At 37.9% G+C, this 72,089-nt stretch overlaps 1 protein-coding gene and 1 non-coding gene across 6 annotated transcripts; one reads left to right on the forward strand and one right to left on the reverse strand.

The window, feature by feature from the left end:
• Nucleotides 1-8,036: 8,036 nt before the first annotated feature.
• LOC145504019 (U6 spliceosomal RNA) lies at nt 8,037-8,143 on the reverse strand. Its single transcript, XR_014052012.1, has one exon. It is a non-coding gene; the product is annotated as a U6 spliceosomal RNA (small nuclear RNA).
• Nucleotides 8,144-16,252: 8,109 nt separating this feature from the next.
• Nucleotides 16,253-54,454, forward strand: HNRNPLL (heterogeneous nuclear ribonucleoprotein L like). 5 transcript variants are annotated; one of them, XM_081483245.1, is made up of 13 exons: nt 16,253-16,844; nt 28,739-28,857; nt 33,517-33,754; nt 35,175-35,260; nt 37,023-37,119; nt 37,209-37,281; nt 41,543-41,614; nt 45,866-46,083; nt 48,858-48,979; nt 49,456-49,657; nt 50,325-50,382; nt 50,473-50,571; nt 53,407-54,454. In XM_081483245.1, the coding sequence occupies exons 1-13, from the start codon at nt 16,659-16,661 to the stop codon at nt 53,460-53,462; spliced, it is 1,626 nt and encodes a 541-aa protein (XP_081339371.1). In that variant the 5' UTR covers nt 16,253-16,658; the 3' UTR covers nt 53,463-54,454. The 5 variants fall into 5 exon arrangements, with proteins under 5 accessions (XP_081339371.1, XP_081339373.1, XP_081339370.1 ...); XM_081483247.1 differs by lacking the exon at nt 49,456-49,657 and adding an exon at nt 49,357-49,420 and having other exon boundaries at nt 35,175-35,255; nt 37,018-37,119; XM_081483244.1 differs by having other exon boundaries at nt 35,175-35,255; nt 37,018-37,119.
• Nucleotides 54,455-72,089: the final 17,635 nt, after the last annotated feature.

A 72,089-nucleotide genomic window follows, 5' to 3' on the forward strand; every position in this document is an offset into this window, starting at 1 on the left:
AAATGGTATTATTTTATGGGTCAAACTTGGTATAAGGACCTTATAAACATTAACTTAGCAAAACACATTCATTATTAATAGCTTATTAAAGAGAATTAAAGTTTGCCTTTAATTACAGTTTCTAACGCTCTGATTTTGTAAGTGGGAAGTAATGGTGCTGGGTGAGGATTTTATCTAACAGTTTTAGCTTTTGAATAGGCAATGTGATTTCAGGAGCAGAGTATTTCTCTTTCCCCATTTTATGTTCCTCAGTGTTTTATGAAATATCACTTAAGTCCATGGGAGGAAAAGATAACCATGTGCCGTAGCCTTCTCTAAATACTGGGACTTCTCTCATGGTTCAGTGGTTAAGGCTCCACGCTTCCACTGCAGGATTTCAACCCCTGGTCAGGGAATTAAGATCCCACATGCCACATGTTGGTCAAAAAAAAAAGGAAACACACACCTATATATACACACTGACATGGATCCAGAGAGAGCTGTGATGGTGTCTTATTCATCTTCATATCTTTAGTGGCCACCGCCGCATCAGGTTGAAAATGTACATTATTATAAACATTTATTGAATGGACAGAGAGGGGTAAGAGTAGTAACATACGAAGTGACTAACTGAATGTGTCTGACTTTACTGGGGCCGATGATAGCATAGAAAGGTTGGTGTTCCCAAAAAACCATTAGCATTCATGTTATGATTTGTTCTTATAGTTATCATTATACTTAATGATTTAAGAATTGTTGCCCTTGGTATCAGACTCTGCTAGAAATATCTGCTAAGGTTGGTGGTAGAAGCCAACATACTAAAGATCTGGGAACAAATACATTCCTCTTCCTCTCGGCCAGGATGAAAAAGCACTTTCTAGCAAGATAACATTGATTTTTGTTTAGCAAGGACACAAAGGCATTAAAAATTATTTAACTGATTGATGAATTTTTAATAACTAGGGAATACATATACACAGCACAAAAGCTGAAAAGTATGAAAGAATATATAAAATATTTTTTTCAAACTGGGATTTCCAGCAATCCAGTTTCCCTCCCTGGAGGGTCTAACATAGATATGCTAGGTTTAGGCTAGAAACTGCCATAAACAACAGGTCACCAAATAAAGCACACAAGCAAAATAGGAGTTTGCCTCTGTCATGTAACAGTCTGTAAGTACATGGGGGTGGCGCTGCTCTAAAAAAACCATTCCAGGAGCAGGTGCCTTTAATTTGCTTTCTGCTCTTTTAGTGTTGTGCATGGTGAAAGCTAACTCAACAGCACATCTGTACTCCAGCCATATAGGAAAAAGAAAGAAAGGTCATAAAAGTCAAACAATTTCTTTTTAAACCAATGGTGCAGAAGTTGCACCATCATTTCTACTTATATTCCACTGGTAAGAATTTTCTCATGTGGCCATGTTTAGCTACAAGGGAGGCTGGGAAATGAAGTCTTTAGCTGGGTGGCTGTATGCCTAGCTGAAAATGCAGAAGAGAACTGAATTTGTAGTTATGAGTGCCTATAAATAAGAATTCTTTCCAAATGTGGCAATGGTATCAACTGGATAATGAATCACTGAATCTGTCCCACTAGTGAACTATGAAGTATGGAATGTCAGAACTGCTGATGCTGGTGCTGCTAAGTTGCTTCAGTCGTGCCCGACTCTGTGCGACTCCGCCAGGCTTCGCAGTCCCTGGGATTCTCCAGGCAAGAACACTGGAGTGGGTTGCCATTTCCTTCTCAAATGCATGAAAGTGAAAAGTGAAAGTGAAGTCGCTCAGTCATGTCTGACTCTTCGCGACCCAATGGACTGCAGCCTACCAGGCTCCTCTGTCTATGGAATTTTCCAGGCAAGAGTACTGGAGTGGGTTGCCATTGCCTTCTCCATGTCAGAACTTGATCCCTCTAAAATACGAGGATAAACAACAATCAATAAATACTTGATGATTCGATCCGTTTCATTTATAGATTGTTTTCTTTAACCTGTTCTTCTCTTTCTTATTTGAATCTCTAAGACTTTTGTTGTTCAGTCGCGCAGTCCAGTCGCGCAGTCAGGTCCGACTTTTTGCAACCCCATGCACTGCAGCACGCCAGGCTTCCCTGTCCTTCACTATTTCCCAGAGTTTGCTCAAACTCATGTCTATTGAGTCAGTGATGCCATCCAATCATCTCATCCTCTGTTGTCCCCTTCTCCTCCTCCTTTCAGTCTTTCCCAGCATCAGGGTCTTTTCTAATGAGTCAGCTCTTCACATCAGGTGGCTGAAGTATTAGAGCTTCAAGGGCATGATAATCTAGAGGTCACTGGCAAGCCAACATTCCTTCTCCACTACAACACCTGGCAGAGTTAATCTTTTAAAGTTGTGAAGTAGGGGACATTTGTCTTTGGCAATCTTAGCTTTCTTTGCTCTTCTTCCCTGGGCATACAATACCCAAGGTGCCCTGATCATTCAGAACCCCACACCATGGTACATACAAGACAGCTTTCCATGTAAGGTTGTGATTATAAAATTACCTTTGTTCACTCAGCAATTACCCCCTTTTTACTCCACCTCTAGCTGGTTGATAGGTTTGAGAAATGGGGTATAAAAGGGTTGTTTAAGGAGTAGTTAAAATGCTACCAACTTGTGAAAAGAACTCAATTTGATTAGGTAGAATGTTTGCCTTACCTAGTTTAAAATGACTAGAGGCTGTCTTACTGTTTGCAGGACAAAACCAAAAAACAAAACAAAACAAAAACCTCAAACAACCTCCCCCCAAAACCACAAAAACAAAACCCCCAAACATATATACATAAAATGTCTTAATTATAGATTACACATTGGAATTTGTGGAGAAACCATTTTTGCAAAGTTTCACTTCTTTTCTGCAAAAAGCATTGTACTATGGAAATAATCAAGCAGATTGACTTTCTTCTTTCTTCCTATGGTCATTTTGGTGTCATTGGCAGAACAACTGAGACCATCTTAAAACTGCTTTTGGACAAAGATAACTTGCTATATTAATATATTTTTTTTCTCACTGTAAACATTACAAAATGTAAATCAACTATCAGTTCAGTTCAGTCGCTCAGTCGTGTCTGACTCTTTGCAACCCCATGAATTGCAGCACACCAGGCCTCCCTGTCCATCACCAACTCCCAGAGTTCATCCAAACCCATGTCCATCGGAGTCAGTGATGCCATCCAACCATCTCATTCTCTGCCATTCCCTTTTCCTCCTGCCCACAATCCTTCCCAGTATCAGGGTCTTTTCCAATGAGTCAACCCTTCGCATGAGATGGCCAAAGTATTGGAGTTTCAGCTTCAACATCAGTCCTTCCAATGAACACCCAGGACTGATCTCCTTTAGGATGGACTGGTTGGATCTCCTTGCAGTCCAAGGGACTCTCAAGAGTCTTCTCCAACACCACAGTTCAAAAACATCAATTCTGCGGTGCTCAGCTTTCTTCACCGTCCAACTCTCACATCCATACATGACCACTGGAAAAACCATAGCCTTGACTAGACGGACTTTTGTTGGCAAAGTAATGTCTCTGCTTTTAAATATGCTATCTAGGTTGGCCATAACCTTCCTTCCAAGGAATAAGCGTCTTTTAATTTCATGGCTGCAATCACCATCAGAAGTGATTTTGGAGCCCAAAAAAATAAAGTCTGACACTGTTTGCACTGTTTCCCCATCTATTTCACATGAAGTGATAGGACCAGATGCCATGATCTTAGTTTTCTGAACGTTGAGCTTTAAGCCAACTTTTCACTCTCCTCTTTCACTTTCATCAAGAGGCTCTTTAGTTCTTCTTCACTTTCTGCCAATCAACTATACTTCAATAAAAAGAAAAATCTTTATTACAAGAGTTGATATGGTGATATGTAAGTTGATTATTGCTATTTTTAGTTTTATTAATTTGTTGAAAGAATATTTAATAAAACTACCTGTGACTCAGGTTCCAAAATGAGCATACATATTGGTCAATACTTGACCAAGATTCAATAATGGAAATGTTTATTCAAGCATTTATTCAAATGCTTCCCACATCACAGCATAGGTAGAAAATATCAATATGTGTATTGCACAATGATGTAAGGTGGAGCCATCTAACCTGGAGGTTCTGCCTGCACCTAGCCTAACCTAACTGCCCTAGGGATTGCAGGAAATCATCTCAGTGTACTCCATTCAACGGGCAACCTGGTTGGAGAGGGCTGATAAAATGCTTTTCAAAATGTAGTCTTCACATCAGCAGCAGCAGCATCACCTGGGAGCTTGTTAGAAATGCAGAATCACAGCTCTATCCCAATTTACTGAATCAGAATCTGCATTATTATAAGATTCCCAGGTGATTTACGTGCACATTAAACTTTGAGAGCACTGATCTCGAAAATAGTGGATAATATTACTAGACAGCTGGGAGGCAAAATAGATAATCATTAACATTCTTTTTACCTTGCAAGAAGTTGTGCTAAAACGGCCTGCCTAGGATCTGAGATTTGATTTGTAACTTTTCTGGCAGCATGGAGCTCTCTCTATATATAAAAAGTATACATATAGAGAGTAATATATGTATATATATTCAGTATTCTGTGAAATATGCAGCACAAAATGCACGGTCTACTTAAACCAAACATTCATTTGAGTATGGAAGATAAACAGGCTTGCCCCTAACAGTCATCTCCTTCAAGCTTCAAGTATGCTTCCTGTATGGCAGAGGACTAGTAGGCCAAGATCACATTCTCTAGACTCACTTGCAGCTCTTATATTACGGAAGTATTTAGGTTTCAATAAACGCTTCTATGTAAGATTTGGAAAGCTGTTTCTCTGATGGGTACAGATGTGGAGGCAATTTTTTCTTCTGTAGCAGAGTTACCAGAGGTGTCATTGATCAATCACTAGTTTTGTGAATGTTAGGAAGCATGGGTGGTGCATCCATTTTGCTGGTTCAGGTTGCAGGTGATATGGTGTGATTCTGGAGCTCACTGACAAAGTGGCAGTTTCTTGATTCTGGTAGCTTCCAGACAGTGGCCTCAGTCCCGTAGTTCTGAAAATATCAAGCTTCTCAAAAAGGAAGATCATAGCTCTTTTGGTGTTAGCCCTGAGGTGTGGTTTTGAGAATTGTTCCCTTAATATTCTCAATTATTCTTTTCAAGTGTATTACTAACTGGAGTGTATTCTGTTCTCTGCAACCTAACTTTGACTGATATAATCTGCTCAATTTGTTTTTAGGACCACGCATTTTTCATTGATTTAGCAAATATTTATTGAAGGCCTTCTCTGAAACAAATGTTGAGATATATATATATTTTTTTTTTTCAGATGTGTCAAACAATAGTTTTAGATCACAGAAATTATATGTTGTTTTAAAAATTATATTTCCAGCAAAGTAGTTCCATCTAAATAGAGCAGAAAAATTAAAAGTTCCATTTCCAATCTAATCACCACAGACAGTTCATTTGTCCTCATTGGTATAATGAAAAGATTATGGGAATTTAGAGACAAAAGATTAGTCTTTATGAACTTCATCTGACAAACGGAGGCCGTAAGGACCTGTCCTACCTCATAAGGTTTCTGTGAGAATCAAATGATGCCAAGTATGTGAAACTGCTTTATACACAGTAAAGTGCTACACAGTGCTGGTTATTTATAATTAGTAATAATAATTTTATCCTACAAGGTTTTCAACATTGGATGCTTATGATACCACCTTTAAAGAAAACTATTTTTGCTTGCCTAATTCTCAGTTCAGTACAAATCCTGATTTTTATATAAAGGTATTCTGAAAGATAAATCAGAGAGTGACTACTCACTTTGGGAGAGGAATTTTCTACTTTTGAAAAATATCCACAATAGGAAACCTTTTACTAAATATGCCTCTCTCACATTTAATACAATTGTTGCTTTACACATTTAAACAATACATATCTTGGTACATTCAGTGCACAAAATGAGCTAATTGTTTAGTTGTTTGAAAAACAGAATTATATCTTACAAATGATCTCGTTTCAAATATGGGTGCGGAGCACATCAAATTATAAATCAGTCTTTGAGACACCTGCATAGTCATAATTTGCAAAGTTCCCATGCTTTATGTGTTTCTTTTTCATGAGCTATATGAAAGGGAAGCTTGGTTTAGGTCAAGGAATGTCTAGTTAGTGCCTCCTACATACCAGGCAATGTTTTAGGTTTTAAAGACACAAAGATGAAAAAGACACAGTCATCTTCTATGTTACAGTTCAGTCCAGTACTGTCCAAAGCTGCAGCCAATTGTACTTGTGGCCATTGATCACTTAAGTATGGCTGGTATGACTCAGAAACTGAACTTTACATTTTATCTATTTAGATTAAATAGCCGTGCATCACTAGTGACCACCGAAGAAGGCAATGGCACCTCACTCCAGTACTCTTGCCTGGAAAATCCCATGGATGGAGGAGCCTGGTAGGCTGCAGTCCATGGGGTTGCTAGGCGTCAGACACGACTGAGAGACTTCCCTTTTACTTTTCACTTTCACGCATTGGAGAAGGAAATGGCAACCCACTCCAGTATTCTTACCTGGAGAATCCCAGGGACGGGGGAGCCTGGTGGGCTGCCATCTATGGGGTCACACAGAGTCGGACACAACTGAAGCAACTTAGCAGCAGCAGCAGCACTAATGGCCACTGTGTTGGACAGCACAGGTCTAGGCCAAACCCAACAGCTGACCTGTGGTTCCTGAGGGTGTGGTGCGGGGGGATGATGTATGGGCAAGACCCCTTTCTTTTGTCTTAAAATGAAGGTGGCCTATTAATTTTCTGGTCTTATAGGTGGGGGTGGGGAAAGTGGTGCAATGGGTTGGAAAAATAAACAGCAACAAGAGAAACAGGTATACAATTCTGTTTAAAATCTGTTCTATTTGATTAAAATGTCCCCTAACATGTGACTGCAGCCATGAAATTAAAAGACGCTTACTCCTTGGGAAAAAAAGCTATGGCAAACCTAGATGGCATGTTAAAAAGCAGAAACATCACTTTGCTGACAAAGGTCTGTATAGTCAAAGCTATGGTTTTTCCAGTAGTCACGTTCGGATGTAAGAGTGGGACATTAAAGAAGGCTGAATGCCGAAGAATTGATGCTTTTGAATTGTGGTGCTGGAGAAGACTCCTGAAAGTCCCTTGGACAGCAAGGAGATCAAACCAGTCGATCCTAAAGGAAATCAACCCTGAATATTCACTGGAAGTGCTGATGCTGAAGCTCCAATACTTTGGCCACCTGGTGTAAAGAGCCGATTCACTGGAAAAGATCCTGATGCTGGGCAAGATTGATGGCAGGAGGAGAAGGGGGCAACAGAGGATGAGATGGTTGGGTGGCATCACTGACTCAATGGATATGACTTTGAGCAAATTCCAGAAGATAGTGAAGGACAGAAAAGCCTGGCATGCTGCAGTCTATGGGGGTCACATAAGAGTCGGACATGACTTAGTGACTGAACAACGTTTAGAATGAAAGACATTGCCAGGCCAAGAAAGCTAGACAGCAAAGGTCAAAAAACTGAGGTCTAAAAAGTCTAGTTTAGGGACATCCCTGGTGGTCCCATGCTTAAGACTTCGAGGTACCATGGCAGGGTGCATGGATTCAATCCCCGGTTGGGGAACTAAAGTCCCACATGCCACACGGTGAGGTCAAAAACAATTTAAAACAAAACAAAACAAAACTAGTTTATGTGTTATCTTTAGCATTCCTTGTCATTTTACATTGGCCATCAAAGATCAGAAAAGGATCAGGTTATTAGTAAATTCCTTATGAAAAACTTCCTTGATGGGGTGGGGTGAGCCATATCCAAGATATTTGTTTACTCAAATTTATAAAGAACTGAGAGCTCATATTTTAAAAAAAGGCATTACATGCTATGGATCACTAATTATTGGGGTGATCTGTAGCACTTAATACCATTTTGTTAAATGTTAACACCTACTTGTTAAATTTTTAAAAATTCATTTATTTTTAATTGAAGAATAATTGCTTTACCATATTGTGTGGTTTTCTGCCATACATCAACATGAATCAGTCATAGGTATACATATGTCCACTCTCTCAAAAATATGGAATGCTTCATGAATTTGCATGTTATCCTTGCGCAGGGGCTATGTTAATCTTCTCTCTATGGTTCCAATTTTAGTGTATGTGCTGCTGAAGTGAGCACCTGGTTAATTTTGCTTTACCTCTATTTTCATATGCAATATGAACTTATTTTGATAAATTCTATTTATACTATTTATTCTAAACAGTGACCACATGCTATGATTTTACTCTATTTATTACAGTTATTTTTAAAGATGTCTAAACACTATCAGTTCACATGAGTCAGACAGAAGGTAAAAATAATGTCAATATTGTTGCTAAGACTAGGGGTAAGTGGCTATAACTGATAACAAGAATACGACTTGTCACTGTCTGGTCATATATCACATATCCTTCTAGGGTCAATGTATTCATTTTGCAGATTTGTCACAAATTATTGTTGGTTTTTTTTTTTGAAGAGACCAAACACAGTGGCGGCTCCAGCCCAAAGCAGATGTGCCGGGTGACAGCATCTGAAATAGAATACCATTGTGGTTACACTTGACTGCACAGTTAGGTAATAGTGATTGATGCACTTCCTGCAGGGTGCATCCTCCTGGAACGGTGGCTTCTTTTCACCAAAACTAACCAAATGTGGACTGAATTAAAGGGATTAGTTTTGGTAATAGCACCATAGTGCTCATTCTTGATGATCTCTTACAAGGAAAATGGTATCACAAACAGTATATTCTGGATTTTACAAACTTTCATAGGAACTATTAATAATTGAAATATCTCTGAACGGATTTTGTTTGAAGCTGGATTTCATGTTTAAGTGAAAGTGAAAGTCCCTCAGTTGTGTCTGACTCTTTGCGACCCCATGGACTATACAGTCCACGGAATTCTCCAGGCCAGGGTACTGGAGTGTGTAGTTGTTCCCTTCTCCAGGGGATCTTCCTGACCCAGGAATTGAACTGGGATCCCCTGCACTGCAGGCAGATTCTTTACCAGCTGAGTTACCAGAGAATCCCTTCATGTTAAATGTGTCTTATTTAAAACACATCTCTAGGGTTCCAATCCTTTGGAAATATTGTTCACAGGTAAGACGAAGGCTTTGATTTTTGCAGAAGCTAAGGCAGGAAACAAAATTTTGTGTATTCAGCAAAACAGCAATATTGGAAATTGAGTTTGGGCATAAAATCTTATCATTTGCACCTCTAGTTGTTCAAAACAATGCATCCATCAGAAAATGGTGAGACTTTATGATTTCTGGGCCTTGTCTATAGAAATTACATTTTTAAATGAACACTAAAACAGTATATTTGTAATTTCCTATGGAAGCTAATTGAATTTCCTTATACCAGTGAAAAAAGTGATAATCCATTTGTGCCTTCACAGAGTTACAGGTATAAGCCCTGTTAGAAATTAGTGAAGGAATAAGTATCATGATAAGTGACGCTAAATTTGAACTGTATGTCCGTGGCAGTAAATAACACTTAAATCATCATTCTTCTTGATGAAAAGTACTGGCTCTGGAATCAGATTCTTGGGTTCCAGTCCTGGCTTTCCAGTTTACTAATTGTGGCTTTAGGGCAGGTCTCTTGCCTTCTCCTAGACTTTCTTTAATTGTACCACGGCCACGGTAATAATAATGCCTCTGTTAGGGGGTTTCTGTCAGAATTTACTGACATGACCCTTGTAGTAGTTAGCACAGTATACAGCATGTTATTTAAGTGGCTGCTGTTATTACATGTATGTTAGATGTGCTTTGTGGGGCTTCCCTGGTGACTCAGATGGTAAAGAATCTGCCCGCAATGCTGGAGACCCAGGTTTGATCCCTGGGTCAGGAAAATCCCCTGGAGAATCGAATGGCAACCCACTCCAGTATTCTTTCCCAGAGAATTTCATGGACAGAGGAGCCTGGAGGGCTACAGGCCATGAGGCCACAAAGAGTTAGACATGATTGAGCAACTAACACTTTAGATGTGCCTTGTAGTCTCTCCTGGGTATGTGCCTGGTTTCCTCAACTTAAGTGCAAGCTTTGAGAAGACAGAAACCAGCTCATATAGTTTTCTAGTCCCTTCACTGTCCAGCAAAATATCTTATAAATTATTTTATATGGGTCAGCAATGAGATTTAAAACTAAAAGGCAATTTGGGGCTAAAGGACCTTGACTATCAGTTTCCTGAGACCGTCCATGAACCTCTCTCCCACTCTAGGATAACCCTGTAGTTCCCTGTGAGTTGTATCAATGGGAATTCATGGCTGCTGCCTACACCAATCAACAACAGTCAATCCAATCAAGCAGACAATTTGCCAAAGGCCTGAGGCTGTATGCACAAAGTAGTGCAAAAGAGATTCTGGTTGAGTTAAGTAACTGATTATTTGCATGAATTACAAACTGTTTCTGAGTTTTAAAGGCATTTCTAGCTAACCAGGAAGTGTGTAATTTCTTTATCTCACCTAAGTTAAATTATGCAGAATATAATTTATGCCTTCCTTCTTTAGCTCTTCTCATGCTTTAGTGACAGGCTAGTTAGCATTTTCTGTATCTAAGAACTTACTGTTGCTGAACAACTCATGTGCAATAAGCTCAAAGGTCACTCACAGTGACCTTAAAAAACTAGGACTTTTAAACATGCTTCCTGAGTTTTACTTCTCAATCTTTTAAAAAATATTTATCTGGTTGCACCAGATCTTAGTTGTAGCACATGGATCATATATCTTCGTTGCCACACGTGAGATCTTATAGTTATGGCATGTGGGATCTAGTTCCCTGACCAGGTAGCGAACCCAGGACCCCTACATTGGGAGCGCTGAGTCTCAGTCATTGGACCACCAGGGAAATCCCTACCTCTTAAGTCATTTAAATTAACAGTTTGATTTGAGCTGTCCGAAGAAAGAATTAAGTTTAATACTAGTACATATTGACTCTAACCTACTATAAGTTAAGTAAACCCTGAGTATAGTAGCAAAGTTAAGGAAGCTGGGTTTCCTTACCAACTGATGGGTGTGAAGGCTGCATTTTAACCTGGTATAATCCATAGGTGGACTTCCCTGGTGGCTCAGACAGTAAAACGTCTGCCTACAATGCAGGAGACCCAGGTTCAGTCCCTGGGTCGGGAAGATCTCGCAACCCACTCCAGTATTCTTACCTGAAAAATCCCATGGATGGAGGAACCTGGTTAGGCTATAGTCGATGGGGTTGCATCACAGAAAACTAACCAATCTAATCACATGGATCACAGCCTTGTCTAACTCAATGAAACTGTGAGCCATGCCATGTAGGGCCACCCAAGATGGACGGGTCATGGAAGAGAGTTCTGACAAAATGTGGTCCACCAGAGAAGGGAATGGCAAACCACTTCAGTACTCCTGCCTTGAGAACCCCATGAATAGTATGAAAAGACAAAAAGATAGGAACTGAAAGATGAACTCCCCAGGTCGGTAGGTGTCCAAAATGCTACTGGAGATCAGTGGGGAAATAACTCCAGAAAGAATGAAGACATGGAGCCAAAGCAAAAACAACACCCAGTTGTGGATGTGACTGGTGATGGAAGCAAGGTCCAGTGCTGTAAAGAGCAGTATTGCATAGGAACCTGGAATGTTAGGTCCATGAATCAAGGCAAATTGGAAGTGATCAAACAGGAGATGGCAAGAGTGAATGTCAACATTTTAGGAATCAGCGAACTAAAATGGACTGGAATGGGTGAATTTAATACAGATGACCATTATATCTACTACTGTGGGCAAGAATCCCTTAGAAGAAATGAGGTAGCCATCATAGTCAACAAAAGAGTCCAAAATGCAGTACTTGGATGCAGTCTCAAAAATGATAGAATGATCTCTGTTTGTCTCCAAGGCAAACCATTCAATATCACAGTAATCCAAGTCTATGCCCCGACCAGTAATGCTGAAGAAGCTGAAGTTGAACGGTTCTATGAAGACCTACAAGACCTTCTAGAATTAACACCCCCAAAAGATGTCCTTTTCATTATAGGGGACTGGAATGCAGAAGTAGGAAGTCAAGAAATGCTTGGAGTAACAGGCAAATTTGGCCTTGGAGTACAGAATTAAGCAGGGCAAAGGCTAATAGAGTTCTGCCAAGAGAATGCACTGGTCATAGCAAACACCCTCTTTCAACAACACAAGAGAAGGCTCTACACATGGACATCACCAGATGGTCAACACCGAAATCAGACTGATTATATTCTTTGCAGCCAAAGATGGAGAAGCTATATACAGTGAGTAAAAAACAAGACAGGGAGCTGACTGTGGCTCAGATCATGAACTCCTTATTGCCAAATTCAGACTTAAATTGAAGAAAGGAGGGAAACACTAGATGATTCAGGTATGACGTAAATCAAATTCCTTACGATTACACATTGGAAGTGAGAAATAGGTTTAAGGGACTAGATTTGATAGAGTGCCTGATGAACTATGGACAGAGGTTTGTGACATTGTACAAGAGACAGGGAGCAAGACCATCCCCAAGAAAAAGACATGCAGAAAAGCAAAATGGCCGTCTGAGGAGGCCTTACAAATAGCTGTGAAAAGAAGAGAAGCCCAAAGTAAAGGAGAAAAGGAAAGATATACCCATTTGAATGCAGAGTTCCAAAGAATAGCAAGGAGAGATAAGAAAGCCTTCCTCAGTGATCAGTGCAAAGAAATAGAGGAAAACAACAGAATGGGAAAGACGAGAGATCTCTTCAAGAAAATTAGAGATACCAAGGGAACATTTCATGCAAAGATGGGCACAATAAAGGACAGAAATGATATGGACCTAACAGAAGCTGAAGATATTGAGAAGAGGTGGCAAGAATACACAAAAGTGCTGTACAAAAAAGATCTTCATGACCCAGATAATCATGATGGTGTGATCACTCACACTCACCTAGAGCCAGACATCCTGGAATGTGAAGTCAAGTGGGCCTTAGGAAGCATCACTACAAAGCTAGTGGAGGTGATGGAATCCCAGCTGAGCTATTTCAAATCCTAAAAGATGATGCTGTGAAAGTGCTGCACTCAATATGTCACCAAATTTGGAAAACTCAGCAGTGGCCACAGGACTGGAAAAGGTCAGTTTTCATTCCAATCCCAAAGAAAGGCAATGCCAAAGAATGCTCAAACTACAGCACAATTGCACTCATCTCACATGCTAGTAAAGTAATGCTCAAAATTCTCCAAGCCAGGCTTCAGCAATACGTGAACTGTGAACTTCCAGATGTTCAAGCTGGTTTTAGAAAAGGCAGAGGAACCCGAGATCAAATTGCCAACATCTGCTGGATCATTGAAGAGGCAAGAAAGTACCAGAAAAACATCTATTTCTGCTTTAGTGACTATGCCAAAGCCTTCTACTGTGTGGATTACAATAAACTGTGGAAAATTCTGAAAGAGATGGGAATACCAGACCACCTGATCTGCCTCCTGCGAAATCTGTATGCAGGTCAGGAAGCAACAGTTAGAACTGAACATGGAACGACAGACGGGTTCCAAATAGGAAAAGGAGTACTTCAAGGCTGTATATTGTCACCCTGCTTATTTAACTTATATGCAGAGTACATCATGAGGAATGCTGGGCTGGAGGAAGCACAAGCTGGAATCAAGATTGCCGGGAGAAATAGCAATAACCTCAGATATGCAGATGACACCACCCTTATGGCAGAAAGCGAAGAAGAACTAAAGAGTCTTTTGATGAAAGTGAAAGAGGAGAGTGAAAAAGTTGGCTTAAAACTCAAGATTCAGAAAACAAAGATCATGGCATCCAGTCCCATCACTTCATGGCAAATAGATGGAGAAACAGTGGAAACAGAGGAAGACTTTATTTTTTGGGGCTCCAAAATCACTGCAGATGGTGTCTGCAGCCATGAAATTAAAAGACGCTTACTCCTTGCAAGAAAAGCTATGACCAACCTAGACAGCATATTAAAAAGCAGAGACATTACTTTGCCAACAAAGGTCCGTCTAGCCAAGGCTATTGTTTTTCCAGTAATCATGTATGGATGTGACAGTTGGACTATAAAGAAATTTGAGCACCAAAGAATTGATGCTTTTGAACTGTGGTGTTGAAGACTCTTGAGAGTCCCTTGGACTGCAAGGAAATCAAACCAGTCAATCCTAAAGGACATCAGTCCTGAGTATTCATTGGAAGGACTGATGCTGAAGCTGAAACCCCAATACTTTGGCCACCTGATGCAAAGAGCTGACTCCTTTGAAAAGACCCTGATGCTGGGAAAGATTGAAGGCAGGAGAAGGGGACAACAGAGGATGAGATGGTTTGATGGCATCACCGACTCAATGGACATGAGTTTGGGTAAACTCCAGGAGCTGGTGATGGACAGGGAGGCCTGGCATGCTGCAGTCCATGGAATCATAGAGTTGGACATGAATGAGCGACTGAACTGAACCCATAGGTTGGATGTAGGCTTTGAGAACTTAAATATGTTCACTATCACACAAGATATTTGGAAAGTTTGTACAAGGCCATTGGGCTCTGCTCATTGATCCCAGTGCTCTATCAACGTTTCTTCATCTGAGATTCCTCTTTGATACTTTTACGTTCATTTTATTGTAGTAATTAAAGAAAAATAAATTCTAATTGTTTTTTGGTTTTGTTTTATCAGTGTACACCTGCAGGCGCACAGGAATTTGAGTCTAGCTGTACTGTGTTGTGAAAAAACTTGCAATTGGATCCTAAAATGACAGGCAATGTAAATTATAAAGTACAAAACACTGTAGGTGAAAGCACTGTCAGCAATAAATAAAATGGCTTTCTTTGGGAGGAAATAACTGGAAAGAGAGAATAGGCTGGGGGAGGAAATGATCCACACCATTAGGAAAAGAAGAGCCATATTTAGGAAAGTATTTGAGGGACAAGGACATCTGAAACAAGTGAATTTTGGTCCTAGGCACTCCTCGAAGAGTTCAAGTCACAGAGGGCAGGTGGGTTGCCTGAGCTTTGCCATTTCCCCTCCTGAAAGACCCTGGACTTTTATTTCCCAAAGACCGCTCATTCCGTTTTGCTGAGAGCATAACTTGTGTTCAGGAACTGGCTTTACAAAGATGAAAAGAGTCCAGGTCTTGTCTCCAAGTGCTTCTCGGCCTTAAAACAGAACATCCTTATAGGTAGGTATGCTGCTGCTGCTAAGTTGCTTCAGTCGTGGCCGACTCTGTGCGACCCCATAGACGGCATCCACCAGTCTCCCCTGTTCCTGGGATTCTCCAGGCAAGAACACTGGAGTGGGTTGCCATTTCCTTCTCCAATGCATGAAAGTGACAAGTGAAAGTGAAGTCGCTCAGTCGTGTCCGACTCTCAGAGACCCCATGGACTGCGGCCTACCAGGCTCCTCCGTCCATGGGATTTTCCAGGCAAGAGTACTGGAGTGGGGTGCCATTGCCTTCTCCGGGCCCTATTACAAGATGAGAAGAAGCTTGCGGAGGCCTCAGGTTTCCACAGAGGAAATGAGCTCTGTGTGGTGCAAAAGGCAGACACTTTTGATAGGCTTTCTTATCTTCCAAAAAGAATAAATGATCACCTGAAATATGAAACAAATAGATCGCCCAGAAAGGATTGGGATGAAACTTTATATGGAAGTTTGAAATAAGTCCTCAGTATCTCCAGGGAAGAAGGCTCTAGAAGACCCAGGAGTGCTAACTGATCAAAGGGACAGTCCCCCAGTGGAGCGTCTTCCTCATACTTGCACCTCAGGAAATGTTGACTGTTCTGGAGTATCTACTTAGGGGAGGGGAGAGAGTCCAACCACTTGTATCAGATTTGAACATAACATGGGGAGAAGGCTACTTTCACGATTCTAAGCTGTTTTCTCTCGTCACCCCCTGTAGTTTCAGGGCTGTGTGAGGTGTATCGGCAGGAATTTTCTTTTGAAGAGAAGTAATAAAAGCATTTAAATTAGCGGGAGGGTGGTTAACACCCGCAGCTCTGCCCCACAGCACGCCTCCTCGTCCGCTGGGGTTCACCGCGCGCCTCCCCTAGGGTTGGCGCAACAGCGCTAACGGCCGCGGAGTAGCAACGGTTCCCGCGCAGCGCGCGGCGGGAGTTACGCGGTCAGGACTCGCAGGCCAGCCGCAAGTTCAGAAGAGGCTGGTAGGGGGTTGGGGGACGAGGCCGGTCAATGGGCAGCTTTTGACGAACAGTCCTTACAGCCAATTGAAAGCCTGGTCGACTTTTCCCTCTGCCAATAGGAAGCGAGGCCCGGACTGGGGAGGGGGGCGCTTCCCGCGGGCTGCGGCTGGATTCGATCCCGGGCGGCTGCCTTGAAGGCGGGGGCGGAGGCTCGGCCTGGGCTGCGAGGAGCGGATTAGGGGAGGAGGGAAGACCGGAAGCCACGGTCGCGTCCCCATCCTTAGATTCGCTCCTCCGGGCTGGGAGCGGAGGCGCAGGAGGAGGGAGAGGCTGGATGTCGGCCCCGTGATAAAGGGGAGCGGCTGCTCCGGAGCCTCTTCCCGGGGCGCCTCCTCATCCTGCCAGCCCTCCGCAGCCACTCGGCTCCTGGGCGCGGGGCCCCCGCGGACGTCTCGTCCGCGCAGATCTTTGCTGGAGAGGCGCTGCCGGTGACGGGGACTGGCCGGCGGCGTCCGAGGCCCGCACCCCGCCGCCACCCCCACCGGCCTGTTGGCCGGTCCCTCTGGCCGCCGCCATGTCCTCCTCCTCATCCTCCCCCAGGGAGACGTACGAGGAGGACCGGGATTACGAGAGCCAGGCCAAGCGCCTCAAGACCGAGGAGGGGGAGATCGATTACTCGGCCGAGGAAGGCGAGAACCGCCGGGAAGCGACGCCCCGGGGCGGGGGCGATGGCGGCGGCGGCCGGAGCTTCTCACAGCCGGTAACAAAGCGTGGCGCCCCGTCAGCTGAGTCTGGCGGCTCCCTGGGAAGCAGGGCTCTGCAGCTGGGACTCGGCCCCAGGGCCTCCTGTCCTCCTCGTTTTCCTTTTTTGCGGCGCTGACCAGGTCGGGAAGCGCCGACTCTTCTCTTACGGGCTTTTATTCTTCGCCCTACTTGTTTCCAGCATCCCGAACGCGAGTCCGGCCCCAGCTTGGCCGCAGGCCCCGCTGCGAGTCCACTGCCGGCCCTGAACTTAGGGAGGGTCGCGGGCGGGGGGCGGCGCGAGGCGTTGCTTCCGCTCCGGGGGGCTCTGGTGCGCGATTAGCCCTTTGTTAGTTTAACTCCTCAGGCGGTTGACGGGCGTCGGACAACCCGTTCCCTTCAGCCCCCAACCCCCAGCCCGCAGCATCCGCGCGCTGGTCAAGATCGCAGGGTGGTGGCGTCGGTTCCGCCCAGGGCTCTCGACGCCTAGGTGCTGAAGAGAGCCTCGGCTCAGTGACAGATTACTCTCTGGGGTTCCCAACCCAGTTCCCCTCAAGGTTTAAAATTTTTTATTCTTGCTAGGCCTGGCGTGCATGCTTTGCGCCCCAGTTTCATGGTTATTGCTCAGTACAGTTTTCGGCACTTCGATTAAAAACAAAATCTGTTGGCAGGTGTTCGCATACCGCTATTTTAAATTAAAAGGAATCTTAAGTCTCAGTTTTTCCTGGGCAGTTTGTTCCCAATTTGTTCCATAAAACTGAACTCAACTGCATCAGACACACGTTCCGAGATTCTTGTTTTTAGCATCAATAAAGCTTAGATAGAGGCAGAAGGAATGTGAAAATCGTTTCATCCGCAGCAAGTGGTAACTCAACTTCAGTTGAATGGAAACTTTAAGCACGCTAAGCAAAGCAAAAGTTTTTTGCCATTTTTGGTGCACTTAAGCTGTCTTTATGACTTAGGTGTTCTTTAAACATGTAACACATTCTAACTGATTAAAAAAAAAAACTATACCTGAAATTTTCGAAATTGTTCACGTATGTTCTAATATCAGATTAAAATGTTTTTCACCTTTTATAAGAGGCAAATTAGAAGTCAGAAGTCTTCTCTTGTTTGCATTTTAACGTAAAAAATTCTGGTCAGTAGAATTTAGAGTTTACAAAGAGGATAATGTTGCAAGACATTAGAAAAAGGAACTTTTTCTTCCTCTAAATAGTTTTCTTATGGCTAGATACTGCTTTCAACTTCTGTACCTATCTATTTGGAATATTCAAAGTGTAACTTGGAAGTGTGAATAAAAGAAGTGCATTTCTTCTTAGGAAGTTTCAGTTCAAAGTCAACTCCATTATGGAAACTGAAAACAGGAATGTTGGAATATTATAACTGATATTTAGATGCATTGAATCAGCATATTTCTTTTGCCAAAAGTCTTGGTTGAGTTTTTGTGTGGCAGCGTGAAATGTCTCCCATTGAATGTCTTAGAAAGATACTTGAATCAGTTTACGAAAAATTGTTTTTGATAACAGATTAAATATTAAGCCAATACTATTATTTTAGATGTTGGGAAGAAAATAATGCATAATTAATACATTCAAAGTGGATTGTATTTAGTAGTGGAAGTAGCTCTGTGCAGGGCTTGGGGAGTCAGAAATCTTAGCTAGTATACAATGTGTGACCTTGGTAAAGTCAGTTAACTACTATTCTGAGTTCTCTTTGTAAAATGTGAAAGTTGAACTTCGTGCTTTCCATACCTGAAGTTGTAATTCAGTGGTTGATCTAATGCAGCTTTTAAATTACCCATGCAGGAACTAATGTATGTAGATTGAGTTATAAATTCAAATTTTAACTGCTTTTTTTTCTTAGGAGAGCGTGAATTGCTTTTATTTTATAGTAGAGCCAATATTGCACTGTTGAATCTAATGAAGTATTATTTTTCCTGTTTTTAAACATTTTTCTTCATGTAATTTTGGATACTATTTTGAGATCATTGTGGCTGTGTAAACCTGTACATAATAAAATTTTACTAGGACAGGAATGCCCTGAATAGAAATTTATTGTCTAGTGCATCATCATTCAGAAATATGGTAATTCATCTGGGAAGGGTTTGACTCCACCTCAGCCTAGCCCCAGAAGACTTCATGATCAAACTGTTTAGGTAAATGCAGATTAGGTACAATGATGGGTAACCTTTTCAACACTAGCTGGAAGATTGTAAAAGTGTGCAGTAAGACTTCAGAGATTTACATTGTTTGGCTTTTCATGGGTTTTCTTGCATCACCGACTCGATGGACATGGGTTTGGGTACACTCCGGGAGTTGGTGATGGACAGAGAGGCTTGGCGTGCTGCAATTCATGGGGTCGCAGAGTCGGACACGACTGAGCGACTGAACTGAACTGAACTGAGGTTTAAAGAGGATGTATTTAAGAAAAAGTTTATACAAATGCTCCTGATTTAAAGATGAATTAGTCATTGTAAATGTTGTTTTTAAGGTGTAAAGAGAAATAAGTTTGTAGTTTGGATATGAGAAATTAAGACCCTCTTCAAATTTGTGTCTTTTGGTGCTTTGAAGAGCGAAAACTCCCAGAGTGTTTTGCATTCTTTGGGCTACATTTTGAATAAAGCTTATGGAGGTTCATGCTGTGTACTATACAATTACTTTATTCTTGTGGAGTAAATTGTGTTCTTAAATTTAGCAGGTATGACCTTCAAGATCATGTTAATAGTAAATATCTTTATCTGCTTCAGTTCAGTCGCTCAGTTGTGTCCAACTCTTTGCGACCCCATGAACTGCAGCACACCAGGCCTCCCTGTCCATCACCAACTCCCGGAGTTTACTCAAGCTCATGTCCATTGAGCCAGTGATGCCATCCAACCATCTCATCCTCTCTCATCCCCTTCTCCTCCTGTGCTCAGTCTTTCCCAGCATCAGGGTCTTTTCAAATGAGTCAGTTCTTCAAATCATGTGGCTAAAGTATTGGAGTTTCAGCTTCAGCATCAGTCCTTCCAATGAATATTCAGGACTGATTTCCTTTAGGGTGGACTGGTTGGATCCCCTTGCAGTCCAAGGGACTCTCAAGAGTCTTCTCCAACACCACAGTTCAAAAGCATCAATTCTTTGGTGCTCAGCTTTCTTTATAGTCCAACTCTCACATCCATACATGACTACTGGAAAAACCATAGCTTTGACTAGACGGACCTCTGTTGGCATAGTAATGTTTCTACTTTTTAATATGCTGTCTAGGTTGGTCATAACTTTTCTTGCAAGGAGTAAGCGTCTTTTAATTTTATTGCTACAGTCACCATCTGCAGTGATTTTGGAGCCCCTGAAAAAACTTTTCAGAAAGCAGCTTGATTTCAGAATGTTAGCTCTTCATTTGGCAAAACCAATTGAATAATTGAATTAGGAGGTTACTTAGAAAAAATTCTGCTTCTATAAAGATTGATATCAATAAAAATTTATGGAGTACTAATTCACTTTAGAGACTTTTAAGTTTTTCTTTTACTCTATTCTGCTAGTGACTAAAAAGACAAATCAAAAATTGTTAAAGTGATTAGTGATGAGGTGAAAGTTAAAGTTTCTCAACTTTTAGTAAATAGACCTGTAAGATGGCAAAATGCCAAGATAAAAATAAGGATCCAGGATTTCCAAACAGAATATTCTGTCTGCATTACATAGAGAATCTCATTTGAATTTAAGACACACTATTATATTAAGCTTTAATGATCTGAATTGCAGTGATGATAGGACTACTGTGATGGCTTATTGGGATGAATATAGAATGGGAGATGGGATGAAGTCACTTCGTTAGCTTCCACAGGAAGAGTTTAGACTGTGACGGTGAGCATAGTAATTACACTCTGGAGAATAAAAAAGTTCAAGGATGTGTACCTCAGAGGTAAGGGCCAGAGCCTCGAGGCTTCTGTAACAGTAATGTCCTGTGTCTTATTTAGCTAAGCTGCTGCAGTAGAGTGAGAATTTTAGGTTTAGTTTTGGGAAGTAAATGAAAAGTAGTAGGTTCTGGGACTTCCCTGGTGGTCCAGTGGCTTGTGCTTCCACTGCAGGGAGCTGGGGTTCAATCCTTTGTCAGGAAACTAAAATCCCGTGTGTCAGGCAGCAGAGCCAAAAAAAAAAAAATTAGTAGGTTTTACTGCCTTTTGGTTTTAACAAGTGACTGTTTTTTCATGTTAGTACATAACAGTGAAAAGTGTTGTGAAGAGAGCCGTAAGCCCAACCAAAGCAGGTGTCTTGGCTCTGCTACCAGCATGCTTTGTGACTTAATCTCTTTGGAACTCAACTTGGTACCTATCACATGAGATGGTTGGATTAGATGATCACTGTGATTTCTTAGCTCATTAAGAAAATAATACTTGAGCCCTATCATGTGCTAGGTGCTATTCTTGGTGATGGGGATATAATAGTTAAAAAAATTCCATATTTAAAAATGTGTGATTCTACATCATTTAGCACTTTATTTTCCCTCTGAAATTGAATACAGCTTTCAAAGCTTGCAGTTGCAGCCACAGCACTAACTCAAGTGAGCTTAAACAAAACAAAAAGGGGGCAGGTATAGGGAGTTTATCAGTTCATATAACTATGAATGCCAAGTTGTAGCACTAGTTTTAGGCATTTCGTGATCTAGGGATTTAGATGAAATCTTAGGGACTAGATTCTGTCTCTTTACATGTTTCAGCTCTGTGACTCTGCGATCCCAAAGACTGTAGCCTACCAGGCTTCTCTGTCCATGTCATTTTCCAGGCGAGAGTACTGGAGTGGGTTGCCATTTCCTTCTCTAGGGGATCTTTCCAACCCAGGAATGAAAACCCAGGTCTCCCGCATTGCAAGCAGACGCTTTACCCTCTGAGCCACCAGGGATGCCCCTATTTCCTCTACGTAATGATAAAGTTAGGCCTACATTGTTTTCGCTAGCAAATTAAGAGAACACAGTCTGTCCCTCAATGTCTGTAGTAACTATCCCCTCTGATAAGCCATTTTTTTTAATATCTCCCTACTCCTGACAAGTCACTGGACTACTTCTGAAGTTGGGAAGTTACGACTGTATGAGTGAGAATACCAGTGGAATAATGTGAGACTGAGGTGTTTTTGTTTGCTTGTTTTTGTGTTTAACCAAAAGGAGGAGGAGAGAGTTTTGGGTAGATAAAACCAAGGGATTTCTACCACATGAGCAAAATGATAGATTATTTTTTAAAAAGTTATTTGAATCATATGCCTCTTCATCTTTAATCTTTGTTATGTGATCAGTTCAGTTCAGTCGCTCAGTTGTGTCCAACTCTTTGCAACCCCATGAACCGCAGCACGCCAGGCCTCCCTGTCCATCACCAATTCCCTGAGTCTATCCAAACCCATGTCCATCGAGTCGGCGATGCCATCCAGCCATCTCATCCTCTGTCGTCCCCTTCTCCTTCTGCCCCTCAATCTTTCCCAGCATCAGGGTCTTTTCCAGTGAGTCAGCTCTTCGCATCAGGTGGCCAAAGTATTGGAGTTTCAGCTTCAACATCAGTCCTTCCAGTGAACACCCAGGACTGACTTCCTTTAGATGGACTGGTTGGATCTCCTTGCAGTCCAAGGGACTCTCAAGAGTCTTCTCCAACACCATAGTTCAAAAGCATCAATTCTTTGGCGCTCAGCCTTCTTTATAGTCCAACTCTCACATCCATAGATGACCACTGGAAAAACCATAGCCTTGATTAGACGGACCTTTGTTGGCAAAGTAATGTCTCTGCTTTCTAATATGCTGTCTAGGTTGGTCATAACTTTCCTTCCAAGGAGTAAGCGTCTTTTAATTTCATGGCTGAAGTCACCATCTGCAGTGATTTTGGAGCCCAGAAAAATCAAGTCTGACACTGTTTCAAATGTACCTTAAAACTTTGAATAGGAAAATGAAAGGACTTCCCGTGTTTGGGATCTGCTCTATTGTAAGGAAAGAAAAGACCCAAGTGATGTGATTGTTTGACTTGAAGACCATGTACTAGTTAACTCTAAGCATAACGTAAGTTAAAAAAAAATACTTGCATCTGTCCCTTGAAACTAGTTGGTCCTTCACCTTTGTGAAGTAGCCAGAGTAAAAGAGGGGAATAATCTTAATTATCTAGAAATCTGTACTCATTTCTTGGTACTACTTTGATAAACTCTAATGTATCCAGAAAACAATTACCAGAATAGAGAAGGTACTCAAGATCATAATCATAAGAGGAATGACAAGAATCTGGGGGATATTTAGCCTGAAAGGTAAACTTCAGTGTGATTTCAGAAATCACTACAAATAGAAAGGTTATGTAAAAGAGGGAAATGAAGATAAGGATGGGGGTGGCAGTGATTAATATTTATTGAGCTTTTGTTCAGTAACTACATCTGGCACTGTGCTCAACATTTTGTACTTGTCCTTTATATTTGTTGTAATTTTAAGTGATGACAATTTTGTTTTCTTATTTTTTTACAAGTGAAACTGAGGTTCAGAAGGGTTAAGTAAGTAGTGTAAGATCACAAAGCCTGTAAATATCCAAAGATTCAAACACTGGTCTGACTTCACAGGCCATTTTGTATAGGAAGTTACAAGGAGACAGATTTTGATGCATATTATGAAGAACTTTATAAAAATGTAATAGTCTCACAAGGTTTTTCCCTGTCATTGAGGGTGTTTAAGGAGAGGCTTATACTCATCACTTGGAGTGGTTCTGTGCACATTTGGTTTTGGAGGATGAATTACTCAATTTGAGGTTGTTCATTTTTAATCCTATATAGGAGGACAGAAAATGTTGTTTGGTGTTGCCCGTGTGTTATGCATGGAAATATTGGGAAAGCAAAAAAGCCTGAAGACATTGTGCATTGCCTTTATGAATTTACAGTTTCACTGTATTGAGAAATGTTAGTGGACCCTTCTCATTTCTCTTATTACGGAAGCTTCATTTATACTCTACAGAGCTTCCCTTCCCTTTATTTGAGCCTCGTTTTCAATCAGCAATAGTCAAAATTAGCACTCAAGGTTGATATTATTGGAGTTTGTCTTTGAGGTAGCCTTTGAAGAGGGGCTGGGTGTTTGTAACTGGTCTGTAGCTTGCCGTGAGGACCAAATAATGCCTCCATTATAGTTCACACAGTTTACCTAAAGACAGGATTGAGTGATTACAAAAAAAAACAAGGACATGTAAATTGAAGGCATGCTTCCATTTGTTGGGTTCTTATTTAGAATATTGTTTCTAGTCTGATAAATAGTAGATATAAATAAACCAGGAGAGAGCCTAGATAACTAAACATTTGAAGTGGACAGAATGAGCTTCTATATGAGAAACTCTTTAAGCTTTAGAAGACATAGTCAAAGTATTAATATGTGGATGGGGTAAACAGTACTGACTTATTCACCAATTTAAGATTCAGATGCATAGTATGATGCTTAAAGGAAGTATTTTTAGGGTAGCAAAAGAAGGTCTGAAGATGATTTCAGATTTGTTATCACCAATATATAGTATAAAGTGTTGACTTAAGAAAAATGTTAGTATTTGGGGGGGAAACGAGGGGTATAGTGAAAATATAGTTTGAAAAGATATCTTTAATATATCGGTTTTATATTTGAATACAACCCTAGGTTGTTTTTTTTTTTTTAATGAACTACAGAAAGGATGAGAAAATTTTAATTTCAAGAAAAGGGTACTAATTTAGAGAAATGTCAAGGTAGGTAAACTCATGAAAGGCAGAGTCACTGAGTGGGAATAAGGGACATATATAGGGCTTATGGGATAAGTTCTCAGCCTTGAGGTGGGATAATCATATCTGAGATATGATTATCGTATCTGCCTCTAAGGACCATATTGATTGCATTTAATATCTTTCATATTTTAAAGAATGACTTAAATTTTGATATGTTTCACTTAGGAAATATAAGTACATAATAATAAAATCAGATCTTCTGAGAGATTTAAAAAGTAGTCCTATAATCCATTTCTTTGTAAGAAGACCAGTTTGAAAAATACTCACTTTTTATGTGTTTATTTTCCAGAGAGTCATTATCCATGTTGGGAAGGGAGGTAGGAAGAAGAGATGTGTTCAGCTGATTTGGTAGTGTTATTAAACTAGGTGTTGAGTTAACGAATGTTTTTTATATTGTTCTTCATACTTTTTTGTAGGTCTTAAATGTTGTTTTTCAGTCACTCAGTCATGTCTGACTCTCTTGCAACCCCTTGGACTGGAGTCTAGCAGGCTCCTCTGTCCTTGGGATTTCCTAGGCAATGGTATTGGAGTGGGCTGCCATTTCTTTGTCCAGGGGATCTTTCCCACCCAGGGATTGAACCGATGTCTCCTGCAATAGCAGGTGAATTCCTTACCACTGAGTCACCTGGGAATATAAGAATTTCCCAATTTTTAAAAAAAGTGTAAAATGTTTAATTACATATGTCCTTCCTCTAGATTCAGCAGTTTTTAACATTTTACCCTTTGGGATTTTATCTCTGTATACGTACTTTTTTCCCCTATACTATTTGAAAGTAAATTGCAGATATCATGATAGTTCATCCTTAAATACCACAGCTTTCCTAAGAATAAGGATATGCTTTTCATATAGCCATTACCATCATAATGGTACCTTAGACAATCAGTGGCTTCCCTGATAGCTCAGTTGGTAAAGAATCCGCCTGCAATGCAGGAGACCCCTGTTTGATTCCTGGGTTGGAAGATCCGCTGGAGAAGAAATAGGCTATCCACTCCAGTATTCTTGGGCTTCCCTTGTGGCTCAGCTGGTAAAGAATCATCCTGCAATGCAGGAGACCTGGGTTCGATCCCTGGGTTGGGATGATCTCGTGGAGAAAGGAAAGGCTCCCCACTCCAGAATACTCTGGCCTGGAGAATTCCATGGACTGCACAGTCCGTGGGGTAAAAGAGTCGGACACGACTGAGCAGCTTTCACTTTTACTTTTCAGACAATCAGTAATTTATTATTTAATATCCTGTCTATAATTCAGTTTCTCCAGTTTTCCCTAAGATGACTTTTATAGCAATTTTTATCTATTATAAAATGAAACCTCACATGTTGCATTTGATTGTCTGTCTTTACTCTTCAATCTGAAGTCTTCCTTCCACCAATTTTTGATACTTTTTGAAGAGCCCAGACCAGTAGAGTTTTATTTTACACTTTCACCTTTGCCAGCTCATTTCTAAGGATCAAAGGAGATAGCTATCTTATTTCTTGTAGTTTATTATTGTCTAATTATTTTTGGACTAAAACTTGTTATTTGTATTTTGTGTTGTCTTTAAATTAGGTTTTTAGGTATTATTTAGAGCTCTCTTCCTGAATTATTGTCATCCAGCAGTACTCTTGCCTGGAGAATCCCATGGATGGAGGAGCCTGGTAGGCTACAGTCTATGGGGTCGCTAAGAGTCGGACACAACTGAGCGACTTCACTTTCACTTTTCCCTTTCATGCACTGGAGAAGGAAATGGCAACCCACTCCAGTATTCTTGCCTGGAGAATCCTAGGGACGGCGGAGCCTGGTGGGCTGCCGTCTATAGGATCGCACAGAGTCGGACATGACTGAAGCGACTTAGCAGCAGCAGCAGCAGTAGTATTTAAGAGCTTAATGATGATAATGTCCATTTGGTTGTTGAGTTTCACCAAGACAGTCTCATTTGTTTAGGCTGCTGGTAGAATGTTGGTATACATAGGGTGCAATTAGAATGATTCAGACTTAGTGGCGTGTAATGAATATCAGTTTACCTTAGAAAAGACTCAGCATAAGCAATTCAAATGAAATTCCAAGGACTGAATTAATATTTTCAAAGGACTCAATTTTGACAAGAGTGTCAGAGTAATCTCATGGTTACTTATATGCTTAAATTAGATCTTTAGATTCTGACATTTTTAATTAGCTGGGCACAAGACTGTTATAGTATTTTCTAACAGCCTTTATAATAAAGCAAAGTTTGGTAGGTCTTTAAAAATAGCCATAAAGGGATTTAATTTTCTTAAAATGATTCTGAAATTTTAATGGTAAAACGTGCTCTTCTAAATTAGAAGGAAAAACCTTTCTTCCTGTTTGTAGGAGAAAAACCTTTTCCTTTAATAGATTTTTTGGTTATATATATGAATTGTACATGGGTTTCATTCCTTTCATTTTAAAAACTTTTTAATTGGAATATAGTTTATGTATAATATTATGTTGGCTTCAGGTGTACTGCATAGTGAATTGACTGCATACATTATGAAATGATCACCATAATAAATCTAGCAACCATCAGTCCCTTACAAAGTTATTATAGTATTACAGACCATATTTTTTATGCTGTATATTACATCCCATGGCTTATTTATTTTATACCTGGAGGTTTGTACCTTTTAATCCCCTTTACCTATTTCACACTCCTCCCCTCCCAACATCGATTTGTTCTCTGTAACTGTGAGTCTGTTTTTGTTTTGTTTTGCTTGTAGATTTGTATTGTTTTTTAGATTCCACGTAATACCCTTGAGCTCCATTCATGTTGTCTCAAATAGCGAGATATTTTTTTTTGGCTGAGCTTTGGGACGTGTGGAATCTTAGTTCCCCGACCAGGGATCCAACCTGTGTCCCTTGCAGTGGAATCACTGAGTCTTAACCACTGGATTGGCAGGGAAGTCCCCAAATTTCATTTTTATGGCTGAATAATATTCTATTCTCTACACACACACACACACACACACACACACACACACACACACACACACACATATGCATCACATCTTTATCCATTCATCTGCTGATGGACACACACACACACATATATGCATCACATCTTTATCCATTCATCTGCTGATGGACACTTAGGTTGCTATGGAGATCATTTCTGAAGTGATGTAAGAGTGGTGCCCAGTGGCTAGTTGTATATGTAAATCTTTGACTTACTAGAACTTGAATAAGTAAATGAGAGCTATTTTCATTTTCAAGCTAATTCTCCTACATGGTCCCTTTTAAAATAAAAGGTCCCTTTTAAAATATATTTTAAAACTTCTTGCTGGGTATACTCAAAGATACACAGTATTTCACAGAAGCCCAGGAAAGCTTGTGTTTTTTATTTGTTTTTGCCTGTGCCTGTGCAACTTGTGGGATCTTAATTCCCTGACCAGGCCCTGGCAGTGAAAGCACCCAGTTCTACTGCTGGACCAACGGAATTTCCAAGGCTTGTATTTTTGAGTACTCCTTTCAGCAGGAGATGGTTGTTGTTGTTGTTCAGTTGCTGAGTTGTATGCGACTCTTTGCCACCCCATGGACTGCAGCCTGCCAGGCTTCCCTGTCCTTTACTATCTTCTGGAGCTTGCTCAAACTCATGTTCATTGAGTCAGTGATGCCATCCAACCATCTTATCCTCTGTCGTCTCCTTCTCCTGCCTTCAATCTTTCCCAGCATCAGGGTCTTTTGTTATTTGTCAGCTCTTTGCATCAGGTAGCCAAAGTATTGAAGCTTCAATTTCAGCATCAGTCCTTCCAATGAATATTCAAGGTCGATTTCCTTTAGGATTGACTGGTTTGATCTCCTTGCAGTCCAAGGAACTCTCAAGAGTCTTCTTCAACACCACAGTTCAAAAGCATCAATTCCTGGGCACTCAACCTTATTTATGGTCCAATTCACACATCCATACTGGTACTTCAGCAAAGATGGTACCTTGTATAAATTTAAGTTGTCAAGTGTGCTGAGTAACTTCAAATTATGGTAGAACTAGATAATCAGTTAAACAAGGTCAAAAAGATGATATTAATCTATATTGCAGGAGAAATAAAGTGTGTACCTGTATATTAATTGGGACTTTTTGTTCACTTTTTGTGATTGCAGTTTGGTTTGGGGATTTTATTTAAGTGTTTGCTTTTTAATGCAGAGTTGGATTTACTAAAAGATGCAATTTAGACTTTTAACTAGAAATTATTTTATCTTGCTAGGAGGCAGGTGGAAGTCATCATAAAGTTTCTGTTTCACCCGTTGTCCATGTTCGAGGACTCTGTGAATCTGTTGTGGAAGCAGACCTTGTGGAGGCCCTGGAAAAATTTGGGACAATATGGTAAGGCCAATAGGGACTTCATATAGATTGAAAAGAGTACAGTAGAACAGACTGTTTTTTTTGCTACAAGCCTTGATGCTTAGCCATAGAATATATTGTTTGCCTATAACTGTATTTCTTTGAAACCTTCTGAATCTTTCTGAGATTAATTTTTAATTTTAATTCTTCTGAGGTGAATTTTTGTGGATCATGATCCCATCTCACTCCTCAGCCAGATTGTGTGTAACATTGATTATTGCATCTTTCATCTGATTTTCAAATGAATCCATGATTCCTTCTTAAACAATGTTTTTAAGCCATTGAGTTAATTAATTATGCCCTTTGTCTTCAGAGTTTCAAATAGTGGTACTTAAATACTGATTTTCTTTTTTGTTTTAGTTTGTTTTGAACTATTTAGGAATTAATTGGCAATGAAAAGTGGGTAGACTAAGGGTAGGCATTAATTGCTTAGTGTGAGTTGCTGTGATATCATGAGTGGTCAGTGTTTTATCCTAGCTTATCTTCATTTTGTGTTTGGTATTCACTCATGCTTTTCCTTTACAGCTGGTATATACTTAAGAATACTGACTTACATGAAAAATGTGATTTGAAAAATGAATCTGCTGCCAAAAATAGACACTTAAAAAAATTCTTTCTAAATTGGAATATGCTTGGCTGTTCTTTTCTTAAGTATGGATAATATAGAATTTATTACTCTTTTTTTCCATTGATGAATACATTTGGGGTTTTTGTTATAGGCAACAGAGACTATGCAGACTAAGTCATAATATATAAACAGGAGAGAAATTTCAATATATTTGCTGAGATCATTTGACTGCTTCAATTTTATAAAAATTTATGTGGAGTTTTGAGTATTGAAAGAAGATGGTGAGGGAGAGATCAGAGATTCCAACAGAGAGGAATCATTTTTTCAAAGGAGCATTAGTAGTGTTGGGTGATACCTTCCATCATGGCATTTTAATTTCTTTGGTGACCTCATTGAGAGGTGGATGACTTAGCAAACTTATTTCCCTTAACTTATGGACCTCAGAAACCACTGTTAACATTTTGTTTATTGTTGGAGGTACAAATTGGAAAACCACATGGGCATAAATAAAAGTCCATTTCTTGAAGTATCACTAAGATGACTCTATCACTTCTTAGTCATTTGGAGTGGATATTGGAAGTTAAGTTTGTCTGGAGAGTTACATAGTGTTGAAGCCGACTCCTTAGACGATACTTAGACTTGCATGTTGGCATTGATTCTCCCAGTCACCACTTCCAGGTGGTGTATTGTCTCATGGAGTTATAAGGAGACTCCATAAGACAATGAGGTTATCTCTGGATTTTTATTTTCTTCTGTTCTTATATATTTAGGGCTTTTTAAGTTATTTTTTTACAGCCAAGAAACACTGAAGCATTGTCAGAAAACAAGTTGAGCAAATGAAGTTGGGAACTTTAGGGAAATAATAACTATATTGATATTTTGATGTCAATTATGACCATGACCTGGATGTTGGGGATTAAAGAAATAGGACTGTTTGTTTAAGGTTGTGATTAATTTGAATTACTTTTGAGTGGCTTGTCCATTTTTAGACTCTATACTGTTTGATATTTAGTCTATGGTAATGTGTTCCATATATGAATTTTATTTAGTTAATTTGCATAGTACATTGTTCTGCCCTCAAGATTTGTAGTTGTGTGGATAGAAAAGTCGTGAAATAATTGGAACAAATTAGTGTATAATTAAGAGCTTAATTGGCATAAATATGTACAATAGGAGTTTCAGTTGTGTGAAATGATCTTGAGTAAGAGGTAGCTGTTACCAAAGGCGAAAGAAGTTTGAATAGCCTCCTATGAGGAGTAAGTGTTTGCTTCAAAATGTCACATTTATAGAAACTTTGCATATTTGTTTGTTTGTTTATTTATTTGGTGGTATATGTGAGGGCAGATTATAAAGATTATACAGAAATTGCTTGTATTAAATGAGTCACCAAGTTCAATATATAGTAAGTTTATACTTAAAAACTAGATGTATAGGAAAGAAGTTCAGAAGAAACTATAAGAAGATGTTAAAAATAAGTCGGATAATTGCTATTTTTTTGTCTTTATTTAATCAAAAGAATATTTAAAAATATATCCTTACAAATCTCTTTTCCTCCCTTCTCTCCTTCATTAAAGGAAAGAATACTAGGTAGTGATTAGCTATACCAGTTTGAATTTTAAAACAAAACTTTTGAGACCTGATTTATGTAGTAAATCTCTTGCTTCCTTTTGGTTTTATTTAAAAATTAGTAAGCATGTTTTAAGCTATAAGTTGAATATACCTACTCTACCATATTTCTTGGACTTTTTATTTTTTCTCTCTTTGGTCTTCCAGTCTTTCTCATATTAGTACTTTGAATTTTTTTTTTAATTATGTGCCCCAGAATTTAAGTGAATTATAAAATGCCTGTGACATTCTAATTTTCCATTTCTTGTCTTTATATGATGCTACTTTTTCCTAGGTAACCTGTGTAACATTTAACTCTGTACTTCTAACTTACTTCTTATTGTAGCTATAGAAAGCATTTTTTTTTTTTTCTACAAACAGATAAATCTTTTATAATAGGCCAATAAAGAATTTATTTTTTGAACCTTTATGATTTTTCTGTGTTTCCAAAGACCCAAAGGACATTATTAACATATTTACTTGGTGATACCACTTAGCTTTAAACCAACTTGGATTTGTGAGAGGGAGAATATTTATTATTCTTAAACTTCTTTAGCATAGACCTAATTCTGGTGTTTTCTATTTTTTTGTGTACAAAACTTTAGAACCTCAGCTAGGAGTTTGAGTTTCTAAAAGGAATGTTTCTCTCCTGAAATTTGTATCTTGCATTTATAGTTGGTAAAACAAATCCCAGGTGTTACTGTTCCTGTGTTTTATTCTTCAGTTTTGAATGATGTGGGCTGAAAGCTAATAAACCTCCTAGACCCCGACAAGTATTGATTGAATACCTGTCATGTGCCAGGCTCTTTGTTTCTAGATGCTGAGGATGTAAAGATGAATGAGGCAAGGCAAACAATTTGTATGCAGGAACTGTAATCTTGACAGCCGTGCTCCCAGTTGTATAAAGGAGGAAGCTGAAATTATTAAGAAATTACATAATTTGCCAGGCTACAAAGTGGTCTGTTTCTTACTAAGAAACCACTTGCCAGTTTTTGAAGTGTAGTTAGTTCCTGGATATCTGATTGAGAAGCAGGGCTGTCACTGAGTACCTGACCTCATGTTATTTCTCTGGCCTTCTGCTCTTAAAAAAAGCACATTGATTGTATTTAAAAATATTTTTAAGGCCCTTGTTTCTGTGAATAGAGGACATGGATCTCTGTTCTTATCCATGTGTTCTGATTTCTTGCTAACCTCCCTTCATTTCTAGTTTTTTTCAACATGTACACACTGCTTTATTTGTTTTTGACTGCATTGGATCTTATTGCTGCACACAAGCTTTCTCTAGTTGCAGTGAGTGGGGGCTCTTCTCTAGTTGCAGTACACGGGCTTCTCATTGCAGTGGCTTCTCTTGTTATGGAGCACAGGCTCTAGGTCCACAGGCTTCAATAGTTGTAACTTTCTGGCTCTAGGGAGAGTAGACTTCAGTAGTTGTAGCACAGGGATTCAGTAGTTGCAGCTCCCAGGCTCTAGAGCACTGGCTCAGTCAGTAGTTGTGGCTCATAGGCTTAGTTGCCCTGTGACATGTGGTATCTTCCCGGACCAGGGACTGAACCTGTGTTCCTTGCCTTGGCAGGTGGATTCTTACCCACCGTGCCACCAAGGAAGTCCCCTTCCTTCATTTCTTTATTTTCACTTCATGTATTACAATATATTCTTCTTCCTGAAGAACATACAGTGAAAAGTAAATACTCTCTTGCCCATATTACATCCATGATTACCATATTCAGTGACTGTCATTTTATGGATTCTTTAATTTTTAAAAATATAAGAATTTTAGAGGAAATTATTGTATGAAGTTTCATCTCTAGTTGCTTCATCTTTTCATTTTTTGTTTTTGGTAAGATGAATGACAGTAGTCATTTCTTAGTGTGGCTCTTATTTGGAAAAATTCATTTGAGGTGGTAGTTTCTGTTGCTGAGGGGTCCCATCTGCTAACCTTTTGTTGATTTTTATCTCTGTTGATTTTTTTTTTAATTTTATTGAGGCATATTTGATGTACACTGTTGTGTTAATTTCTGCTGTATAGCAGAGTGGCTCAGTTATACATCATCTTTTTCATATTTTTTTCCATTATGATTTATTACAGGATGTTGATTATAGTTCCTATAAGATCTTGTTTCTCTGTTTATTTCTGTATCTAGATATTTTCTAATGCTGCTTATAAGTGGCAGCCTGAGGAATAAACTGGATGGGATTATTAGTAACTGATAACAGAATTGTGCTTGAGGAGGGCGTGGGGTACATAAAAGCTTTTAATCACAAGAGAAGCTTTCAGACATATACCATCTACCTGGTATACCACAATTTATTTGGATAATTTAAGAGTTTACTAACACTGGGTGTAGGTAGTGAAGACTACTAGCCTGTATGATTTGAGACATTTTTAATTAAAGTCTGCTTTTACTTGAGAAAAATGATGTTAATTGAACTTGCTATATTAAGATATTCTTTCCCTATCTTCCTTTCAGCTATGTGATGATGATGCCATTTAAACGGCAGGCTCTGGTGGAATTTGAGAACATAGATAGTGCCAAAGAATGTGTGACGTTTGCTGCAGATGAACCTGTGTACATAGCTGGTCAGCAGGCTTTTTTCAACTATTCTACAAGCAAAAGGATCACTCGGCCAGGAAATACTGATGATCCATCAGGAGGCAACAAAGTTCTTCTGCTGTCAATTCAGAATCCTCTTTATCCAATTACGGTGGTATGTATTTTAGTAAGACAGACTAAATTAAAAGTGATTTTGGAATTTGCCTTAGGTGACTAACCTGTAGTTTTCTTCATTGCCATATAGATATTTGAAAATAGTGGGTTTAAAAAAAAAAGAATTATTAAAAGTAATCTTAGTTTTGACTGTCAAGTTTAATGAACCAAGACGTGGTGAGCACTGAAGTTGTAAAAAGATGAGGAGCACAGTTAAATAGGCACATTACTTTTTTTTACTACTCTCACTGTTAACTCTTTTTCTGATAGTAAAGTATAGACAGACTTGTTGGAAATGATCCAAGAAATGGCTGTCACTCATATGCCAGCACATACATTAAGAGCATCTACTAGGTAGTGACAGAATCCTGTGGTACAGTAAGATGTATTTATCGTTATAAACTGTTTAGATTTAGCTTGTTAAAAACTTCTCTTCTTCACTCTTTAAAAAAGTAATGTTAGAATTTTGAAAGGATTCATGTCCTGAACCAGTTGAGTTTTCTACTTTATAATAATTGCAGGCTGTTTAGTAATAAACTAGCAATAAAGACATTTGATTTTTGTAATGAATAAAATATCATAAGAGGAGCTTCATTTAGTATGATTTCTAGTAAGAGTATATCATATTTGAACATAAACTTTTAAAGCATTAGATACTATGTAAATTTAGATAGATACTGTATCTATTTACTTTTGTGATCTGTATAGACTTATTAATAAACACCATTAATATATTTACAGTATTTGGTGTTTTGGGAAAAAGAATATAACTAGTACAAGTACTATGATTTGTTTATTATATTCTTAGTTACCTAATGATGTGGCTCTCTAATTGTAGGTACTCAAAAAATTTGAAAGTTGAAGAATTGTTCCCAAGTGGGTATTTAGGGTTCTCTCTTAGATTCAGGCATCTTGTTTGGTGAAATTTAACTCTTCATAAATGATCTTCCCTGGGTCTTTTATCTATAGCCATTGTCCTTGACAATAAATACTGAGTTGTACTACTCCTACTCTTTAATAAATATTTTTTATTGTAATTTAAGTGATTATAATATTAAACATTTCAGAGTCACATTTGGGAAAAAATGTAATTGATTACAGCTTTAGTTTATTAATTGTATTACTAGAGATTCTTTTAGGTACTTAAAATAAAAATTTGAGGATTCATTTAGGAGATTATAAGTAGTAATGCTTTTCAAATGTTTCATTTTAAGTTCTCTAATGTGAGTATATTGTGTAGGTGAAGAAATAGCTTTAGATTTATTACAGTGTAACAGTTTTTAAAAGTTTAATTTAGTGCTTAATAGAAATGACATCATGACAGGCTTTTTTTGTTGTTGTTGTTGTTAAACAAAATAGAGTTTAGCTTTATTATATTTCTGAATATAAGATGTGATGAAGTCGTTTTCTTTCCTTCCTAGGATGTTTTATATACTGTATGCAATCCTGTTGGAAAAGTGCAGCGTATTGTTATATTCAAGAGAAATGGGATACAAGCAATGGTTGAATATCCTTTATTTGTAAATTTTTTATTGATGTGTATGAATGCTGTGTAATATAGATCTTACTTTTTCCTGCTTAATAAATTTGAGACAAGTAGGGTTTATTATCCCCCACCATCTAGTTGTCTTAGGTTTAAAAACAAAACTGCAGTACTCACAGAGAATTTTACTAGTTTTAATAACTTCTACTATAAAGTAATCCAGTGCTTCCCGTAAAGTAATCCAGTGGTTCATCTTACAGTTTGCTTTGCTTTTTTAATGGAGAAAAAAAATAGCACTGTTTGATTATATGTATACTTGTACCTTTTTGAAATTTATCTCAAATGGACTTTTCTGAATTTCTTTAAAATAGTTTGGAAGTATCAAAACATTGGAATCAGTAGAATGTTTCTTTCCTTTTTTCATTGAATCTTTTAAATGATCATGGTTTATGTAAGACCTACTTTTCTATGTTAAATTTGTTATACATTGAGTAAAACGAGCAAGCTGTACATATAGTACAAGCCCATTAAAAAATAATTTAAAAAACTCATAAAACCCTAACCTATGTGTACATGTATATGCATAGAAAAAAGTAAGGATATATAATGGTAATATAGATTATATATATTACTCTGGCAAGGTATTTTTGCTTTTTTTTTTATTACCACTTTTGTGGTTTGATTTTTTTAAAAAAAGAAACTTAAAGTAAATTTGTAAAGGCCAGTAAAATGAGGATAAAGATTATAAACTCAACCTTCTCAGAAATATATAAAAATCAAGTATTTCCTTTGTTATTATGTCTATTCTTTGTAATATTATTCCTACTTTATTTTTTTGACCTTGCTCTGTGGCTTGCAGGATCTTAGTTCTTGAACCAAGAATTGCACTTTCACCCTTGGCAGTAAAAGTGTGGATTCCTAATCACTGGACTGCCTAACAAAATTATCTCTTCTTCCTACTTTGAGAGTACAGTATTTCCTATTTCAAGATAGCAAGCTGTAAAAAGAGAGAAAGAAGGGTTCTTGCTCTTGCTCAGTTGGCTCAAACCAGCATGGTCTGATCTGGAAATATGGCCTCTATATGTGCTGCCAGTGTTTCCACCGGTATGCGAAAGACATTGGCTTCATTAAGTTGACTAAGTGAACTTCCTTGGATGGATCATCCAGCACATCTAACTTCAGTTCAGTCATTCAGTTGTGTCTGATTCTTTGCGACCTATGGACAGCAGCACGCCAGGCTTCCCTGTCCATCACCAGTTCCCGGAGCTCGCTCAAACTCATGTCCATCAAGTCGGTGATGCCATCCAACCAACCATCTCATCCTCTGTCATCCCCTTCTCCTCCTGCCTTCAGTCTTTCTCAGCGTCAGGGTCTTTTCCAATGAGTCAGACATCTAACTTATGCAGAAATAATACTAGCTCTTTGTATATAAAATAAAAGTTTAAAAGCTTCAAAAATCGAAACAAAAAGATAGCATAGCAAGCTGGCCTTTGATAGGGAATGAGCATGCTCCATTTTCCTCCTCCCACTCCCCAATTTATAAAGTATTTCTGATGACCTATTCTGATGACCTAGAAGGATTAATGTACATATTTTGGTTGCATTATGTTTTCTTTGGTACCCTTGATCTTAAAAATAAATTCTTGTGCTAAAAATTGTTAGAAATTTTATTTCATAAAGCATTTTCAGAAGTAAGTTATTTCTGACTTTTTTCAGTCTACTTCTTGGGGAGTGAATAATGATAAATTTTGGACACTTTAAACCAAATTTCCTTAATAGAGCTTATGTTTGAATCAGTCCTTTGTGCCCAGAAAGCTAAAGCAGCTCTCAATGGAGCGGATATATATGCTGGATGTTGCACACTAAAAATTGAATATGCAAGGGTAAATATTTTTTTTTCAACACTTTGCCAAAGAAGTTATTTATGCTTTGGATACACAGTTTGAACTTCCTTTCTTTTTAATCTTAACAGCCAACTCGCCTAAATGTTATCAGGAATGACAATGACAGTTGGGACTACACTAAACCATATTTGGGAAGACGAGGTAAGTATTTTATGCATTTTAGATGTACTTGACATCTGCTGTCAAATTTTTACATGCAGTTAGATTCCTTTTTCCTGACATGAGCTAGTTCATTCAAATGAAAACCTTGTTGGTGAAGCTTTTGTTGCAAAAGGCCTTGTAATGCTGGAAAAGAACCTTGAACATTAGTGCCCCCTTCTGGTATGTACTGAGTTAACTTATATTTAGTTCAACAAGGAGCCCACACATACAGGCACGCCCGCAGTTCAAGGACTTGCATTTCTCCAAGCAGCTCTCTCTCTTTGGAGGAGAGGAAACTGATTCAGAATATTCCTTACAAACTTCAAACTTGCACACTGCTTCTCTATGGAAAGGACTTTCCCCCCAAGCTGGACGAGGCATTAAGAAGGATAGAGGACTCCAGCAGGCTGACTCTACACTTCATCATGCACAACATCGGCATCAGCAAAAAGCCCTCTGAAAAACTCAGACTTGCAATTCACCTTGACTGCATACTGCATGCACCATCACCCCAAGTTTTTAAAGGAGGACACTTAACAGTACTTCAGACTTGCATGGGATGAATACCATGATAGACTGTGCCCATTTATTCAAGTTGTATGTATATATTGGTTTGATTTCCCTTAAGGTTTCAGTTGTAGAATTTAAAACTTTTCACTGACGGATACTACATTTTATCTACAATGTTGTAAATCTTAATGCCCATTGCTGTAACTGTTAGCAGCTTAGATTCAAATTGTTAATTGAATCCTTAATAGAGGATATAATCCTTAATAGAGCTATCTACAGGTCTTGGGAATTATAATGCTCAACCAATCCACACAGATATTAAAGATAAAAGAAATAGATGCATACTTGCTGCACCTAAGTTTACTTTTTTGTTTTTGTTTTCCTCAATTGTGGACATTGAATAACATAATAATGAAAACATGCATTATATGTAAAAGAAGATTTTCTGTGTGGTTTGATTTTTGTAAAGTGGCTGTTTATAAGTTGTCACTTTTTGTAATAATTTAAGATTATCATTCATGTTAATTTGTGTAACTAGAAATTTTGACCTTTCAAATGTAGGTGAAAGTACCATGTCTGTTCAAGGTAGAATATATTTAAACTTTATAAATCTGAAAATAGGAGCATTTCATTTGAGATGCATTTTCACCTATAGCTTATGAATGCTAGATTTCATGAGCATAGATTTGAATGATAAAATTGTTCAACTGACTGTGTGGCAATTCTGGAATATACAAATCAAAATGTGGATCTTGTAAAAACAAGGGGGCTGCAGTATTGGCTACATCTCAACTACAATATCAGTGTTTGAACCACGTGTTGGGAAACCTCACCAAGATGAGTGTTATCTGTAGAAGTCAATAAACTAGGAAAAATTTTTATGCATCCAAAATATCTTGGTCAGTAGGAACTCCATAGTGCATATACTCTTGCCAAAAAAAAAAAAAATGAGACAATGTGGTGATCCTTTGCATGTTCAAATATTTAGGACTTTTTGGTGATTGACCCCTTTAATTCTTAGTTCTCAGGAGATCATCTTGCCTTATGCATGGGGTTGGAAACAAGTTTGTTTGATAATGCAGCTTAGGCTGGACCCCACATTTTTTACTACTCACAGAAATCTGCTTGGCCTAGGCTTGGTACGGTTGAATAGTATTGAAAAACAAAGCCTTAGTACTCAAACAACAGAACAAGTGGTTGATGAGAAATCTCTCACTTCTGTCAAGTTACAGTTACTGAACATTCAGTTTTGTTTTTTTCTAAACTCATTTGAAATAGTTAGTTTGGTTACTTTTCTCTTAATGTTTCTTAAAATATTTATGGACATCCTTCTTATTTTAGTAGTGTTTATTTCTGTTCTTTTAAAAGAGCTGAGTTTTACAAAAGCCAGCTTAGATTAGATTTTTATACAAGAAATTATGGTCAGGAAAGTTTAGAAATGTAAGATAGAAATTTAAATAGGGAAATATAATTAAAGGAGGTAAAACAGTTAGCTGTTTATACTTTCAAAGGGAAAAAATTCTTGTTTTCTGATTCCTTACAGATAGATATTTGTCTGTACAGCAAATATCATATAGCAGTTTATTTTTGTTTTTGTAGTGACTTCAGCTTCCATTCAAGTTGATATTGAATTGTAACTTTTTCTACCAAAAACAAGAGTGACTTTATAAATATAACCTCATTTCAAAAAGTTCTTTTCGGGTCAGTTTACATTTTGGTGCAAAGAATTCTTAGCCTAGACTCCAGAGAATCCCAGAAATGTTAAGCAAAACTTGTGTGTGTGTGTGCATCTTTTGGGGGAAAAAAGGTCCACAGCTTCCATCAGATTTCAGACTGAATCCATGAAAGTGTACAAACCACTGTTTATACATTGACAAATTCAGTGTTTGACTCTTCCTCATACTACTTTATATGACCTCATGTTAGGTAGTGCATTCTTCCAATTATTGAAGAGAAATTACTAAGGAGAAATAATGACAATGTTTGGCTGAAAGATACCTTAGAGATCATCTACTCTAACTCCTTCATTTTATACATAAAGATTGTTTCTATGATTATATAGCAAATTAGTGGTTAAGTTGAAATATTAATTGATTCCCAATTCAGTGCTCTTTCTTTCATAGCACACAGTTAACTGTCAGTAAAACTAAGCCATGAAGACTTTATGATGGTTTTGGTTTAAGATTCTTAGATCAGATAAGCACTTACATTTAGCATTTGGTTGCATTCTTGAGCAGAGGAATGTTAGCAGAGTGGAATAGCAGACTGGATTGATAGAGTGAGACTTAAATGATAATACTGGGAAGAAGGAACTGTGAGTGTTTAGATTGGAGGAGAAATAAATGACTTTGCGAGTATGGAGAGAATCATAATAACTTCTAAGCATTTGAAAGAGCTTTTGGAGAAAGACTTAAGTATTGAGTAAGGCTGTGAGGCCCTAAATGGAGTAGAATATATTTAGAGGACAAATTTCTATATAATATAGAAATTATTTTTTTCATGATTTAGGACTAACTGAAAATGTAAGGGAAAGTAATGAGTACCTTGTTACCAGAGTTGGGTCAGCAGAGGCTAGGTGGTCCCAATTGATAGTCTCAGGGATGATATAAAGAGAATTTATACACTGAATAAAAGTTGAACTAGATGACCTCCTAGGTCCCTTTCAATGCTGTGATAACTTGAAATAGGTAATTAAAACAATACTTCTGTAGCATGAAGTGAAAATTAAAGTATTTCTCATCTCCCATTAACCTCATTTGTTTAGGTGACTAAGGATATGTAGAAAGCCTTTCTCTTTGAATTTTCAAAGAATGACTAGACTCTTTAAGATTCACTTAAAAAAAAAAAAGAAAATCTTACTGAACACCATAGTTTGATCAGCAAACTTTCTCAAAATATTACACAATGATTTTTAAAGTTTACTAACATAGGAAGTACTATTTTAGAAACTTAGAAGTAATTTTTTTTATTGCTATCTTAGATTTGAGGAAATTGGCATGCCTCCCCTAAAGATGTAGTTAGCATAAAAATTACCTTTAGGAGTATTGTAGTACTCTCGTCCAATAATGTAGCCCCCTTGGTTAGTTTTAACTTGGCATATTTAAGCTTTGGGGGTGTTCCTAGTTCTGCCTGGTGTTAAGGTCTATAGACGATGGCCAATCCATGATACAGTATGGGCCAGTGATGTGAAAATTTCCAGCTCTCAAGTCAGTAGGTGTTTGTAAATATGTGTATATACATACAAAATACTCTGTGTTTACTGATTGTGAAACCATGTAATACAGGTTGTTGTTGGCTTATGCTGAACTTCTTGAAAGAAGCCCACTTTGAAAATGTGTTGCTGTTGAAGCTAATAGTATGCATCAGGTACTGTCTTTCAAAAGTACTGCACTTAAAGCTTGTTTTAAAGACATGTATTGGTAAAAAACTTCTGTACAGTGTCAAGCTTTAGCATTGTGTACCTCACTTTCTGAAAAGTATCCATTCTTTCCTTAAATTCGAAAGTGTGATTGTATTTGGCGTTTGCCAAAAAGATATTTTCAAGTTAAGTGGAATTTGTTAGATAGAATTATTTTCTTAAACTTCTGGTGTTTGTATTTAAATTGGATATGAATGGATGTTTAACATTAACCAGGAATCACATTTCTCTTATGAATTGTAATGGATGTTTTGAATGGGTGTTTCCCATGTGAGAACTCTGTTAAGTACTTGAGTCAAAATTGTTAAAACCATGTTTCTACTTTTGTGTCAGATAGAGGAAAGGGTCGCCAGAGACAAGCCATTTTGGGAGAACACCCTTCTTCGTTTAGACATGATGGCTATGGTAAGTTTGTCAAGGCAGAAGGAAGGTAGTATAGACAAACTCTTAGAATTTTTGCATTTCTGATGAAGAATGGCACAACTCTTGTCTCTTTTTTTTCTGCTCACTTGACTTGGTTTATGGGATCAGTCCCTTATTAATATACTCCAAAGGAGTTGTCCAAAATCCTTTGTTTTCTTAGGCAGTTGTTATATCACATAATCTTTGGGATAAATGAGAGCTCTTGTTTGGGATTGAAAGCTTTTTTACTGTTATATTTTGTTTTGTTTTGGTTTTGATTAGTTATGAGCGCCAGACTGTTAGAAGACCAAAAAGAAGTATAGCTGAATAAGTATATTTTCTTCCAATCCAGCAGTTGTGAGCAAAGAGGAATTTAGAGTAATAAAAGGCAGAGCGAATGGGGTATTTGTTGAAAAGGAAACATGATTTTGGTTAGATCTCTAATTCTTTTAGTTTTATACTTGGTACTTCATCTTTGGTTAAATTTGTATTTAGTTCTTTTTTTTTTTTTTAACTTCTTAATTTTAATGTTTGCTATGTTGATAAATTAAGATTATGAAACCTAGATTAATAATCTTCCCCAGGAAAAAGTTAGGTATCTGGCTGTTGTCTTTATAAGTAGATGTTGAGAATTGTTGATAAAAGTTTAGACTGGTTCTAAGTTCTGTGTTTTTAAATATTTTTTTGGTTTCTAGCAGTAGTTATTGACCCCACCTATTCTGTGGTTTAAAGTTGAAGTAAAATTAGCACTACTATTAGAAGTGGTAGAAAACAGGAATTGCTATGTTGTGTTCTTGGGATTCATTATTGAAAAGCCACCAGTGTTTCCTGTTGTTTGAGATGTTTTCAAATAGTGTACATATTTGATGACCATTCTTTGCTGTGAGTTTTAGCTTAATCCCTAGTGTCTATTTTTGAACTCCAGGAATCAATTAAGTGTGTGTGTTTGTGTCTAATTGTTAAAGTTTCTATGGTAGTCTGTATTGCAGAAGAGATTTTGAAACAATACGTTATATCAAAACAGTAAGTGTAGTATAAAGTGAAAATCTTACTACAGTCATTATAGTGTGTTCCTTGATCATTTTTCTTAGTTGTTTCTTTAACAGTAAATATTAATATGGTCATACAAGTAGTTCAGATCCTTCAGTAAGAACCCTTATTAGGAATTTTACTGTGCGTTGTATAATGGAGGGTTTCAAAAGAATGGCTCATCAAAGTTTGTAGTATAGTTGTAGATTATGTAAATATGTCATGGCAGTCGGTTTAAGGCCAAAAATTGGTTAAATATTCTGCCAAGAGGGAGTTAGAAAAAATCTGTGAGCATATAAATGAAGGACAAAGTACTACAGTAATGATGACACAAACCATTTTCTCAATGTGGCTTTTCAGGTTTGTCTTCACTTAATAAAATACATGAAAATTACGTTAATAAGAATATGTTATGTGCCCTAGAAGAACTTTATATTTTCTGAAAGCCTGTTGTGAAATTCTCTGTTGGTTTCATGCCCTAAGAGTGTGTGTGTATAAATTTTAAGATATAAGCTTAAAGAGAGATGCAAAACTCTTTGGAATGACGTTTGTTAAATAGGGATCGTTCAGGTTCTGAAGAGTCCTGCTGAAGAAGGATGGTTGTGGTGGGTTTGTGTAGGGGCACCTGCTCTGAGCTGTGTATTGAAACATTTGTCTCAGAGGAAGGTTTGCTCTATTTTCCTAGGGAAGTAAGCAGGATAGACGATAGGAGATAATGATCAATCAGGATTGACTGAAGAGAGAAGTAGCATGAAGAAACTGGGGTAAAAGCAAAGATGGGAGTCAGTGCTCGTGATATTGAGCCTTTTTTAAAAATGCTTCAAATCATAGCTGTGTCCCTTCAGATCAGCAGTTCAGCAAAGCAGATTCATTTGCATTTTGGTGTCATATCATAGGTGACTTTTCCTTTATAATAGTATGTGAAAAAATAAAGGAAAAGGTTTATTTAATAGATTAAACTTGTTCACTAGTTTATTATAGCAGTATAAATCTGTGCTTCCAGAATTCTTTAAATCTTGATTTGGAAAGTCCAGCCATGTGAGATGAACTGGTAGAAGCCCTCATACTTGAAGAGTGGCAAAAAATAATGTACAGATTTTAAAGTATTGAAGATGAGGAAGGCCTTCAAAGTGTTCAAAATGCCATTTATGAAGCATTTTCCCATATAAATGAATTTTTTTAAAACAGAAGCAGCAATACTTTTTGCATGAATTATTTAGAAAGCTTTTAAGAGACTTGTTTTTAATCTTCTTAATATAAATAATGATTTAAATAGTGTATATAGCATACTTTAATCTTGATGACTCAGTGTCATTACAAACATCAGATAATCTTTTGCACTGAATTTGTTACCTATGGCATTGGATCTAGAGTTTTTGGACCTTGGTCAACTTCAGCGGAGTGGAAGTTTCCACTACCCATCTAACGTACATTTTCCCACTTTCTGTGAAAAAATTTAGTCATAATAGTGTAGTGTCATTACTGTACAAGCAAATGGTAGTATTAGGGGAAGGGCTGGGTGGAGTATAAAATACATGTGCATTTTTGCAGTAAGGGTAAGAATAATTCATATTTAACACCACAATATGTATAATAGTCTAAATTAGAGGCCGAAATACAGATAATTACTTAACAAGTAAGTCACCATGAGCTGTATTGATTGTTTTGATAAACTAGATTATCGACAGTAAGAGCAGTTGAAAACCTTGACCAATTTAAGGCAACACTGATGATGATATATTGATAAAGTATGCCTCCATAAAATTGCCAGAATTTACACTATATTTACATGTGCTCAGTGATAGTATTTCTGTGTTGTTATGAATGGCAGCTGTATTTAGAATATTGAATATTGAATCCACATAAGCTGTAATAATGTGCTATAATACCAAAATATAGTAGTTGTTAGTAACTCACTCAGTAGATGACAAGTGTTCCTTAGTCTTACATAAAAGTAAAAGCCAGTAGCATTACATATTCTTTATTTCTTGAAAAATGAGGGAAGGACTTGGGTTTTTGGATTGGTTTCTTGCACAGTAGGAAAATGGTTATATGCACCCCAGAGTATGCTTCTATAATCACTGACTCAACTCAGTCGGTAAAGAATCAGCCTGCAGTGCAGGAGACCCAGGTTCAATCCCTGGGTCAGGAAGATCCCCTGGAGAAGGAAATGGCTACCCACTCCAGTATCTTGCCTGGAAAATCCCATGGACAGGGGTGGGCTGCAGTCCATGGGGTTGCAAAGAGTTGGGCACGATTGAGTGACTAACACTTCACTTCACTTCAGGAGCACTAAGATGTGTGAGTTTACATTTTTGAGTTACATCTCTCCATCTTAGTTCTTGTTCTCAGTTCTTACGCCCCTCTTCTTCCTGCTGTAAATGTGCCCTCTACCAACTTTTAGTATCACAGTTTCTCTGGACTCCTTCATTCCCGTCTATTCCATTCACTCTAGCTTTGTTTTTCCTGTTGCTTCTAATCTTTTATGGATGGGAAAATGGAGTAAATTGAAGTTACTTAGAGCTACTCTAGAGTTAGCTAGTTGATTCTTAGTAAAGATTCTCAGAATGAGAGGCATAGTTTTGTGTGTGTTTCTGTGACAGCAGATTCAGATATTCAAGCATTATCTTCTTTTGGATTCTTGATGTTTCAAAAAATGGAAGTTGCTGAATAATGATAACCTCTGAGTGAATGTGGGGGGGTTATTAACTAAATCTAGGGTTTTTGTTTCCTAAATTATAATCAGGAGAATACAATACTAGCCTGAAAGTACATTAATAGTAAAATATATTCAAGGGGACAGCTTCTTAGTGGAATAAAGGTGTTATCTGTATATAGATTTCACTGAAGATTTTATTGTATTATTCCATCCTCCAAAAGATGTTGGCAGGTTTTTTTTGAGTTTGATGTATAATTTATATATAGTGGCCCAAAGTTTTACACTGATTCCTTTTCATCCATCCATAGCCTGATCTTACTTTTTTGTTAAAATCACTTTTTTAAAAAATAAGAACTTAAATCCTGGTGCATGCAGGTGTGTGCAGGTCAGTGTATATTGGATCTGGTGCAAATAAATACAGATTTTTGTTAATTCCCACAGGTTATGTTTGAATATTCATACATTTGAGTTGTCCTTGGATATGTATCACCCTAGCTAATAAGAGTTTGTTTTTGTGTGTGGTGAAGTGTGTCTGCTAAAGTTTTATTTTGTTTTGTTTTTCATAGGATCCCATGGTCCATTATTACCTTTACCGAGTCGTTACAGAATGGGCTCTCGAGATACACCTGAGCTTGTTGCCTATCCATTACCACAGGCCTCTTCCTCTTACATGCATGGAGGAAATCCTTCTGGTTCAGTTGTAATGGTTAGTGGATTACATCAACTAAAAATGAATTGTTCAAGAGTCTTTAACCTGTTCTGCTTATATGGAAATATTGAGAAGGTAAGTTTCATTTTTTTAAGAAATTATTTTTTAAAGTTTCATTTTATATTAACTTCTTTTGCTAGGATATATAATAGGAAAATCTGAAAAGGCTGCAGATATATGTGTCTTCTCATATTTAAGAAAATGAAAGTTCTTTCAGTAGTGATCCATATAAGTTAAAAATTCATTAGGTAGAAATTTAGGAATTGTTTTTTGTTGGTTAGTGATCAGAGTAGTGTTGGTACTAAAAATATTTTTCTATTTTTATTGAAGTATAGTTGCTTTACAATGTTGTGTTAGTTTCTGCTGAATAGCAGAGTAAATTACTAATATAAATAGAAGTATAAAATGGTAAGTAGTTTAATCAGTTACTAGCATATTATAGGCGTAAAGCCTATACTTTTAAAATTACTTTAGATATATTCTGGTATTTAACATATTGAACTGTGGAATTTTGAAAGAGCAGTTACTTTCTTAGAGCTTGGTCTACATAAACATGTCTCAGGACTTGGCTGTCTATGAATTTTAGGAGAGTTCTAAATTGATATATCTGCCTCCCAGATGCTAGAGTGCTAGTATCTTCTGCAGGACAATATGCTTTTACCTCAAATCAGTATTTGAAACTGACCCATGTTGATAGACTGTGTCCAATACTTTCTGTCTGGAGCCTTTATACTCAAAAAGTAGTGAAACATTTAAATTTCACATGTTTTGAAGAGCTTTAAAACTTCATTGAACTTTATTTTCACCAGATAACTCTGTACTTTCCCCAGATCCATGATGTTTTACTGATATCTCACAAACACTTAGAAGAGTCCCTGTCACAAAGTATGTTCTAAACTATTTTTGAAAGAATCATGGAAAATTTAACTGGGGAAATGATCGGTAGTCTTCTTACCAGTTGTTTGATACATTTGCTAATTTGAGTTTCAGTGCTATAGTATGTTGTTTCTTCCTGTTGTTGTAAGTGATTTTAGTATTGTTTTCACAGCAATAAAAGAAAGTACAGTGTGTGAGTCATAAGTGTGTGTGTGGGGGCATGGAATTGGTACTCTGAGTTCTTAGTTCATTAATTCTAAAGCCTCCTTGATCTGAGACAGCAACTTGGAACATCTCTGAAAAAGGTTCCGCTACCTATTTGACTACGTGAAAGAGAAAAAGAAAAAAAGAAAATTCCATATTTGGTTTATGGGGTAACATAAGGGATATTTCTGCTTGTATAACTAGCCAAGAATACATGGAACAGATTTAGCAGCATTGAGAAAAGTAGTTCAGAGTTTTTCATATACACGTTTATCTTATACATCTGGGTGTTCTGTTAAGGTCCAGAAACTGCATAATTTATAACTGATATGCTCTAATGTGTATTTTAACCTTCTTTACATAGTGTTACTTTTCTGTTTGTGCTTTTCACATTTGTAGACAACTGGAATCAGGCAATTTAATCAACATTTTTGGAGCATTGTTTTTTGTGTTGTGAACTATTGTCTCATTTAGAAATCCAAATCACTTTATAATAAAAATAAAATTTTCTGTATGTTATTTGAACAATTCTGGTCTCTCTCCACATCTCAAAAAATTAAGAATTTTAAATGATACATTTTTAAGCCATTATAGTCCTTTAAAGATCTATATATGGTTAGTTTCTTCTTTTTTTTTTGAGATTTACCAGTTGAACTACATACTTCACATACATATTTGGTCACTATTACATTTGTAGAAATGTTATTGGATTAAATCAAGGGAGAGAAATTTTGCCCACAGGAAGACAATTGATTTCAAATAAAACTGAAAAGTCCCACTACAACTGAGTTGTGTTCAAGTACAGGTGTAGTATAAAAATACTAGGATAGCCTATTAAAATTGATAGTTGCAGTGATAGATATAAATGCTACATTGCAATTTGTTGTGTAAGTACTCTCTCACTATTCCTTGAGGTTAACAGGTTAGAACTGTGCTTAATACGTTATTAATGTTAGTAATACTTAATAGATATTTAGGGACTTTCCAAGGCATAGGCACTATGCTGAAAGATAGTCATACTTTATCCCATCTAACCCTTATAACGTTATATACTAAAACTGGAATAATATAAGAGGATAAATATGGCTTCTCTCAAAGATGTCATGAAAACGTGTATTTCCTATTTTTTAAACTGCCCCTACCTTGCCCAAGCCTTCCTACTGAAAATGCTATCTCAAGGGCATTTTGTATTACTTCTCATACAGTATCTTGTTTGTTACTAAGGCAATAAACAGCACGCTGAATAGTTGGTAATTATTATTTACTTTAACATTTCTGACCTTCCTACTTGAACATAAGCTTTAAGAAGAACATGTCTTTAAAAAAAAAAGATCATGTCTGTTATGTTTGCCATTAAATTCCCAGTACATAGTACAGTGCATAATTATTAAAACATATTAGGTACTTAATAAATATCTATTGGATGAATAAATATTGATGAGTTCTGCCAAATGTTATCATTGTCTCCATTTTAGAAGGAAATCTGTGGCTCAGAGAAGTGAATTGCCCTACATCACACAGTTAATAAATAACAGAGTCAGGGTAAGCCTGTGCTCTTCTTCAGTTTGTTATACAATAGAATTGTAGTCTTCTGTTTTAAACTATTGCATTTTGATAAGAGTTAAGAGTGTCTAATAGAAGAGCAGAATAAAGTTAAGATTCTAGGTGTTCTTCTTTACTTGACATCAACCACTTATAATGTCTTTTAGAAATTCTGTTACTGTTAAAGGGAATTAAATGTTCACCTTTTGGGGATTTTGTACTTACAGGTAAAATTTATGAAGACCATTCCTGGTACAGCACTGGTAGAAATGGGCGATGAGTATGCTGTGGAAAGAGCTGTCACACATCTTAACAATGTCAAATTGTTTGGAAAAAGACTTAATGTTTGGTAATTATTTATCTTAAGTGGTAAATTTAAAAAACATTTATCCTTTTTATTGGAGACATTAATTTCCATTTCAGAATATTATAATGTAACTGAGGGCACATCTGAAACTAGCAGCTATAATGGTGTCATTTTAGACACTTGAGATCATATAATTTAGATTTTGTGTATTACTTATACATAGTTTTATAATCAAAGCAAAATGTTAAAATGAGCAATTTTTTGTTTTCTAATATGAAAATATATTCAGTAGGTTTTTCTAAGTGTAAGAGCTATTGATTATAACTCAAACTAAATTTAAATATCACGTAAATGTTAAAAATAGTGAATAGTAAATATTTAAAGTGTATTTAAATAGCTGCATATGCCTTTTTTGTTAGGATTGATGCAGGCATACATGTTAACAGTTTGAGACTGCCAACTTGCTGCTTTCATCTAACAAAGGTATGTTCTATACCTCTTTGATTTCTAATCTTTAGCGTGTCTAAACAACATTCAGTTGTTCCAAGTCAAATATTTGAGCTGGAGGACGGTACAAGTAGCTACAAGGATTTTGCAATGAGCAAAAATAATCGTTTTACAAGTGCTGGCCAAGCATCTAAGAATATCATCCAGCCGCCCTCCTGTGTGCTGCACTACTATAATGTTCCACTGTGTGTCACAGAAGAGACCTTCACAAAGGTAGGCACTGACATGTAAACTGTGTAGAATGTTCCTGTTTCTTATTTTAAAATATGTGATGTTTTAACATCATTTTAAAGTCTCTCACTGTTTATCTTCTGCTTTTGATATTATTGGTATTTTTTTTACTTATTTGGTACTTAATACAGTTAATTCTTTGACCATTATACTTTTCTGGCCTCCATCCTTCATTGGTCTTCTGTTGTTTTGTGGCTCAATATTTTTGAGAGTTGGAATTAGAATGAGGTATGCTTAGTCCTGCGTTTATAAGGTTCTTTTACCATGTCCTTAAATCTCACCCATAACAGAACTTGATATTTTCCCCTAACTGCAGGAAGTGCTTCAGAAAAGAGTTGATTTTTCCAGAACACCATTCCCCACCTTAGGTACTCAATTAAACCCTGGTCAGCTATGAGAACATATGTTTCAGTTACAAGTCTTGGCTTTATTGTATAGCACTAAAATTATATACATAGTTTATAGGATATCACCATTTTAATTGATTTTCTCATGTAGCTTATTAATCTAAAAACATTTGGTTTAATTCATTCATGCCATACTCAAAACTTTAAATGCTACCATAAAGTTTACTTTCTGGAGGAGGGGGCAAAAAAGGCAGGAATATTATTGTGGCCTTTTTTAATGGAGTTTCACATTTCTTTGACAGTTGTGTAATGACCATGAAGTTCTTACATTCATCAAATATAAAGTGTTTGATGCAAAACGTAAGTGCACATTCCCTGTTTTCAAGTTTCCAGGTTAATTTGATGATAAGCAATTAACAAGTGGATTTGTGTTTCTTTGTTTTGTTTTAGCTTCTGCCAAAACACTTTCTGGGCTTTTAGAATGGGAATGCAAAACTGATGCAGTAGAAGCCCTCACGGCACTAAATCACTATCAGATAAGAGTTCCGAGTAAGTAAAATTGTGTCATAATTATTCAGTGGGAGTTACTGTCAGAACATTGATGATAATTTAAAGATAGCATTTATTAGTTTTTTTTAATATAGTATAATATAATATAAAAGTTCGAATTTTAAAAAGGCATATAAATTCCACCGGAGAAGGCAATGGCAACCCACTCCAGTACTCTTGCCTAGAAAATCCCATGGACAGAGGAGCCTGGTAGGCTACAGCCCATGGGGTCGCAAAGAGTCGGACACGACTGAGCGACTTCATTCCACTCACTTCACTCACTTCATACTTTATCACTGGAGAAGCAACTGGCAACCCACTCCAGTATTCTTGCCTGGAGAATCCCATGGACTGAGGAGCCTGGCAGGCCATGGTCTATGGGGTCGCAGAGAGTTGGACACGACTGAAGTGACTGAGCAATATAAATTCCACAACCCTCATAATTCGTATATTGGTGATCTTTTGCTATGTAACAGATTATCACAACATTTAGCAGCTTAAAACAGCAAACCTTGATTTATCTTACTGTTTCTGAGGATCAGTAATCTGTATACAGTTCAGCTGCGTGGTTCTGGCTCTGGTCTCATAAGACTGCACTCATTTTAAGTCTTATGACTGGGGGCTGGATAATCCAGTTCCATGCTCACTTGTGTGTTTCTTTGTAGGGACAGTCAAACCACGTTGGCCATTTCATGGTAGCTCTTTTGCCTTTTGAATGAGTGAGAGAGAGATGAAAGCAAAAGACCAACAAAACAGAAGGCACAGTGCCTTTCATAACCTATTAGTGGAAGTGCCATGCTATCACTTATGCTGTAATCTTATGGTCACACCAACCAACTGTGATACAGTGTAGGAGGAGGCTATACAGGGCTGTGAATATGAGGAGGTACAGAGCGTTGGGGCCTGCTTGGAGACTGACTTCCATAAATCCAGTTGATGTTTTTAGAAGAAAACAATAAATATATACGGTTAAAAAACTCAAATGGTACATACTGGTACAAAATGAAAGTTAAAGCTTTCTATAACCCCTAACCTCTCTGTTTTCCTTTTATTCTTCCTCCCCAGTATATATATATCTACCTTTTTAAAACTTACACAAAATGGTTCTTCTATACATACTGTTATGTGCCTTGCTGTTTTCACTTAATATGTCTTGGAACTGTTTCTGTATAAGCACGTGTAAAGCTACCCCCCCCTTTTTTCCCCACAGAGTAGCTGTTTTTAGTAGTGATGTATCACAATTTACTTGATTTATCCATTTCCCCTGTGACGAATACTGCTTGTTTCTAATCGTGTTTTTTCTATTACTATAATAAACATCCAATAGTTGCATGTTTTATATTTGTAGGGCAGTTTCCTCATAGAGAGCATAAAGGTTTATATTTTGGTAAATGTTGCTAGATTGTCCTTGGAAAAGGTTACATGAGTTTACTTTACTACCTGTGGTGTATGAAAATGCCCACTGCCCAACACTCATACTGATGCTGAGTGTTGTCAGACTCTCAATTTTTACCAATATGATAGATGAAAAATGGTATCCCACATTATTTTAATTTGTATCAAATATAGTGTCACTCTCTTTATGATGGTAAATGGCCTCTTTTTTACAGTGCAAAGAATACACAAGTATTTAACTTTTGAAGCTTTGTGCTGTGTTAATTTACTTAGCTCCTGATCTATAGGGTGTTGAAACGTTATCTTTCTAAATAAATAATAGGAGAATAACTAATACCAGTTTTATTAGGAGTGATGGTGAATGGTAGTGGGGGGAAGAAGAATACACACTGAAGTATTTATGGATGGAGTAACATATCTAGGATTTGCTTTAAAATATTCCAGCACCCCAAAAGCGTATGGAGAGTAGGTAGATGAAATAAGCCTGCCAGATGTTGACAGTTAATGAAGCTTTGTGGGTGTTCATTATACTGATCCATATATATTTTCATGATTGAAAATTTTCTTAGTAAAAAGTTAATAAGTAGGAATACCTCCTCTCATGTTACCTTAGTCACAAAAATAAATAGGCTAAATTTTTGATGGAAGATTTTAAAAGATTTTATGTGCATACTTGAGATATATTCAAAATATAGTATATGAATTGTAAACTCCTTGAAGACAGGGAGGTTTTTTTTTTGAATTTTCTGCAGTGTCTTGCTAATAGTTGCTGATGTATGTACTTTTATAGGAATTTTTTTAACACTAAAATTCTAGTACATTAAGATAATATAATTATTTCTTTGCATAATCAGCTTGATGAAGAACAATCTGTGCTTGTTCTGAAAAGTTAAAGAATGTATAAAATGAAAGTATTTTTGTGTATTATACCACCCCTTCTTTTCTTCAGCAATTTAAAAACATATGCCCTGTTGATCAGATTTAATACTTAACTCTCTCAGAACTTTTTCAGCTCATTGATATCTTCTTTTACATTCCAGTCTTATTCCATTTCCCAAACTATATTTGAATTAACTTTTATAGAGTGATTACCATTGGTGATATTTTCTGCAAAGTTAGTTTTGCAAATGGACTTAGAGAAGCCTAATCCTGATGCTGTTTATCTATAATGATTAACTCACTAAAAAAAAAAAATTTATGAGTGCATCCTATGTGTCAAATGATGTTTAGAACAACAGGAATGTAAAATGGACAACATTCCAGCCTTCATTTAGCTCACCTGCTAGTAGGTATGAATGAAAGTAATCTTCTCCTTACCTTACATAGAAATTTTCCTTCTTCAAATACTATAAAAAAGTGAAATAATTTACTCTGCTAATTCAACTTTATTATGAAAGTTTGATGAAGGAAACTGTTAACTTTTGTTTTTTAATTTTACAGATGGTTCCAATCCCTATACATTGAAGCTTTGCTTTTCTACATCATCCCATTTATAAGAAGAGACGAGCATGTTAGAATTTATGTTTTACCTTTATTACAATTTTAAAGCTACACTTCATTTAAAAAAGAAACTAAGATGGTTAATCTAATGTTGCCTTGCTTTGATTTAAGATTCTGTTCTGTAATAAATATTTTGCCTTGAGTAAATTTGTTGTAAACTTAAATATTGCTTTCATTTTAACATAGAATATCATAATGTAGACTATCTACAGCTTTCTTGTAGATTATACAAATATATGATTTCTAATCTTATTTTTCTTCTACAGTGAAAATATATTTGCATTCTTAATGCTAATTATCTGCAAGTATTTTTCCATTGTGTATGAAATTAATGCAGGTGAAAGTATTGCATTTTAATATTATAGAATTCCTATTATATGTTTAGATGTTTAAGTATGTTGCAGTTATTCATATTAAACATGTATTTATTAAGTATTTTAATCAAGTTTGAGAATAACATTGCATATGTTAAATTTTAAGTACTACAGATTTAGCTGATTTTATATTTCTGAAAGACTAACAGACATGGATACACTTGTACAGTATGCACTCAAACTTATTTAAATTGGTGTATTTTTTTTTTTCTTAAGTCATTGTCCATTTGTATTGACATGCCTCTGTTTCTAGTTCCAGTTTGGCAATTTTATAAAGTTACAACAATGAGTTAATGTGTTCATCTTCATTTGTTGCATGTGACTTGATCTTGAAAACACATCTGGTATTTGGCATTGAAATTTTAATAGAAGTTATAATTAACAATTCCTCTTCTAGATAATCTGAGATCCATGGATGGGCTTTAGGGAGTCTGTTAACTCCCTAAATTTGTATGTAGAATTTTGGGTATTTGCATTTTTATTTTTTACTCTGAAATCCATCAGTAATATATGTATTTTTCTACATGGTACAAGGTATAAGGATCTAATTTTATTTTTATTCCAAACAGATAGCTATTTGTTTCAATACCGTTTATTAAACATTCTTTCTCCCACTGGATCTGTTTTTTTTTTTTTTAAGGAACAAAACATATCTTATACATAGGCAAGTAAGATGTAAGGACTAAGCATGGTATTGAGAGACTGTACTATAACACATCTGTTACCAGGTTCACAGCTTTTTAATAATAGAAAACTGATGCAGGCATTTTATTTTCATCTTTAATAGAAGGGAGAATATGTTTTTATCTATCTTGAATAACTATGAAATCTATAGTTGGCAGTAGCGAATCTCTTGATCCTGAGAGTTTTAAACAAATTTGTATATAGAAGTTCCATTTAGATCTTTTGAAAAAGCTTTATTTTGAATTTTAACAAAAGAGCAGTTTGCCTTAATCCTTTTAGAAATGATGCAGGGGTTTAAAAAAGTTTTAAGAGCTGTTGAAAAGAAAGTTTCGATGGAAATTAAGCATACATTAACATTTCTCATTGCATTTTGACAACAGTGGACTAATGTCCCTTTAGCCCCCTAGATCTGGAAGTTTTAAATTCAATATAGTATTTTAGACCCTCATCATGGAACGCAGTAAGTTATGTTGAAGGTAACCTGGGAATGAACTTCTGTAAATGTATGGTACTGGGCTGTATACATAAGTTTACCTGACTTTACAATAAACGAAGCTTCTTTTTTCCCTCTTCTATAAATACTTTTCTACATTTGTTGTAAAATTGAGATGTCTTAATTTTAAAAGGTAACTTGTGAGTTTATGTAATAGTTGTCTCCTTCCCTTGCCCTCTGAAAATTAAGATGGATGTCAGTGTTACAGATATTTTGTGCCTAAGATTTTAGGAGACAAACCTGTGGATGGTTGACAAGGCTTAATTTATATGTGCTTTAAGTAGTATCGATTTTACATGTGAATTCTTTTTAATGCTTTCTCCCCACCAAAGTGACAAGTAGATTCTTCAGATGTAATTGGGGTGGTAGGCTGGACCTTGCTGATTTATGCACTGGTATGTCAGTCCTCTTCTGTTGCTGTCAGTAGTGTTTCTGACAGTTTACTTGGGTTTCACCACTGTGTACGCTTTGGCAACACAGCCTCTTTCCTTGGCCTTAACAACAGTCTTGCCTTCGTGATCTTTCAACTTTTAAGAAAACATGAAAGAGCAGGTTCTACAGCTGCTTTTTAAAGAAATAGTAGCTTGGGGACTTACCTGGTAGTCCAGTGGCAAAGACTCAGTGCTCCCAATGCCTGGGTTCAATCCCTGGTCAGGATACTAGATCCCACATGCCACAACTAAGACCTGATGCAGCCAAATAAATATTTTTAAAAAAGAAATAGTAGCTTTGAGTTTATTTTTTTAATACTGAAATTCCATTCGATAGCCAAATCCCATGAAACATTTGATAATAAATCTTTCTTAGAAGTGAGTTATGGAATATAAGCTGCCTTTTAAAATCCTACTTTCCTGCTGAGGGATTACCCTACCAAATAAAAATTATTTGCAGTTGCAGGTGGCATGAGACTTAGCAGCATCTTAGTGATTTGATTATCTAAACAGTATGTTTTCTAGGACTGAACTGAGAGATGAGGGTAAGAATGACTAAATGGGGTCAATAATTATATTTCATGTTTTTATATTCTTCTCTGCAGGGATAGGTTGCTGGGTAACTGCTTCTTCTCAGTGATATTCCGAAAATTTTGAGTGTAGAACATTGTTCCATAGTAATCTAAGGCATAGATTTGCTTCATTTAAAAAGTTCAGGTGAACTAAAGTCACCCTAATTTAGATAGCATAAGGAAACTGCTGTGAGCATAGGCTGCTTTGATCATACAGTATTAGCTGTATTAGCCCAAACTATTAATCGCTCTGGTAAATGGTTAAAAATACTGGTTACCAGAGACTGGGAATGGGGAGAACAGAGATTAATGCTAATGGATATAGGATTTCCTTTGAGATAATGAAAATGTTCTGAAACTAGATAGTGGTACTAGTTAACCACATTGTAAATGTACTAAGTGCCACAGAATTGTACATTTTAAAATTGTTAAAATGGTAGTTTTATGTTATGTGTATTTTACTACAGTGAAAAAACAGTCTGGCCCAGCAATCCTTCAGTTTAAACAAGGGCCTAGGCAGTACTTCACTTTAATGTAGCTAGTTAGGTATGTTGAGAAAAGGGTGTGGGGATAATGTGGGTTAGTTTCACCCTACCAGCAGATGTAATTCCAGATCTATCTTATGGTTTTATTGCTGTGGGGGCTGTCACCTTCTGTTCTCCAGTCACTGTGGGCTGTGGGTCAGTGTGGGTCATGGGCCAGAGAAGAGACGGTCTTGAGCACCATGAGCAGTTAGGGAAGGATTCGAAATGGGGAGAGGATGATATGAATAGAAACTAGAATTTCTCTGTGTTCCTAAACCAAAATGATGCACTGGCTGCACAGTTCAGGTTCTGCTGGGACTCTACTGTGTTTTGAGCTACCCTGACTTAATGAGTCTCAGCCTTCAGGAAGACATATTAGTGAATGTAGTCAAGTTTCCTTGAAGGTTAAGAGGCAATTTTACTCAATTGACCCAGTTTTATTTAGATTTTCACCTGTATACTAACTATAGCTGTTTCAAAGTCTTGAAGAGGAATTCAGTGAGATTGATATTTATAGAAAACAGTATACAGAAACAAAAACATATATATAATACATAAATTCTTCAGAGGGCCTTTTATTTAATATTGTTACCAAACCAAATTTGGATCCACTCAAACGCACAGTAAAACCAATCTACTGACACTGGGCTGTGGTGAAGGAAGGTACAGTGTTTTATCGCAGGGCACGAAGCAAAGAGTCCAGGCAGCTAATGCTCAAAAAGCCCAAACTCCCCAGTGACTTTCAGGGAAAGATTTTAAAAGACAGCATGAGGGAGAGATTGCATGTTCAGTTTATGGGCATTCTTCTGATTGGTTGCTGGTGAGGTAATCAAGAGTCAGCATCATCAACCTTGTGTTTCCAGCCCGCCTGGGGTTTACGCGCTTGTGGATAGCCTACAGTTTTTCCACCTATTGAGGGTTTCATTATCTGCAGAACAGTTCAAAGGATATGGCTCAGATTCATTACCTATAGCTCTTAAGGGGAAACTAAAGGTTCTTGACATCGTTTAATGGCTGAACTATCACTGTTTTGTCTTGCTTGACCGTTTTCCTTTGTTTCTGTGTTTTCTCACTTCTCTGATTAAATTTATTGTTTGGAACTTGGGGAAAGCCTAGGAGGCTCAAATTATTCTGCAAGTAAGAGGCATGCAGAAGACAGGCGGGTGGGTGGGGGTGGGGTGGGGTCTGTCCCCAAAAGGTCTAGTTTGTTGTTTAGTTGCTAAGTCATCTACAACTCTTTGCGACCCTATGGACTAGCCCGCCAGGCTCCTCTGTCCATGGAATTCTTCAGGCAAGAGTACTGGAGTAGGTTGCCATTTCCTTTTCCAGAGGATCTTCCCAACCCAGGGATTGAACCCATTGCAGGCAGATTGTTTACCACTGAAGCCACCAGAGAAGCCCTACTGGATTACAAGATGAGAATGCAAATGCATTTTGTTTTAGGCACTTGTGTGATACCTGATAAAACCTGAACTATTTCTGCCTAATAGTATAGTAGGACTGATGCAAATGTCAGTGACCTCAATCATGGTAGAGCTTTTGTTGCTAGACTGTTATAAGAATAAGTAACATCTACAGTACTGTTGCCAACACAAAATCAGACTTGTCCTACAAAAGCCTCATATGATTGTTTATTTAATGCTATGATATCTCTCAGTAAACGGCTTATATTTGTGCTGAAATTACCACTTGACTAGAAAGACTAAAACAGTTCTGTCGCCTATTGTACTTTATTCCTGCTGTGTAATAACCCTTTGCTTCCTACAGTTTCTGCTCAAAACATGTTAGTCTCAGAATCAGTAAAACTTGTTATTTTCCTTAGTTTGTGTTTGTGAGGAAGGCAGAACTGCTCTGGGGCATTGTTTCCATTATGTGTGAATGAAGACCGCATGGTTTATAAATTCTAGAAGATGTACAGAGATAACATATTGGAGCCCCAGCCTCAACATACTTGCCACCAGGTGTGACACATTGGAGGATTCATCTGTAACCTAGAACTGTGTCATGGGCCATGATACTCTTCCAGTGAGAAGCAGGTGAGCATGTCATTGTGTATAAAGGAAAGGGCCGAGACTGAGGTAGGAGAGACCTGGTTCCACATTGATACAATGTAGAGTTTAGGCTAGATGACATGATTTGCTAAAGAATACTATTTTAGGACTTGCTTGGTGGTGCAGTGGATAGGAATCCACCTGCCAATGCAGGGGATACAGGTTCGATTTCTGGTCCAGGAAGATTTCACATTCCATGGAGCAACTAAGCCTTTGCACCCCAACTACTGAGCTCATGTACCTAGAGCCTGTGCTCCACAACAAGAGAAGCCACTGCAATGAGAAGCCTGCACACTGCCACGAAGAGTAGCCACTGCTCGCCACAAGTAGAGAAAGCCTGCATGCAGCGACAGAGACACAGCACAGCCAAAAATAAAAACAAAAAAGCATTAAAAAAAAAGTTTTATTTAATCGTGGTATTCTGATTCTTTTTTGACCCAGCAGTTACCACTTTGAAAAGGGGCTGTTGTAATCAGTAAGGGGATAACATCAACTATACTTCAGTTAAAAGGAAAGATAACAAACAAAAGAGCTGTACTAGCTTTAGAGCTGCTTCTCCCACTGCACACAGGCAGAGAAACTAATAGCCCTGGTGATTGCTCAGTATAGTCTTCAACCTGCCTGACCTGGGAACCTCACCAGAGTGCATGGGATGCTGTGTAGCCCATCCAGTAGCTCTGCCTACAGTGGGACTTGAACCGAGAGCATAGCCTACGGCTTTCCCATCTGCAGAGCAAAACTGGTGGCTTCAGGGAATTCAGTGCACACTTGCCTGATTCAGCTTCCTAAACAACAAGCCATGTGGGTCCTGGCTGCTGTCCTGCTGCTCTGCAAGGGCAAGGAAGCTAACTCATAGCCCCATGTACTACCAAATAGAGGATCCAGTCCCAACCACCTCTTGAGCCTGACCAGAAAATACAGGCAACAGGTGAGGCCCAACCTACAGCCACACTTGGGAACCAAGTGAGCAGTTCTACCCAGCTGTTCTCAGGGTACTTCCATTTCTGTCCTCAAAAAAAAGTAAAATTGTTGCTGAGTAAGTTTTATTCTTGCCTGAGTTATCCAGGTAGGTTTCTTAATTGATCAGGTTAGTTATTCCCTAGTAATTTTGCTTTTGTAGCAGTCTTAGTGAATAAAGGAGAGGATTAGGCCACCCAGCATTTTGCATTATGAATTCTCATGTGATGATCCTTTTTTTAAATAGAGTTTTTATTGTAATTGAAGTATAATATTGTGCAAGGTATACCGTGAGTTGTTTATAAATTCCAGTATGATGATCATCACCATAGTGTTAGATTTGACTTACATCATGAAGTGAATACCACAGTAAGTTGGTGAATATCCATTATATCATAGAAAGTGAAACCAGAAAAAATGTTTTCCTAGTGATGGGAACTCTTATGGTTTACTCAACTACTATATAATGTACAGAGGTGTTGTATTTATTTTGCTGTACGTTACACCTCTAGTACTTATTTATCTTATAGCTGGAAATTTGACTTCCTTTATGATGTTTTGACTGCCTTAATGCATTTCCTCTTCCCTCATCCCCCTCCACATGTGACAACCTTATTAGGTAAATTGGATTAGGTGAAGAATTTTTCATCCCAACCTAAAACTAGTTGAAGAGGCGATTGCTAAGCAATAGGGGTTCCATTCCATGGGATTCCCAAATGTCACCAATCACCTCCTCTTTAGGTTGGGAGGATGGGCCCAGGATATAGGTTGGGTTGCTGTGGTGCAGGGGAGGGGATAGTGGTGTTAGTACATCTCAGTGTTAGGTTTGGATATCTTAAAAACTGCACTTCCAGGGATCAACCTTTCTGAGTTTGAGGACATACCATACCGGATGCTAACTTTTGAGACTTGGGAAAAACCACAGGAGTTAAAATTTTTGTTTTGCTTTTTCCTGAAGCTCTGTAGCTTTGAGAAAAATCTAGACTTTTGTGGTCACACACAAAAAAAATCTCACTGTCTAGAGGTGAAAAGTATTGAGCATAGGCATTTTAAAGAACGGCTCCATTAAATGGGAGAGACTTTACTAGGAAAACTGTGCCCCTAATGAGCTGTGTGACTGAGCAGGTCATTTTAAGGAACTTTAAACCTTAAGATTCCTTTTGTGTAAAATGAGAACAGTCATCTGACCTACTTAGCAAATGAAAAAATACACGTACTTTTGGTGATGCTCATAAATCTTCAGGAAAGGTGGGGCACTTGCATTTGAGAAGGCCTCTGCATTGTCATGGCATTGACTCTTGGGAAGGATACATAGGCCACCACAACACAATCATTGCCGTTTCAAATCCATATTTAGCTGCTCCTTGGAGAATCTTTCAGCAATACAAATGAATTTTATATAGGTAAAAAGTAGTATAGCTCAAGTAATAGAAGATCCAGCAAGTTGGTGATTCAATTATTTCAACCTGTCTGGACAGTTATTTAAAGACTTGGCTCACTATACATTGATAATAGCCCTCCCAAATTCTCGAGGCAGGCAAAGTTTAACTATTAGTTTAAAAGAAGTATATGATAGAACTTTATACTTTTAATATTCAGTCGCTCAGTCGTGTCCGACTCTTTGCGACCCCATGAACCGCAGCATGCCAGGCCTCCCCGGCCATCACCAATTCCCTGAGTCCACCCAAACCCATGTCCATCGAGTTGGTGATGCCATCCAGCCATCTCATCCTCTGTCGTCCCCTTCTCCTCCTGCCCTCAATCTTTCCCAGCATCAGGGTCTTTTCCAATGACTCGGCTCTTCACATGAGGAGGCCAAAGTATTGGAGTTTCAGCTTCAACATCAGTCCTTCCAATGAACACCCAGGACTGATCTCTTTTAGGATGGGCTGGTTGGATCTCCTTGCAGTCCAAGGGACTCTCAAGAGTCTTCTCCAACACCACAGTTCAAAAGCATCAATCCTTCGGCACTCAACTTTCTTTATAATCCAACTCTCACATCCATACATGACCGCTGGGAAAACCATATCCTTGACTAGACGGACCTTTGTTGGCAAAGTACTGTCTCTGCTTTTTAATATGCTGTCTAGGTTGGTCATAACTTTCCTCCCAAGGAGTAAGCGTCTTTTAATTTCATGGCTGCAATCACCATCTGCAGTGATTTTGGAGCCCAGAAAAAGTCAGCCACTGTTTCCACTGTTTCCCCATCTATTTGTTATGAAGTGATGGGACTGGATGCCATGATCTTAGTTTTCTGAATGTTGAGCATTAAGCCAACTTTTTCACTCTTAATTTCATCAAAAGGCTCTTTAGTTCTTCTTCCCTTTCTGCCATAAGGGTGGTGTCATCTGCGTATCTGAGTTTATTGATATTTCTCCCGGCAATCTTGATTCCAGCTTGTGCTTCCTCCAGCCCAGCATTTCTCATGATGTACTCCATACATAAGTTAAATAAGCAGGGTGACAATATACAGCCTTGACGTACTCCTTTTCCTATTTGGAACCAGTCTGTTGTTCGATGTCCAGTTCTAACTGTTGCTTCCTGACCTGCGTACAGGTTTCTCGAGAGCAGGTCAGGTGATCTGGTATTCCCATCTCTTTCAGAGTTTTCCACAGTTCATTGTGATCCACACAGTCAAAGGCTTTGGCATAGTCAATAAAGCAGAAATAGATGTTTTTCTGGTACTCTCTTGCTTTTTCGATGATCCATCGGATGTTGGCAATTTGATCTCTGGTTCCTCTGCCTTTTCTAAAACTGGCTTGAACATCTGGAATTTCACAGTTCATGTATTGCTGAAGTCTGGCTTGGAGAATTTTAAGCATTACTTTACTAGTGTGTGAGATGAGTGCAATTGTGCTGTAGTTTGAGCATTCTTTGGCATTGCCTTTCTTTGGGATTGGAATGAAAACTGACCTTTTCCAGTCCTGTGGCCACTGCTGAGTTTTCCATATTTGCTGGCATATTGAGTGCAACACTTTCACATCGTCATCTTTCACAATTTGAAATAGCTCAACTGGAATTCCATCACCTCCACTAGCTTTGTTCGTAGTGATGCTTCCTAAGGCTCACTTGACTTCACATTCCAGGATGTCTGGCTCTAGGTGAGTGATCACACCATCGTGATTGGATCGTGAAGAACTTTTTTGTACAATTCTTCTGTGTATTCTTGCCACCTCTTCTTAATATCTTCTGCTTCTATTAGGTCCCTACCATTTCTTTCCTTTATTGAGCCCATCTTTGCATGAAATGTTCCCTTGGTATCTCTAATTTGCTTGAAGAGATCTCTAGTTTTTCCCATTCTATTGTTTTCCTCTATTTCTTTGCATTGATCACTGAGGAAGGTTTTCTTATCTCCTTGCCATTCTTTGGAACTCTGCATTCCAATGGGTATATCTTTCCTTTTCTCCTTTGCTTTTTGCTTCCCTTCTTTTCACGGCTATTTGTAAGGCCTCCTCAGACAGCCATTTTGCTTTTTTGCATTTCTTTTTCTTGGGGATGGTCTTGATTCCTGTCTCCTGTACAATGTCACGAACCTCCATCCATAGTTCATCAGGCATTCTGTCTATCAGATCTAGTCCTTTAAATCTATTTCTCACTTCTACTGTATAGTCATAAGGGATTTGATTTAGGTCATACCTGAATGGTCTAGTGATTTTCTCCACTTTCTTCAATTTTAGTCTGAATTTGGCAATAAGGAGTTCATGATCTGATCCACAGTCAGCTCCCGGTCTTGTTTTTGCTGACTGTATAGAGCTTCTCCATATTGGATATATATAAATTATGTATATTTGTGTACCTATCATAATAAATGCAGATCTCATATGCAACCAGGATGTGGTACTTATAGACCCTTTTATTGTTAGTGAATAGAGAGTTTGGAGCTGTAATACAGATTTTAATACTATATCTGTTTTATTTATATCTGATGCGAAAAGACCCTGGTGCTAGCAAAGATTGAGGGTGGGAGGAGAAGGGGACGGCAGAGGATGAGATGGTTGGATGGCATCACTGACTCAATGAACATGAGTTTGAGCAAGCTCCGGGAGATGGTGAAGGACAGGGAAACCTGGCTGCAGTCCCTGGGGTTGCAAAGAGTCGGACACAACTGAGTGACTGAATAACAAATATTCTCTTGGTCAAGACCCCTCATCATTCTGCTGGGAAATGGCAAATGGGAAAATAATTTAGTTCCTAATGACTATGTTTTCAAGAAACTCACTAGTATGAAGACTGCCTGCCTATTTCTGACTACTTCATGAAAGTATAGAGGTTGATACATTTCTTTTCTACTGTGTGAAGTACTTTTATAGGACTTTGAAAGATGCCAACTAGATTATAGAAAACAGTGCCTTGCAATCTTAGTTCTGTCTGTCTGGATTTGGTAGAATTTTTTTTGCAGATGGAGTATTTCTAGGTTGAAGAGTTCCCTTTCATTTTTTTAAGTTTATTCTAATGAAGTAGCTCTTCTTTCACCAAAGTCCCCAAATTTCTTCCATCCTTTAGCTGTCCTTTTTCTTGGACATTTCACATTCTGAGATGCGGTTAGCAGAGCTGTATGCCAGTTGTGTAACCACTCCAGTTCATAGAAAGCTCTTTTCCATTTTGGTTTCCATACCCTTAGAAGGAAGAATGCTGAGGGGGTAGGAGTGGAGGATTGGAGTCAGACATCTTAGGTTCATGGCTTCACTCTGTCCTTCATTAGCTACAGAAGCCTGAGCCTCAGGCTATGGCCTGAGGGACTTTCCTGGTGGTCAAGGGGTTAAGACTCCACAGTTCCATTGCAGGGGGTGTGGGTTCCATCCTGGTTGGGAAACTAAGGTCCCACGAGTCACACAGTGTGGCCAAAAAATTTTTTTTGAAAATGGCCTGGGCCTTGGTTGTTTGTTAATCTATAAAATGGAGCAGTTAACATCTCTTCCATGTATCTCATTTATCCATTTAGAACTAAATTGTCATAGAATAGGGGGTACTTTGCTGTGATCCTGCTTTGTTTTTTTTCATTTGTGAAGAGATCATTAGACTCTGAACTCCACAAGGTCAGGAATCTTTGTGTTTTCTCTCCCCTTCCTCTCAGTACCTCATCCAGTAGAGTCAATCTCCCACATGCAGTTATCTTCACAGAGGAGAGTTGTCTCCACTGGTGCCTAAGCCCCAGCTTGACTTTCCCTAACTTTGTGACTGGGAGGAAGGAGCAAACGCTTATCGAGGGGAAGATAACGGAAATCTAAAAGGAAGTTATAATACTACAGACCACAGAATCAAGATGAAAAACTATCTTGACAGGCTGTGGCCCTGAGTTGGAAACAATAAGGTGAAGTTAAACAGATGAAATTCCTCATTTAAGTTTAAATGACTAACATTTGGACTGCAGAGATCAAACCACTCAATCTTAAGGGAAATCAAGCCTGAATACTCGTTGCAAAGACTGATGCTGAAGTTCCAGCTTTTTGATCATTTGATGTGAATAGATGACTCATTGGAAAAGTCCCTGATACTGGGAAATACTGAGGGCATCAGAGGATGAGATGGCTGGATGGCATCACTGATGCAATGGATATGAACTTAGGCAAACTTCAGGAGATGGTGAGGGACAGGGAGGCCTGGCGTGCTGAAGTCCATGGAGTTGCAAAGAGATGGAAATAACTGGGTGACTTAACAACAACAGCTAACTTTTAATTGAGCATTTATGTATGCTAGTACTCCTGTTAAATACACATGTTATGCAATTCTTAGACAGGTAAGGTAGATATAATAAAGACGGGGAAATTCAGTGTAACTTATCCAAGGTTGCTCAGTCATTAAGTGGTTGAACAAGGATTCCAACCTATGAGTTCCAAAGAACAAATACTTAACTGCTATTGTTGTTCACTTGCTCAGTCCTGTCCAACTCTTTGTGACCCCGAGGACTGCAACATCCAGGCTTCCCTGTTCATCACCAACTCCTGAAACTTGCTCAAACTCATGTCCGTAGAGTTGGTGATGCCATCCAACAATCTCATCCTCTGTTGTCCCCTTCTTCTGCCTTCCATCTTTCCCAGCATCAGGGTCTTTTCTAATGAGTCAGCTCTTCACATCAGGTGGCCAAAATATTGGAGCTTCAGTTTCAGCATCAGGTTTCAATGAATACTCAGGATTGATTTCCTGCAGGATTGACTGGCTTGATCTTGCAGTCCAAAGGACTCTCAAGAGTCTTCTACAACACCACTGTTAGAAAGCATCAATTCTTTGGTTTGGTGCTCAGCTTTCTTTATGGTCCGGCACTCACATCCATACATGACTACTGGAAAAAAACAGTAGATCACAACAAACTGGAAAATTCTTCAAGAGATGGGACTACTAGACCACCTGACCTGCCTCCTGAGAAATCTGTATGCAGGTCAAGAAGCAACGGTTATAACCGGGCATGGAACAAAGGACTAGTTCCAAATTGGGAAAGGAGTATGTCAAGACTGTATATTGTCACCCTGCTTATTTAACTTATATGCAGAGTACATCATGTGAAATGCCAGACTGGATAAAGCACAAGCTGAAGTCAAGATTGCTGGGAGAAATATCAATAACCTCAGATACGCAGATGATACCACCCTTATGGCAGAAAGCAAAGAAGAACTAAAGAGCCTCTTGATGAAAGTGAAAGAGGAGAGTGAAAAAGCTGGCTTAAAATTCAACATTCAAAAAATGGAGATCATGGCATCCAGTCCCATCACTTCATGGCAAATAGATGGGGAAACAATGGAAACAGTAACAGACTTTTTTTTCTTGGGCTCCAAAACCACTGCAGATGGTGACTGCCTCCATGAAATTAAAAGACACTTGCTCCTGGAAGAAAAACTATGAGCAACCTAGGCAGCATATTAAAAAGCAGAGACATTACTTTGCCAACAAACGTCCATCTAGTCAAAGCTATGGTTTTTCCAGTAGTCATGTATGGATGTGAGAGAGTTGGACTATAAAGAAAGCTGAGTCCCGAAGAATTGATGCTTTTGAACTGTGGTGTTGGAGAAGACTCTTGAGAGTCCCTTGGATTGCAAGAAGATCAAACCAGTCAATTCTGAAGAAAATCAGTCCTGAATATTCATTGGAAGGACTGATGCTGAAGCTGAAGCTCCAATACTTTACCACCTGATGAGAAGAACTGACTCATTGGAAAAGATCCTGATGCTGGAAAGGATTGAAGGCAGGAGGAGAAGGGGACGACAGAGGATGAGATGGTTGGATGGCATCACCGACTCAATGGACATGAGTTTGAGCAAGCTCCAGGAGTTGGTGATGGACAGGGAAGCCTGGCGTGCTGCAGTCTATGGGGTTGCAAAGAGTCGGACATGACTGAGTGACTGAACTGAGCTGAGCAGACTAGACAGACCTTTGTTGGCAAAGTAATGTCTCTGCTTTTTATTATGCTGCCTAGGTTTGTCCTAGCTTTTCTTCCAAGGAGCAAACGTCTTTTAATTTCATGGCTGCAGTCACCATCTGCAGTGGTTTTGGAGCCCAAGAAAAAAAATCTGTTACTGTTTCCATTGTTTCCCCATCTATTTGCCATGAAGTGATGGGACAGGATGCTATGATCTTAGTTATTTGAATGTTGAGTTTTAAGCCAGCTTTTTCACTCTCCTCTTTCACTTCATCAAGAGGCTCTTTAGTTCCTCTTCACTTTCTGCCATAAAGATGGTGTCATCTGCATATCTGAGGTTATTGATATTTCTCCCAGCAATCTTGATTCCAGGTTGTGCTTCATCCAGCCCAGTATTTCGCATGGTGTACTCTGCATAGAAGTTGAATAAGCAGGGTGACAATATACAGCCTTGACATACTCCTTTCCCAATTTTGAACCAGTCTGTTGTTCCATGTCTGGTTGTAAATGTTGCTTCTTGACCCGCATACAGGTTTTGTAGGAGGTAGGTAAGGTGGTCTGGTATTCCCATCTCTTGAAGAATTTTCCGCAATTGGTTGTGATCCACACAGTCAAAGGCTTAGGGCAGTCAATGAAGCAGAAGTAGATGTTTCTCTGGAATTCTCTTACTTTTTTTGTGATCCAGAGGATGTTGGCAATTTGATCTCTTGTTCCTCTGTCTTTTCCAAATCCAGCTTGAACAGCTGGAAGTTCTCGGTTCACGTACTGTTGAAGCCTAGCTAGGAGAATTTTGAGCATTCTTTTGATAGCATGTAAAATGAATGCAATTAACTGCTATGGCCTTCAGAATCTCTTGCGCCCGTCTCAAGATGTCCATGTCATAATCCCCAGAACCTGTAAGTATAAAATTTTTATGGCAAAGGAACTTTGTCAATATGAGTAAACTTACTGACATTTAGAAGGGGAGATTACCCAGGTGGATTATACAGGTGGGCTTAATCTAATCACGTATGTGTTTGAAAGTGAGAAACTTTCCTGTCTGCAGTGAGAGAGGGGACAGGAGAAGGAAACATTTGGAACATACGAACTCTACCTGCTGTTGCTAGCATTGACAATGGAGGAAGGAGGCCACAAGCCAAGACTGTGAGTGGCCTTTAGAAGTTGGGAGCATCTGTCAGCTGACAGCCAGCAGGAGGGGGACCTCAGGGCTGGAGTTGCAATGGGCTGAATTCTGCCAACGACCTGAATGAGCAAGAACATGTAGAAAGGAATGTAACCTTGCCAATGCTTTGATTTTACCCAAGTGAGACCAAGGGCAGACATCTGATCTATTGAACTTTATGACAATAAATTTGTGTTTAAGCCATTACATTTGTGGTAATTTGTTATGACAGGAATAGAAAACTAGTACTGTTGCATTCGTTTTCCAGCAGAAACCACAGTCTAAATATGAAACCACACTATAATGAAGCTAAAACAAAACTAATTAAAATAAGGATAGAGAAGCACTAATTTTCAGATCATGTCTTATTATTTTCTATATTGGCCAGACTATTTCTGGAATATTGGGTCAATTCTGAAAGCTGTGTTTTGAAAATCATCGGCAAATTAAAAGTGCATCAAGCATAAGAGTTGGAGAAGGCAATGGCACCCCACTCCAGTACTCTTACCTGGAAAATCCCATGGACGGAGGAGCCTGGTGGGCTGCCATCTATGGGGTCGCACAGAGTCGGACTCGACTGAGTGACTTCACTTTCACTTTTCACTTTCATGCGTTGGAGGAGGAAATGGCAACCCACTCCAGTGTTCTTGCCTGGAGAATCCCAGGGACAGGGGCACCTGGTGGGCTGCCGTCTATGGGGTCGCACAGAGTCGGAGACGACTGAAGCGACTTGGCTGCAGCAGCAGCAGCAGCAGCAAGCGTAAGAGTGATGAGCCTAGGAGGCACAAAACTTTAACACTTTGGGACATGGATGCATTTTATACACGTCTAGCTTTGTCCTATTCCAATATCTTCTGAGTGCATTGATATATCTCATCAGAGTATATAATATAGCTTTTTTGCTGTTTTTTTTTCCTGACTTCAAAGATAATCAGACAAAATATAAAATACATGACAAAAGTCCATTGTAATCCCTACTCCTCACCACTCTCATAGCCTAGCAGGATCTTACTCTTTTTGTTTATATGTGTATTAACCTATCTACTCATGTATTTATATTTTTAAGTGAACAATACCACAAGGTTTATAGATTATGAATCTTGAAAGGCAAAATTTATTCTAAGATTCTACAGATATTTTTTTATACTTTAATGGCTTTTTTTAAATTTAGATTTTTTGGTCTGAGAATTTATTTTTGTGTACTGTGTAATATAATGATCTACTTCAGTTTTTTTTCTGTATGCACAACTCATTGTCTTAACACAATTTTCTGAATAATCCAGGTGGTGACATTTACCTGAAAGCCCTATAGTGCTTGTGTCTGATTTTGTATTCTCTAATTTGTTCCATTGGTCAGCTATTCCTAAGCCAGTGCTGTGCTTTTGGTTTGATATCTGGCAGAGTATACCATCCTCATCCATTTTATTTTTCATACTTTTCTTTTGGTCCTATTTCTTCTGTATTATTCTCAAGTATTCTTCCAGATTAAGGATTAACCTGTCAAGTTAAAAAAAAAAGTCCATTCTGTAAAGCAATTATCCTTCAATTAAAAAATAAATAAAAAAAAAAAAGTCCTGTTGGGGGAATTCCCTGGCTGTCCAGTGGTTAGAACTTCAAGCTTTCATTGAGGAGGGCCCGGGTTCAGTCCCTTTTCAGCTAACTAAAATCCCACAAGCTGCTTGTTGTGGCCAAAAAAAAAAGTCCTGGAATTTTCGTTAGAATTGTGTTAGGTTTATACATTAATTTGAGAGGAATCAACATTTTAAACATTATTATAATATATTTATGTGTATTATATAAATATAATATAAAAACATAATATATATTTATATTACTTTTTACATTGTTCTGTCCAGGATATTCAGGTCTCCTTTTCAGTCTTTCAGAGTATTTTAATGATATTCTTTATGTAGAGCTTATACATTTCTTGTGAAACTTACTCCTAAATGTATTATTTTTGTTTTTATAAATTGAATCTATTTTCTTTCATTCTGTTTTCTAACTATTTTTTGTTTTTATAAATTGAATCTATTTTCTTTCATTCTGTTTTCTAACTACTCTGTTTTCTAACTATTATAGGCATTATAGGACGCCTATTTTAGGCTATTGAATTCATAATATTTATTTTTATTTTTCCATTCTACTGAACTCTCTTATTAATCCTGATTTTTATTTTTTTTTGGCCTTGCTGTGCAGCTTGTGGGATCTTGGTTTCCTCAACAGGGATTGAACCCAGGCCCTTGGCAGTGTGAGTGCCAGGTCCCAACCACTGGACCACCAGGGAATTTCAGTCCTGATCATTTTTCAGTTGAGGCTCTTTGATTTCTTTTTTTTTAGGTAGACAGTTATATCATCTGCAAATAATTACATTTTCTCTCTCACCAACATTTAAAGATATAATTTTGTTCTTGAACTGTGCTACTGACTACTGACATTTTGAATCAGCTGTTTTGACATCCAAGACATTTTAACATAACCTTAACACAAATCACTAAATAATCTTTGTTTTTCCAAAATGAAATAGTAATAGCTGATGCTTACTGCATGCCAGGCAGGTTCTAAGCATTTTACATATATTAATGTATTTAATTCTAACAACAACCTTACAGTGTGGATATTATTACATTTGGTTCAGAGTTGGGCAAATTGAGGAAAAGAGACATCAAGTAACTTATTGAAGGTTGAACAAGGGGGTGTGCTAGAATTTGATCCTACTGGTTCCTAAGGTCATACTCTTAAATTGCTTCTAAATGATTAAAACAAAAATGGATTCCTTAAAAAAAGTGGATTTCTTGACTTTTCTGATTATAAAAGTAAGACATGCTTATTACAGAAGGTTCAGTCAAAGTAAAAGGCACAGACAAAAAGAAAAATCATTTCTAGTTCACTGTCATTTTTGATCACTGCAGGGTATTCCATGGGATAGAATGGTAACATCTTATTATTTGGGTTTTCATATAGCTTTTCAGGCATCCATTTATTTGCTCATGATACTCTCCAAGCTGGAATTTTTTGGTCAAAAAGTATTAACATTTCAAAGTTTTACAGAGTTGCCAAATTGTACCTGTCACCCCAAGAAAGGTTGACCTGTTAAACTTTGTTAATTTGATAGGTGAAAATTAGGTTAATATTATTTAAATTTGATTGCAATATATTTTCATGTATTTTAACTACCTTTATTTCTTTTTATATAGGCTGTTCATCTTTTTATTGATTTATAAGAATTCTTTCATTCTTTTTATATTAGGGGCATTCTGGTTTACAAACATGTTGCAATTTTTTTTACCAGTTTGTCATTATAGAAAGATTATAGAAATAGTGATTTACATTTTCTTATATATTTTCACAAACTACCAAATATCTTTATATTTATTTGTTTTTAAAAAATTGTTAATTTTAAAGACTGAACTGGGTCTTCATTATTGTGCGTGGTTGCAGCGAGCTGGCTCTACCTTCTAGTTTCGTTCAGTGGACCGGCTTCTTGTGATGGCTTCTCTTGTTGCAAAAGCACAGGCTCTAGGTGCATGGGCTTCAATAGTTGCAGCACGCCGGTTCAGTAGATGTGGCGTGCAGGCTCTAGGACATGCAGGCTTCAGTAATTGTGGCACATGGGCTTAGTTGCCTTGTGGCATGTGGGATCTTCCCAGACCAGGGATCGACCTGGTGTCCTCTGCGTTGCAAGGCGGATTCTTAACCACTGGACCACCAGGGAAGCCCCCAAATATTCCTTTTAAATTACTAATTGAGTGACCCAGACCCTATTTTTCAGCATCACTCCTTCCCTTAGACTTAACCCCCCAGTCTTCTTGGATGGTATGCAGGGTCGGGGCTGCCACTTAAGGAGTTTTCAGTTGGTAATTCAGAACTGTTTGACTTATAGAAAAATGATGTGGATTGCATATTTGTGAAGAAGATAAGCATGCTTAAATCCACATAGGACAGAAGGAGTCAGTGAATTAGAGACTCCAGCAAACATTAAGAAATGGGAAGCATACAGATAAATGGTAACTGACCTAGCCTATAG

Source organism: Giraffa tippelskirchi, chromosome 4 (genome assembly GCF_054371585.1).
Source record: "Giraffa tippelskirchi isolate mGirTip1 chromosome 4, T2T-mGirTip1v1.2.pri, whole genome shotgun sequence".
In the NCBI taxonomy this organism is placed as follows: domain Eukaryota; kingdom Metazoa; phylum Chordata; class Mammalia; order Artiodactyla; family Giraffidae; genus Giraffa; species Giraffa tippelskirchi.

Coding starts and splice junctions, on each gene's coding strand:
- HNRNPLL (XM_081483245.1), top strand. CDS start 16,659: ATGTCCTCCTCCTCATCCTCCCCCAGGGAGACGTACGAGGAGGACCGG. Junction 46,084..48,857: donor TATATGGAAATATTGAGAAG/GTAAGTTTCATT, acceptor TTGTACTTACAG/GTAAAATTTATGAAGACCAT. Junction 50,572..53,406: donor CTATCAGATAAGAGTTCCGA/GTAAGTAAAATT, acceptor TTAATTTTACAG/ATGGTTCCAATCCCTATACA.